This window comes from Pteropus medius, unplaced genomic scaffold (assembly GCF_902729225.1).
Source record: "Pteropus medius unplaced genomic scaffold, Ma_sr-lr_union100, whole genome shotgun sequence".
Taxonomy (NCBI): Eukaryota; Metazoa; Chordata; class Mammalia; order Chiroptera; family Pteropodidae; genus Pteropus; species Pteropus medius.
The window spans coordinates 6,567,979-6,640,067 of NW_024342473.1; the positions used below are offsets into that span (position 1 = coordinate 6,567,979).

Genomic DNA, 72,089 nt, shown 5'->3' on the forward strand with positions numbered 1-72,089 from the left:
TTTTAATAACTTTCAATTTTTGTTTAAGAATAGAAGCAGACTCCTATGGGGAAAGTAGCTATAGCTAGCTATCTTACTTCTGCTTAGACATGATTTTGATCTACTCATACATATGTTATTTATGGTTCCAATTTACTCTGGAATTCTGTTTACTCCTGGATTCTGTTGACTGCTCTCTCTCTAGTGTCTCCCCATCTGTCCTTCCATTGCCAAGGGTCTTCGTATATATCACATTCAAACTCTCAGAGAGACAAAGAATCTTTGTGGTCAGCAGGGGGATGTTGTCCTCCTTAGGTGGAGCTTTGCCCAGTTGCCCCCTCTTCAGTACCTAGTGCAGTGGGATACATTTATAAGAAGGGGGCTGAATCTCATGGTTCAATTTGGACAATTACCCAAAAACTGTTTCCCCTGAGACTAGGAGACTGCATCTGCCCCTCATTAGATTATGAGTTCTCCTTGACAAATATTGCCAGTGCTGTATTTTGCTATGCTTCTGTGGCCTGTAGTACTGAATAAGTCTTCTTGGACGCCTTCCTTTCTCTCACCATGGTGTTCGATCAATCAATCAAGTCCTCCTGAGCTTATCTCCCAAATACTTTCAAATATGTTCACTCTTTTCTCTCCTGGCTTCCATGGCTTTAGTCAGAGCCATAGCCACTTTTGCCTGGACCATTGCTGTGGGCCACTAGCCACATGTGGCTATTTGAATTTTAATCAAATAAAATAAGTAAAATTTAAAATTCAATTCTTCAGTCATACTAGCTACATTACAGGTGCTCAATAGCCCTATGTGCTGGTGGCTACTGTCTTAGAACAGTGCAGATAAAATTTCCACCACTGAAGATAGTCTGTTGGACAATACTGATAGACTACTTCTAAACCATTCGCTATACAATTTGCTAGTTTGAGCGATCTTTAATGCAAATCTAAATATGTCCCTCTCTTAAAAGCCTTCAGTGAGTTCCACTTCCATCTACAGCGATCAGTTAGCAAGTGGTGAAATCAGTTTTGTGGGTTACAACCAGCATTAAAAACAAAACAGCAAAACAACTCAAAACAGAAGGGAAAGCACCCACGGATCTTTAGAATTGTGAGCAAAACAGTTTGAAAAACGGGCTTATGGAATATGAAATCTGAGCTCCTTAACCATGCATACAAGAACATCTATGATGTGAACCCTGGCTAACCTCTTTCTAACTCTCAACACTGGCTTGCCCTATGTTCCACTAATTTAGAACTGCTGGTGATTTCACTTTAAACGCAGCTCTTTTTTTCTTTCTTTCATCTCTCTGCCTTCGCTCATGCTGAAACTTTTCCTTGGGCTGCTAATTCCACCTTTTTGCATGGACAACTTCTACTCATCATGCAAGCCTCAGTTTAAGAAACATCTACTCCAGGTATCCTGCCTTGAACGCTCCGGGGCGGGCTGCGTGCCCTTCTCTGACCTTTCATAACATTCCGCAGACTTCCGTTAACAGGGATACAATACGGTAATGATTTTTTTAGGTTTGTTTCCGGCACTATACTGACTTCTTTCAATGCAAGTATTAAATTACTCATCTTTGTATCTCGAAGGAGAAGCACAGCACCTGGAACATACTAGGCACTCATTCAATAAATATTCGTTCAAAGAATTAACAAGGGAAGGAAGGAAAAAAATCTGCTGTGCGGACAATGTAGTGCTATGCATACTCCTGCCATCAGAGGGCGCCGACGCACCTGGGCCACAGCGCAGGCGCGCTGTGAGGGAGGGCGGGCGGCGCGGCGGCGGCGGCGGCGGCGGCGGCAGCTGCGGCGTCGGTCTAGGCTGTGGCCGGGGGAAGTGAATGGTTTTACCCAGAGGGCCCTGCGCCGCGTTTCTCCGCTGGCACCGGCGCTGCTCCCTTCTCCTCCCCGGCCATGGCGTTCACATTCGCGGCCTTCTGCTACATGCTGGCGCTGCTGCTCACCGCCGCCCTCATCTTCTTCGCCATCTGGCACGTGAGTAGCCGGCACCGGGGGAGGGTGGGCGAGGCAGTGGCGTAGCCTCCTCTCGCTCCTGGCCCGCGATCGGGGTGGCGACGGCCACGGAGGTCCGCGCCGGGGGATGGGGCGGGGCAGGGGCGGTGCTGGCCGCGCGGCGAGAGGTCGGTGCCCTCCGTCCGCCTGCCGGGGGCTGCGGATCGCCGAGGAGCCGAGGCGTGCGGTGTCGGGATGGATGCGCCCTCTGTGCCCCGGCGGAGGCCGCGCCCGCCAGTGCTGCTTCCCCGCCGGGTGGGGCGGCCGAGGTCCTGACCGGCCCTGTGGGACAGCGCTTCGCTGGCGCGGACCGTGGCCCGGCCCGCAGCCCGGCCCGCAGCCCGGCCCGCAGTCCCGCATCCCCACACCCGCGGGAGGATGTCAAGGCGCAGAGAGGCAATGAAGTTTTCCAGATTGTTATTTAATATGAATTGCCATTCTTTTCAGGATTCCTCAGGGGTATAACCCAAATGAGATAGTTATAACTTTAGACGAATTTCCAAATACTTTCCCAGCACTTGTTGGGTGTTCAAGTGGAATCACTTTTTTTTCGGATTCTCGTATACTTGTGAACTGTGATGCAGATTGGATTGATTACTTTGTTGACCGCAAATTCGAACTTTCCCCCTAAATCATACTTTGGCCTCTAGCGTTTCTCAAAAAAGTCTTTCTAGCCACCTGTGTGTTTTTAAAATCCTCAAAAACCTGAGCTTCTCTGGGGCATTTTTTTTTTCTTTTCTTTTTTCTTTTACTAACACCATGCTGCATGTTAGAAGCACATCCTTACTGGTCCCAGGAAGGAACAAGTTCGTTTCCTGTGATATAGTTCTACAGGAGATTTTTAAGGAGTCCTGTTAATCTAACACAAAATTAGAAGCAGCCTTCTGGAAATGAGCATTCATTAAAAATTTATCTTATATTTGCTTCTGCCTGCTCTCCCTCCCCTTGTAGTCTAGTAATTTGAATGATTGGGTATGTTCACTCTCATGTAAATTTTAAGTCAGGTTTTATGCCGCTAACAAGGATTTGTGCACATAGAGGGACAGAGTCATTTAAAAGGCATCAGTGTCTTATGCAAAAAAAAAAAAAAAAAATCTTAACAGAAATCTCTAGAGTGGTATCATAAATCTATTCCCTTTTGCTAATAATTTGTTTATAATTATTTTAGAACATAACTGGTTTTGTAGTGGGGAATAGGCTGTTAAACAATTGATCCCTCAAAATTTTCATCAGTAGAAATTGATAACTTGAAGAGCATGGTAGGCTCTTCTCTGGTGGAAGAACAATGAAAGATAATTTGGGGTGCATACTAGCTCCATCTTAGCCCCCGCTGAAACTGAAATGTGTGGTTCCCTTCCATCTGTAGATGTGGATTTAAGTGGCTTCCCGCTTGATGGGTGTTGTTTGTTTTCTGAGGTGGTAAGACTTCTTAGAGCTGTGGATGGCCTTTTTACATTTTGAACCAGGTTATGTTTAGTTTAAGGAAAATCTGAACTGCACTTTTAAAAAATGGGCAATTTAGTTTTAGTTTTGAAATGAATCTATCTGGGTGAGGTAGATAATTTTAAGTCCTATTAGAGAATTAAAAAAAAAAAATAGTGTACTCCATAGATTAGTGAAGAGCTTTGATCCTTAGGGATTTCTTATTAGTTCAGAGGATTATGCATCCTTTGGGAACAAATTAAAAATTCTAAATAAATAGTTTTAATTTTTCTATCAACTAAATAACCGTTAGTTTATTTTCATAGTTAGTTTTAGTATCTGTCAGAACACTCATTTGGAAATTTCAAGCATAAATTAAAATCCTGTTAACATTAATTGTTGTTTGGAGGATGTTTTTTATGTTCATGGTTACATCTGTTAGTTTAGTCTTAATTCATGTGATCGATGCTCTGTGGAGAATAGAGTTGGAGCACAGATTTATTTGAAAGCTAAAAATGCAGAAGTCATTCCCTAAAAATGTGCATCAAATTTGAAGGTTTCTGAATTGTGCAGTGTGGTATCTTTAGGGATATATCTGTTTTATTTTTTTGCACTTCTGTGGAAAATTTTGTGAACATCTTTGTCCAGATGCATTGTTGCAAAAGATTTAAGTACTGCTAGTTTAAGAATCTTTTCAGAAGAGTTTTGAAAACTACCTTACAGCACTCAAACAGAAACCCATTCAGCTACATACTCAATTAAAGTTCCTTTGAAATCATTTGAAGAAAATGTTCGATCAAAAAAAGATTAGTTTTAAAACCTAAGTTCTGCGCTCTGTTATTAAATTGGATCTTGTTATAGGCAGGTAATTTGCAGTCATGGTACTTGTCTTGAACTTTATTACCCAAATGAGTTGGGGATATATTACAACTGATATCAGGTAATTGACTCATAATGTTCATAAGTAATCAGAAATTAGTCTCTTCTAATTGTACATTTATATTTTTAACATTTCTTTGTGTCAGGGTTCATTAGCAAAGGAAAAATGCCTTTTGGTGAGTTGCGTGCTTTTTTAAAGCATAGAGCTATTGTTTTCTCTTTTCTCTTTTTATATTGAGTAAATATTGTTTGAATACTTAAGTATGTGCCAGGCACTATTGTAGGCCTGGCAGTGAACATAGCAAAAATCTTTGCTCTCATGGAGCTTACATTTTAATGTTTAATTATTTTCTTTCTGTTCCTATTTTAGTTAGAATTTTTATTAGGTCAGGTGAGTAAATTTTATAAAATTCTAGAAATTAAAAAAATTATCTTTTTATGAAGCTAAGTACTTCAACAGGGAAATAAACCAACATGGTAAAAGCTAGAAATATATGACTCCATGGAGTAACACTCACTCGTATAAAAATACTATTTGTAACCCACCAGAGGGAGGGCAGGTTGAGTACCAGTGGCAGCAATTAAAATAGCTCCCCCATAAACTTGGTGCCTTTGGCTCTTACTTTGACACCTGACTTAATGCCACAAAGTGGTGCATTGCCCCTATTTTGATTTTTTAGTACATTTCAACTTTGAAGTTCTGTGTTTAGTGACCCTAAATGTTAAAGTAACATTTCTCCAGAGTCTAAACAAAAAGCATTTTTGCCAGGTATTTTAAGTGGATGCGATCTTTTCCCCCTTATCACATTTATAACTTTCACTCATCAGGCTGTGAGAATCTGGCCTTACCCGGGCTTACCCTTGTTCAGTCTTCAGCTTGGTGACCAAATGAAATTGACCCGCATGCAGTAGGAATATACATAGGACACAAAAGGAGGAAAGACTGATAACTTTTATAGTGGCCTTGAACAGAGCTCTGCTCTTGTCTATTTGGTGCCTTTGGTGAATTGGAACAAGATGCCGCCTGGGGCACAAGAATCCTGACTCCTGAACTGCCAGCCCTTGGGTACAGAGCCTGGTGCAGAGCCCATGCCAGGGTGCTTGGCAGCAAGAACATGGGCTGGCTAGGACCCCCAGTTGGGGCTTTTTGTCCTGTGTAGAAACCGCCCTACTATAGCGGTCCTGGCCATGAAGTTGAATAATCCCTAGTGTTTCTCTATTCTGAGATAATTTCTTGCATTTCCAGATTGAAGCAGGATTTTGGAATGTATGTGTTTGGGCACAAATGGGAACAAATTGAAGCATGTGAGTCCATCTGTAATGTCCCACTGAACACTGTGACAAGGGAGGGGCATGCATAGATGCTTAAAAACACTTCACCCTGCGGGCACAGTCTGGTGGGGGGACACAAACCTATATATAAATACTCTGCTCCCTTGTGAGAAATGCCATACTGGCAGCATTATAAAGCCCTGTGTGTGGAGATTGGGTAGATAGGCACTTATTTCTGTTCAAGGGAGTGAGGGAAACCTACAGAGAGGAGTTGACGTAGGAAGAGGGTTTTTTTAAGATAAAGAGGAATTTTGAGAAATAGTCGTGGGTGGGGAAAGATTTTAAGTTGAAAAAGTAACTTGATAGCAGCATTGAAAAAGTTGAAAATTGAAGATATTGATCACAGTGGTATCAGATCATTTAAGTGATAATATAAAAGTGTTTTCAGTTCTTATATCTGTTTCTAGTTACATATTAGCACATATTGAATTTAAATTGGTACTTGTAATGTTGGTACACTTTTGCTTTTGTTTTATTAACTTCATTCAATTATTCAATGAGGGGGTCAGTTTGTTGCTGCTTTTTATTAAAGTGAGAGGTCCTAACTATTTTAATTTTACTTTAGATTATAGCATTTGATGAGCTGAAGACTGATTACAAGAATCCTATAGACCAGTGTAATACCCTGAATCCTGTAAGTTATATTGGATTTTTCTTTAGATTTTTTAAACCGTTTTTGCTTTTAACTTGATGTTTTGAAAACGGCCAATATTCTCAGTAGCATGATATATTTGTACTTTTCGAAGTAGGCAGAATTAAAAAATATATTCTTTTTCCTGTCCTGCTTGACTGTTCTGACTATTATTAATCTACTGGTGATCTTGTCAGCTGTCATACTAACAATCTTCCAATCTGCTTTTTACATTGTCGGCCAAAGACAGTTGAAAAAGTCAAAAAGATTAAAAGAGTCAAAATTGCATTAAAGGTGTGTACTGCTTTTTAGTTTAATGTTTTAATGCTACATTCATATCATGGGGAGGGTTAGGGCATTTGTATCTGTAAAATGTTCTGTTCACTGTGCTTGTTCATATGCCTGTTGAGGTTTATGATTTCTTGAAATTTCATATTTTATGCAAATGTTTGCTTGCTGGCCCAGTCAAGTAGGGAAAGCTGTTAAATGCTTATGCATTAAAAAAATGTTATATTCATAGGCACTTCTATATTAAATTATTTAGTGCATTGTTTGGCAGTTGGTTAACATAAAATGACTTTAATAGACAAGATTTATTCTCCTGTTGTGACTTACTTTGAGATAGTCTGCAAGTGGAGTCTTTAGTACCCTATCTAATTTAAACTTTGGTTATGTCCATTATGGAATTAATTCACTTTTTCAGCTGATGTTTTTTCAGAACCTTTTAAGTTGGATAATTGTTCTTAGGATCTGGAATCCTGTGTAATGCTGACCTCTGGACTTCCATGCTCTCTGAATTTTGTAGATAACAATTTGTATACGAATGTCTAAATAGTTATTTCTAATATATATCCTCTCTAAATTTCTAAAACAGACTTGTCTTACATTGAGCTCTGATGGATTTAATTATAATGTGGCTCCATTGTGTGTAGGGGTTCTATATATATTTTTGACTTCATTTAGTTTTCTCATTTAGAAAGATTCTCCTTTAGTCTGTAGGTTTGATTTTATGTAATTGGTCAGAAACCGAAAGGTTGTTTGTAAGAAAGCAGTGGATAGGTTTTCAGGAAGTAAAGTACAATAATTCATTTTAAAAATAATGATGAGAACTTGTGTAGACTTTAATTGTCTAAAACCATAATGCACTAGCATGCTAGAGAGATTTTATTTGGAAAAGCGTCTATAAAGTTAGTTTGCTACTTTATTATTGTTTCTTAGATAAATATGAATGGTAGAATAGATTTCTAGTTTGTCTTTAAAGAGCTGTTACAGTAAGACTTGATGTAGGTCCATTTAAAAGTATTAACTTCCTAGCTGTTTCTCTGCTGTTATGAAACAAAATAAGATGAATCTGCCTTCTCCTTGGAAAGTTCATTGGAAAACATGTTAACTTACTTTTGAAACTAATTGTTACCAAGAAATTTACAAGCTGAAATTTCTTCTTTTGACATCTGTTTAATAATCGTATTCTATCTTCTTTGGCTTTTCATTACTACAAAAGCCGGATGATGAGGATAGTATTAGCTAAAATCAGATGAGGGTTTTCCTGGGTTCCAGGCTCTGTGCCAAGCATCTTTATCTAGTTTTTTGTTTTTTTCATTCAGTTCTCATGACAATCCTGAAGTAGGTATAGTGTTATTTTCATGAATAGGAGGGTAAACTGAGGTTTAGCGATACTAAAGTACTTAGCCCAAAGTCACACAGCTAGAGTAGAGCTAGAATTTGAACCCAGGTAGCCTGATTTTTAAGCTCAAACTCTTGTAGTTTTCCAAATTTACTATGAATTTAAGAGGGACTAATTTCATTTTAACATTTAATGTGTGATTTCTGCCTTTTCTTAATGGAAAGAAATTCTCACTAAGAAGAGACATGCTTGGGACATCCTAATGCTACAGAAGGTTGGAAGGAAGTTTTTATACAATCATAAGTTGTGTTTTGGATAGGGTGCTGATAATTGGCCTAATAGCAGTGCATCTGACAGTTTTCCCTATTAAAAATTTGTTTTGACAGTTCTGCCAAAGTATGGGGGAAGACAAATATTATTTTAAAAAATGTGAACCTTAATTAGAGAATATTATGATTTGCATGTTTAACTACTCATTTCAGCTGTATTTTTTCTGGATACTAGTTTTGTGTAAATGTTGATTCCTAAATGGGATAATTTTTGTACCACTTAATGGGGAAAATTTCATTATTAATAGATTGGAATGATTAGAGAGGACTGGTTTTTATAAGAGGTATGTAATAAAAAGTTCTGGACCTATTTTTGAGAAGCGAGAGCATGGTATTTGTTTCATATTAGAACTGGTAGAGTTGTGGATTATCTTTATTTTCACTCTTAGTAAAGTATATTGTTTAAGGCAATGGAGATCATGCTTTCAAATCATTCTCTCCCCATACCTCAGCTTGTAAGTATAGGATGAAAATTTGGGTAATAATTTATATTATGAGATATCAGTTGGCTTTCAGAGGGCTGAAATAAGCTTATTATTTTTTAAAGAAAAAGTTCATAATTTAAAATAGGATTGTGAACAGCAGCCCTAATGGAAATCCTAATGTCTATTTTTCTTGATTTGTCCTGGTTGTAGTCACTGAGTTTCAGAGGTTTCCTATGGACATTTTCTTATTTAGTGTAGGTGTTTAACTGTGATGTTAAATAAATGTTGGCTTAAAGGTTCATGTTAGTTACAACTTTATAAATATATGCAGAGTTTATCGTTTGTTAGTATAGTGCTTAAGTTTGTAGAAAATATCTGGTTAGTAGTATAGATTAGTTGGTTTTACTGGGATTTCATTTAAAATAGTATTCATTAAGGACTTCTTTCTATACCTTTAAATTGGAAAAAGTAATTTGAGAGTATTAGAAAATGGGCTTGAATATGGAGTGTAACTATAATGTTTCTACAGCTATGGTTTCCCCTCAGGAAAGATCTGATTATGTTGAGGATTCATGTAATTTTAATTGGGTATGATGCAGACTTTTGGGAAACTGACTTTGCAGCTGTGACTTGTAGGAAGTCCTTTAGCTGAAACTTGTAATGAAAGATGTTGGTATTTCTATTGAACAAAGTCATTAGGCTGAAACCTTAAGAATAAGAAAGATAATTTAAAATAAAGCATTAACTCCTGTTCATTTTATAAAAAGCATTTTGCTTGAATTAATTTTCCTCACTTAATACTACCTACTATCAAATGATTTATTTTGTTCTTGAGTTCTGAGCTTCTACAGATCTGCCCTGTCTGTAGCATTTCATTGGAAAGCCGGCTTAAAGAAACAGGAAGGCCATGTAAGAATGGAAGCTCAGGAACTGGGGAAAATTCCAATTTCATGGGTCAGAACTCAGTCTGTTCCCTCCTACATTGCAGAAAGCACATCGTTTGCATTAGTGCATATTAGCATTCTTTCCTCCCTGACTGTGCTGAGATTATTGGCTGTTGGCTTTCCATTGAAAAATTACTTTTGTGCTAAATGTGATGTGGGTTGCTAAATAGTGTATATGTAGCTTTCCTGGTTTATGTTAAAGACTTAAAAACACTAATGTATAAACTTCTATAGGAGAGTGTTTTTGTGTGTGTGTGGATTTTTGTTATATCATGTTGCATGTGATCAGATATCTCATTTTTGTATTTTTATCATTGTTGAATGGTGGAAAGAAAAAAGCACTCCAATTGATTAGCAAAGAACTGTGTTTGAACAATCTGGGTGGTAACTTTGTATAATATAATCTGTTGCTATAAGAATTTGAGTTTTAAATTTTAAGTTTTATCTTAATTCTTTTAGTGCAAGCTATATCTTCTGGTCAGTTTGCTTGTAATCTTGCTTTTGGTAAAAAGGTAAATATAGGAATAAAACTCAGTAGCGCCTTTATCTTTGATTCTTTGAAAACAGTGATTTTTCACTATGGAAACTTGGTTGCCACCTGCTTTCCAAATTAGCATTTGACTTAATGCCCAGGCATTTTGATGACCGACTTGTATTTTTCTTCCAGCTCGTACTTCCAGAGTACCTCATCCATGCTTTCTTCTGTGTCATGTTTCTTTGTGCAGCAGAGTGGCTTACACTGGGTCTCAATATGCCCCTCTTGGCATATCATATTTGGAGGTAATATTTAGATATACTTCTAATATTTTTCTTAATTAAATTTTAATTGTACTATGGTCGATATGGTTTTCTTACATGTTAGTCACTGAAATGAAAACTGAAAATTAGTTGGCATTTATTTTAAAAATCAAGTAGATGAACAAATAACTGTTTTAATAACCTCTTACGGAGCTTACTCTTTAAAGAAGTTTTTTAAAAATGAGGTATAACTTACATACAATAATGTGTATAAGTCTATAAAGTATACAGCTCAATGAATTTGTCCATACATATACACCCGTCAAATCACCACCCAGATTGAGACATACGATCTCCTGCCCTGCAGAAGATTCTCTTGTGCCCCATCCCAAGGAGAACCATTGACCTCTAGAAACTTAGTTTAATTTTGCCTGTCTTTGAACTTGATGTAAATCTATATGTATAATGTGTACCTAACTTCTTTCTCCATGTTTACTTTATGACTTTAAATTTGGCTACTTTAAAAGATATTCATATTTCATAACTTCTAAAAGTTCTGTCTTATCTGTATAGTTTTTTGTTTTAAATAGGCATGTAAAAATCTCATTGCCCTTGATTTTAGGATCTATATACCGAGGAAGTGTTTAGGTGTATAACTGGTATCACAACCATAACTGACTCTGGAATGGTTAAAGAAATGTATGTATAATTAGAGATAGAATGAGAAAAAAGAAGGATAAAGCAAGTGTGTTAAAGGTGAACATTTGGAACATCTGGGTGAAGTATTCTTGTACCTTTTCTGTAAGTCTAAAATTATGTTAAAGTCTTATTTTCTTTTTATAGTTATTCCTGTTAGATTTCCGATAAAGTATAGAGGAGATCAGATATGACTTGTTTAGCTGTCCTGTTCTGCTCATTTAGGGGCTCTAGTTTTAAAATTAAGATGATAAAAGGAAAGAATCCAGTCTGTAATTAAAAGTATGATTCTCTATGTGGACCACCTCTCATCATATCAAATATTAGGAAAAGCCCTCCTTCCCCTCTCAAAAGTTTGCTCCCTTTCTGAGTGACTAATAGACTGTTTTTATTACAGGTATATGAGTAGACCAGTGATGAGTGGACCAGGACTCTATGACCCTACAACCATCATGAATGCAGATATTTTAGCATATTGTCAGAAAGAAGGGTGGTGCAAATTAGCTTTTTATCTTCTAGCATTTTTTTACTACCTATATGGGTAAGTTTAAAAAATAAAATTAAAATATGATTTTACTTTGCCACCTAAAAAATTTGCAGGCATTATGGTTTTAACACCTTGGAATCCACTTGAAGAATAACTCAGTGTCTTGAATGGTGGTAACTGGTAATGACATAGTGTACACCAGTGAATTCATGCACATTGACTAGGAATACACTGGTACTTAGCAAAACATCCAACTAGCATGCTGTCAGGGACAGATAGTTTGGGCAAGGATTCTGCTTCCTAAGTTTTCAGACTCATTCAGTGAGTGAAGGGCAGTCCTCATTCTTATGGCAGAGTGATGATATTGGGAAGATGTGGCTTGGTGAGTTTGCAAAGTTTGCTTACTTCAGTCTCCAGATTGTGTTTAGTTTTTCTTTTATCATTCTTCATAAACTATGTGCTCTGCCCTTTATCTCCTGGTTTGCTTGATCCGAATGGGATGAATGAAAGAAACAGGATAGTACAATTATTGATTTTTCTCCTTTTCTACCGTGATGGACTCGTCATTCTTCTAGGCCAGGGTTTCTCAACCTCAGCAATGTTGACATTTTGGGCTGGATAAATCTTGTTGTAGGTAACTGTCCTGTGCATTGTAAGATATTTAGAACAGCATCCATGGCCTCTACCCACTAGATGCCAGTAGCACCCCTTCTCCCTGTCGTAATAACCAAAAATGTCTCCTGTGGGGCAAAATTGGCCCTACTTGAGAACCTACTCCTCTAAGTGTACTGTAGGTGAGATAAAATGGCTACTTATTAAAACTAAAAAAGAACTCTGTAAGGTGTGGAATTATAATTTTTCTTGAAGCTAAATAAATACACTTTTTTCATCTTTTATTGATATATATTCAACCAGAGAGGGCTTTCCACCTGATTTTCAAAATATGAAGGAAATTAACTGTATGAGATGAAATCATTATAATAATTAGCTTCCATTCCCTCTAGTCGTTACTTGAAAACTTGCTAATTATTAGATGGTAGGTTTATATTCATAGTTCTCTTTACATCATATAAATTTCCATGATAGAAAAGTATGTGTGAGGTGCTAGACTGGAATTTAGGAAAACATTATTTTTTATGCTTTTTGAGGTTATAACTGAATATGAGTATCCTTTAGTGTATCTACAGATGTTATTGATATATGAAACAAAGATAGTGAATATGTTCTGAAAAGTGAAATTCCACGTGTCATTCTAATTCCTGTTTTCATTTTTAAGTTTCTGTAACCCATGTCTGGAACAGTGCTGGCATATAGTAGGCACTTAAAACATACTTGTTGACAGAAAAAAAAGACGAATGATTGGATAAATGATAAATTTGGAGATGTGCAGTTGTGGGAAAATGTTCATCAGGAGATGGTGGCACTTAGGCATTCGTTTGTTTTAAATTGTCTATTGGGTTTTCTTACTTTCTTGCTTTGTATTTCCATGTAGAGATACATTTTTGAACTACACTTTCCCACATCTTTCTATAGAATTTTCTGGCATTCCTTAAACCTAAATCAAATGGTTATTTTGCTTGTTTGTCCCCTTTTTTAAACCCTATTGCTGTTGCCTGGAGCTTTTCTCTAATGGGAAGGTTCCTTAATTGACCATTCCTATCTGTAAAATGGGGATGATAATAATCCTCACCTCCTTGGACTGCTTAGAGGATTCAGCGAGGTCATATATAAAAGACCTAACTGGGCCTGGCATGAAGTGAGCCCTCCGGACATGCTTGCGCCTATTATTAGACCCAACTTCAGAGCAATGCACTGTTTTGGCTTTTTCCTCTAAACTCTGATCCCCCATTAAGCTTTCAGCTGTGCTGTTCTACTTGCTAAAATTGGAAAGGAAATAGGGGACAAGTGTAGCATTTGCACTGAGCCAAGTCCTACCGTAGGCAAAAGTCCATAAATGCAAATTAAAACCATATTGTGAACTTGTCACTGGTCTTTTTATTTTGTGTGATGATGTGATACTAGAAACTCATTTGCTATATAAAGCAGACTCACCTTTTTGGTGCTCTTAGCTTTTATAATTAGGAATGTTTGAATTAACAGCCTTTTTCTTCTTTTCAGCATGATCTATGTTTTGGTGAGTTCTTAGAACAACACACAGAAGAATTGGTCCAGTTAAGTGCATGCGAAAAGCCACCAAATGAAGAGATTCTATCCAGCAAGATCCTGTTTCCAAGAGTAGCCTATGGAATCTGATCAGTTACTTTAAAAATTGACTCCTTATTTTTTAAATGTTTCCACATTTTTTGCTTGTGGAAAGACTTTTCATATGTTATCCTCGGATAAAGAATTTAAATGGAATTATGTTTAAATTAATATAAAATGATTACCTCTGGTATTGACAGGTTTGAACTTGCACTCCTTAAGGAACAGCCATAGTCCCTTGAATGATTGCATTAATTATAGACTGTCCTTAGTCCATTGGAAGCTTTTGTTTATAGGAACATGTAGGGCTCATTTTGGTTTTATTGAAATGCCATCTAATTATAAATTAGCTGTAGATATCAGGTGCTTCTGATGAACTGAAAATATATATCTGATATGTGGGAAACTTCATGGGTTTCCTCATCTATCATGTAGGTGATTAAATATGGATACATTAAAAAAGTAAGGGTGGGATTTTTCCTTTGACTTGAGTATTATCCCTGCATATTGCATGAATGAAAGATTTCCCATATTTCCATCAGAGTAATATACTTGCTTTAATTCTTAAGCATAAGTGAACATGATATAAAAACATGCTGAATTATGAAGAATGCATTTAAAGCTATTTTAAATGTGTTTTAATTTGTAAGACGTTATTAAGAAATTGGTTATTCTACTTACTGTTCTAATCTGGTGGTAAAGGTATTCTTAAGAATTTGCAAGTACTTTAGATTTACAAAACGGAATGAGAGAAAATTGTATAACCATCCTGCTGTTCCTTTAGTGCAATACAATAAAACTCTGAAATTAAGACTAATTTTCAGTGCATTATTTTAAAGATTACAAATAGCTATTTCATAAACTTGCTTAATCCATAATAAAGACATATAACTCAATTTGAAAAAAATACTAGATGAGTTTTTTTTTTTTTTTTTAAATACCATGTCTGGATTTAAAAAGGAAGATTTTTAAATGGTTAAGCACATTACATTTTATTGTCACTTGACAAAATTTATAACCATTGATGGTGCTGCATCATCATTTTTCTTACCAATTTAAAAAATTATTGTGGCACTTAAAATGTTTTAATTTTTTTTCCTTTTTGAAACAGCAGATTTTAAGATAAAATGACTTATAAATTTGAGTTTTTGCTACTTCTTGTAAGGCAGGTAAATTATGGCTTGCATGTTTTTATAAGCGTTTTTGTGCTTTATTTGGGTTGGGGAAGTTAAGGCAGTTGAAAATAGTGCACATGGTTCAGAATTTCTTAAAGGATGAAAGAAAACCAATATATAGAAATTCCACATAATGATCAAGGGAGTTTATGGGTGTCTTTGTGGCAGTCTAAGAAGCCCTCGAATTAGATGCTGTTTTACTTTCTATTAGTGAAAAAATGCTTCCCCACCTTTGGGAGAGTAGCTGTTACCGTTTTGCGATTGGGTAATGGAGTTGAGTACGTTGAAGAGAATAGATCTACCATAAGATTGAAGAGTGTCTTATTTCATAATGAGAGAAGCTTTGAAGACCTTGTTTTTGCTAGTCTGGAGAATGCCTTGAGGGATCTGACCTTTGGTCTGTTGTTGCAGTAAATTATTTATTGAGCACTTGCTAGGCAGTGAATATTCATGCTTTGAGTATGAGCAGTGATTCAGTTTCTGATCCACCTAATTATGTCAGCACCCACTTATTATTATTCTTTCTTGTTCACAAGTATTTTTGATCATGAAAGACCTGGCCAAGTCTTCTGTCCTCCAGATAAGTTCCCTGGGGCTGTTACTTTCGTATTCCTGTCAGTATTTTCACAAGCCCTTGCTGTCTTAGCAAACATTCCTTTCTAAGTTTTAAAAAACATCCTTTTAATAATCTATTCCAGGATATTCTCCAGAATTAATGCAAGATTTATTGGTTGCAATTTGTGGAAGCTGCCTTCTCATGCTTCAGAATTTAGATTTATAGTCCTTAGCTGATTCCTCAAAGATGATCGACAGTGAGGTTCACCCATCTTGGTGGTAGGTTGTTAATTCTTAGGCATGTAAGTTTTTAGAAGATTGAGTACCTTGATGGCTTCATTATATCTACCCATCTTTACCTTTTCTAATGTTTTATGAAATTAAATCCCTTACCAAGAGAAAGAAACAAAGTACATTTGACAATATCCCATTAACTCTTCCTTGCTCCGAATTTAATTTGTTCCCCTCATTAATATTTTTGGGTAGCTGTAGACTTATGTTATTTCTGCAGGTCCAGCTGAGGCATAGTTAGCCTAGATTTGTAATCCTTCCCAGCTTATATTAAACTGCTTCTCCCTGTGCAGCAACAGCTGTTTATTTAGGTACTCCTTTTCCTTGTTACAATTTGTATTGTTGTCATATGCTTTGATTTATCTTTAAAAGCTTTCCAACTCTCAGAAACCATTAGTGTAACACACTGTGGTTTATATTTATACTAACAATTCTTTGTTGCTATGACTACTGTAGATTCTTCTGAGTTAAAAATCTTATATAACAAGTGTAGTCTATTTAGAAGTTATTCTCTTGAGTCATAATACTATATAATGGCAATATGTCCCCTTAGTACTAAGGAGGTATAGGGGTAGAAATTTATTTGAATGCTGATATCTGAATTTTATTAATAATGTTTGATGATTTTCATAGTGCTTAGCTGATTTCCCTACCCTCTACCCCAGGGTGGAGGAGAGTTGGGTCCCAGGCTATAGACAGATTTTTAATTTGTTTGAAATTTGAATTATTTTCCATGAGAAGGTGGGGAGGAGTTGATAGGAAATGATCAGAAATCCACTTTTGACATGTATTAGGTACTACTAAAGCATTTTAGAAAACCTCATGCATTATACCGTGAACTGCCAGACCTACCAGTCAAGTTCAGATACCCAGATAATAATGGCCTTTCACAAAACAACAAAGTACATGGCAGTTTGCAATGTGTCTCTTTTCAAGCCTTTCAGTATTTTTCAGCTTGAGGACCAAACTAATAGTTCTCTTAAGAGCTCTTCTCTGCTCCTCAAATCAACATATTTTGAAAATGTCAGATATTTGCCTAGGAAGCAAATAGAGATGTAGATATACTTTGAAAGTAGCAGATATTTTCCCTGGTACAACATTTCTCTTTTCCTCTAGTTATGTTTATGATCAGTGTTAATGTGTGGTGCAAATAATGACTTGTGTATCTTTCATACTCTGCAGGGGGATGGGCTTTCATTTTTGGCGTGGCTACATCATAGCATTGTGATAACTGAGCCCATTCACATAATGATCTGTATTTAAAAGTATATAGTTTACTTTTTAATACAATTTAATGCTCATGAATGTGCATTTCTCAATAATCAATTGTACAATATAATTGTAAATCAAATTCTGACAGCAAAAATATTTTAAAACATTCTTTTCAAAGAGGAAAGATAAAAATTGATACTGTGTCTAGCGTTGTTCACTAAAGTACTCATATTCTTCCTTTTGGGGAACCTAATAATGTTAGTCTCAAATAACTACTAACTTAAGCTCTTTTGCTTAAACCAGTCATTGATCTGCAGTCAGACCAGGAGCTAATAAATCTCTGGTACCAGTATAGCTTAGAAGATGGTTTTTAACTAATGGATCTCTGGTATTAATAATATAGCTCAGAAGATGGTTTTGAACTAATATTCCAGGGTGATGCCAAGAGGAAAAAAATGTATTTCTGGATATGTTGAATAACTTTCTTAGCACAATTTTATTTTGGTTAAAATTGAGCATTCTGAAGCTAAATGTCTAAAAGGAGTGAACAGTTTTGCTGCTGCTTCTGCTTGGTGTGGAAAATAGCATTAACTATATAAGGTGAATAATTGGTGAAGGGATCAGAGTGAAGATTTTATTCTACATTAATATACATTGTGGAAGTGAAGATGTATTGAATGTCTTGAAATGGAAAAGAGTAAGTTTTTGTTGCACAATGCTTTTTCTAAACATTTACATTTCTTCGATTACTGTGTTCATGTATTCTGAAGAAGAAAATTTTAATAGACTGGTGACAGGATAGACCCTGAAACTACTAAGGAAAACGCAGAGTGTAGTTAGCCATCTGTGTTCATGGTTTATTAAAATCTAAGTTAATGGTGCTGTACCACTGTCCAAAGAAAATGCCCTAAGTAGTCCTGCCGTCTTAGAGTTTGCTTGATTTATTTTGCTTTTGTATATTTAATAAAAACCGTCTCAAATGTTTCTTTGTGTAGTTTATGGATAATGGTTGAATCTGTGTTAATTGAATTTCAGCAGCTAACTTGTTAAGTCTGGCTTGAGTATGACCAGGACTCTAGATTGTCTCTGTCTCCCCTCACCTATTGTTTTGAGGGAGTATCCCACAGGTTAGGCACAGAAGATACTTTCCAAGAATGTTGGAAATTAAATATTATTAAACTTAATTGGACAATTATATTTGAGTAGTACCATGTTTCTCTGTTATGGAATAATTGATGTTTGCCTTACACTTGGTATTAAAGTAGTTTAGTCAAGCATTATTTAAATGTGGAAGGCTTAACTAGCACTTGCAATGGAAATTGAGAAATGCATACACTTTGAAAATCAATTCATTATTAAAGGATTTGATAATTCCATGCCAGTATTTTCCCTCCATTTTCATAAGTATTCATGAATAAGCTGAATATTTATGTATATTGGGAGAAAGCTAATATAAGATTTGGTCATGTCAATTTCAGTGACTTCCTAAATTTTAATAGAATACTGTGCTTTTTAAATTGTATTTGGTTGTAATAACAAAATCATGAGAAAGGTCAATCTATGATTACAGCCTGTACTTAAAAAAAATAACTTTCTTGCTACAACTTTTGGTATTTATTTTGTTAGATAAGAAATCCCTTGTTTAAACATTCGGATACTAGTGGGATATGTGACTTTCCAATCTTTCTTAATATTATAAAATCTTAAATTCTAGAAGCAGTGCATATATAAAAGGATTAAAATATTGATTATATTATGGTACATAGTGGTTCTCTGGTCTGAAGTTTTCAACAGCACTAGTCATTGTTTTAAAGTATTCCCTGGTGAAATTAAAGTAGTTCAGCAGCAGCAAGAAGAGTGTGAGACAAAATAAGATTTTTGGTAATTATATAATGATTTAAAAATTGTTCTGATGTGACAGTTACTTGGCCTTGTGTGTAAGTGCCAGTGACCACTGGTTCACATCTGTGATTACCAATAGCAAAGAGAGCCATGCACCTACCTTATGCGACTCTGAAACCATTGATATCTGTTAAAACAGGTGGCTTTGACTCATTGTATAATTCTATCTATAGTCTAAATGACTGCTTTGGGTAGCTCAATGTTGAATTTAAAGACAAAAAGGCATGTTTAGTGATATAAGTAAGATGAAGGAGAAAATTGAAGATTGTTAATATGTAGATAAGTACTTTATAAATAAATGTGAAAGAAGGATTAAATTCATTATGTGTTGTTTCTAAGGTGAACAAGTGAATGCTCTAAAAACAGAGCAGTCGTCTGAACCAGCGAATTTGTTGTCTCTGAAAATGTCCCAGCAAATGCAGGATAAACACCTATTGGGCATGATCCAGCACTGGGAGGGAGATGACTAGATGATTTGTAGGATTCCTTACAATTTTGTATGTCTATGAAGTAGAAAAAACAATGGTAAAGATTTTGGGAGGAAAAAAGGGTGAAAGTCATTTAAATAACTTCAGCTCGGGCACTTATACAAATTTTCATACTTATTACTATGTCATATGTCACTCGATAGTTACAAATACTAAAACGAGGTAAAAGTGATAAATAAATGCAGTCAAATATTTTTCCATATACTTTTTCAGCATTATCTCCACGTAAAATATACCAGGGCAACCAGTGCATTTCTAAAAAGGAAAATTGTACAGTAGTTTTTCTATCTCCTATAAAAGATGAAAGAGACACAATGAAATTTGTCAATAAAAGCTTTAGGAATATCTGCACATACACATTTACAATCAAATTGATAACTAGTAGTTTCACTTCAATACAAATTGTGTTAGAGAGCTCTTAAATTTCAGACACGGTCATATATATACATATGCTGTTTAAAATTTTTTTTTTTTTATCTAGATACAGATCTTGATAGTGAATCTCCTGATGATAGATGTGCAGCTAGTTTGTCCCGGAACTCATGAAGATAATTATATTGCTGAAAAAAGTAAAGATATATTGAAACACATTGTAGAAAACCAGTTACTGGAGTAGTTACAATACTAGCAGGAATCAGGAATCAAAAGTATTTTCTAAGAACAATTCTATATCCTTTCAGGTAAGGAAGTTCCATGGGGAAGTTTTATCTTTCAATAAAGCTACATGTAATGTGAAAACTATTGCTTTAAAAATCTCTGAAAATCAGAAGGTAGCATGAAATACAGTTGAATGTTTTTAAATCTGATTTCTCCCTTTACTGGCAGAAACAAATAAGATTAAAACTAGTACATGAAGGCATTCTTTTTGCTAATGGGGGTAAATAGGGAGGAGAAGGCACCTTCTGTAGCAATTAACAATGGTATGGGGGTAAGTAGGGAGGAGAAGACACCCGTAGCAATTAACAATGGTATGTTCAAGAAAATCTATTAATTTATAAAAGCCCTAGTTTTCTGCTTTTTTGTGATGACAATCCATTTGGAATAATTTTCATAGCAAATGATATTAAAATTAATTTTAACAGATAAGCAAAAAAAAAAAAAAACCAAAAAACAAAACTTTATTCAGAATTTTCATAGCTTCCTAGAGGATATTTTTACTTTGCCAGTAATCTCATTTCATCTCACTAGGGAGTTGAAATTGCATAGTGCTAACTTAAATCGGCAGGGATGGGAAAAGCCTGTTTGCCACAGAATGCTGAGGTGATAGGTCGACAGCCCATATTAATATGGGCTTAATTCTCTCCAAGATTAAAGGTGTAAAACATGCATAAACATACATATGCACATGTGTTTGACCATGTATTTCGTTTAAAAAAGAGACTTGAGAACATCTTGAATTTGAAGCATCATTTGATTGGAACAGATAATATGGGCAGCTCTGTTTTCAGAACTGTGCACTGAAGTGAGGTCCTGTATGGATCGGTTTTTGAAAGACCTTATTTGAGCACTGAGAATCAGGCTGCTCGGTGAAATTATCAGTTATTATAATAATTCATATTCATGACACTTGGTTAGACCTGAACCCTGGGTAGATGGACTCTGCAGCTCAAGGAGCTGTGTAAAGGCCAGGATCCTTTAGTGCTTGCTCCTGATTTAGTTCTAAAGCTGAGGCTGGGTGCTTGGGAAAGGAGGGCAAGTTAGCTTTACAGAGCTATAGATAAAGTGAAATCTGCAGAATCTTTTCAGCAACATGATTAGTATATAACAATATCCTTGGGCATTGCTACGGCAGTATTTCTGAATGTTAAGGGAAAAGTAAATGTGGAAGATGTCACCTTCGGTTATCCATAGCAAAGAGTAATTAGCGTCACTTTACATTTTTTGTATTATAGTCATTCATCTTTATTAAGTGTTTTGATGATGCAATTAGATCTTCATTAGATCTTTTTGGCCGAAAATCTACCCAGGAAACTAACACGCTTATAGTAACCATCTCATTTTTCTAAAATGAGCTGAATGGGCAAAAACTGAACACTGGTAGATCCTGGGAAGTTCCAACTACCTAGAGGAATTTGAATTAGGGGCCTTGCCCATATAAGAGATTATCAGAGTTGACCAGGGCAAACTATTGATTACTGAAAACATGCTTTTCCTGCAATTAACCTTCCGAAGCCCTAAGGTGCCTTACTTCCTCCCTAGCTCAGAATGTCATATGTACGTCATTTTCCATTTCTGTCTCTGAACCTCTTGTGCAGATGAGGTCTTCTTTCCTGTGTGTGGAGTTCCCATGCGCACTAAATTAATTTGATTTTCTCTTGTCAATCTGTCTTATGTTGATTTGATTATTCAACCAGCTGAAAAGAACCAGCAGAGGGAAGGGGAAATTTTCCTCTTTCCCCACAATGCTGAATTACGGTGTATTTGTAAGGGTCTGCTCCCCTAACCACACCCACACAAGAAAAGTCAACCTCCTTACCTTTATGGTCTGTATTGCTCCAGATCCTCTTAGGTCTCTCAGGCTGTCTATGGCTTGCTGTGGTGATACTGTGTCAGACAGATACAGCAGGAGACAAGCGGCTACTAACAGAACATGATAAAAAAAAAAAAATAGCATATTATTAAATAATGATAGAGTAGAGCATTTTATATTTAATTAGACTTATGTTGGTACAGAAGACTGAGTTTGGTGTAATTGAAATGAATTAAAAGACTGAGGCCTTATGTGTTTTCGACAGTTAAATTATGATTTTAAATTACTGGTTGAATTAAAGTTTAGCAGTGCCTTCATTCTTTCTTTCTTTTTTTTAATATAGCTTTATTGAGTTATAATTCACATAGCACACAATTCATTCATTTAAAGTATACAATTCAGTGGATTTTAGTGTATTCACAGATACGTGCAGCCATCACCAACCAATCGTAGAACATTTTCATCATCTCAAAAAACCCCTGCATCCTTTTGTTAAAATCCCCCTATGACCCCATTACCCCTGCCCTAAGCAACCAATTATCTACTGTCTCTATAGATTTGCCTATTCTAGGCATTTCCTATAAATGAAATCATATGTGGTCTTTTGTGACATGCTTCTTTCGCTTTGCATAATGTGTTTTCATACATATTGTGGCATGTACTAGTACTTCATTCCTTTTTGTGGATGAATAATATACCATTGTACGGATAGACATTTTCATTTAGGTTGTTTCTATTTTTTGGCTTTTATGAATAATGCTACTATAAACATTCATGTACAAGTTTTTGTGTGGAAATGTTTTCATTTCTTTTGGGTATATACTTAGGAGTGGAACTGCTGAGTCATATGGTAACTTTATGTTAACTGTTTGAGGCAATACTGCCAGACTGTTTTCCAAAGCAACTGCACCATTTTACATACCCGCTAGCAGTATATGAGGGATCCAATTTCTCCACATCCTCGCATATTTTTTCCGTTTTTTTGATAATAGCCATCCTAATGGGTGTTAAATAGTATCTCACTGTGGCATTTTCTTGATGACTAATGATGTTGAGCATCTTCTTCATGTGTTTATTGATCATTTGTGTATTTTGTTTGGAGAAATATATATTCAGATCATTTGTCCATTTTGAAAAATTGGGTCATTTGTCTTTATTATTGAGTTATGAAAGCTCTTTATATATATCCTAGATGAGCCCCTTATCAGATATATGGTTTATAAGTATTTCCTATTCTGTGAGTTGTCTTTTGATTCTGATAGTGTTCTTTGAAACAAAAAGTTTTCAATTTCTGTACTGTCCAAAACTAAAAGGAGTAACTGTTACTCTAATGTGCCATTTCATTAACTGTTCTTTTGTCCTTAACACATTTTTAAAAAGTTTAAGGTAAACATATGGTAATTAACATTGGTTTTCATACTAACGTTACCTGCGAATATTATTTAGAAGCTACTGTCAGTATCATAACACCTGCATAGGGAGAATATTAGAAAACAAAACAAAACACAAGAATGCAGATGCTAACATGTAAATTATTTTGTAGAATCCACCATAGCGATGCTGAAAACAACCCCCAGTCTCACCCATTCTTCCTAGGGAATGCCAAATTTAGGGCCTTAAGTAATCCTTTGGGGTTTAGCAGACTTTATTGTGTTTGGTTTCACTTTCATACAGTGAGCATATGGCCCAGAAACAGGAGTTTGCCTACTTTGAAATGAAAAAAAAAAATACTGAATAATGAAAATATATTTCTTACCAAGACAAGATCTCCCAACTCCTCCATAACAGCTGAAAGGAAAGTACAGTTTTGAAATTTGCACATTTTCATTTCATCCCCACAATTACAACTACAGGCTTGTTCTTTCTGCCTCCTAGTTTTAACTCTAATGCCTAGCATAGTGCCTTGCACACTGAGATGAAATATCTGAATACCTCTAAGGGTCAAGGGAGGCAGGGCCTTTTTAGTGACTTCTTTAAATTCCGGGATCCACATCTGAGCAGTGGAACATATTACTGAATAGGTAGGAGTCAGATCGTTTTACCAATGGCCACTTGGATTATTTTTCTCTGTCTGGACAAAATCTTAGTGGTTATGGAAAAAGAGCTGTTGGTATAATAACTTCATTTATCCAAAGAGTACAGAGGTTGTGTATCAAAGAGGTTTAAGAGTATAAGCTCTAGAGTCCCACGGCCTAGGTTGAATCCTGGATCTGTCATTTATTAGATGTATGAACCTAAGGAAGTGATTTAGCTTCTCTGGGCCTCAGCCTTTTCACCTATAAAATGGTTTCAGCAATAGTACCTAGATCATAGTGAGGAGTGAATGAGGTAGCATTGTAAAGGGCTTAGAACGGAGCTTGGCACAGAGTAAGAAGTAAATGAATGTTAGTATTGCGAAGATATTAGCAGTTCTGCATAACTGCATTTCTCAGAAAAACGAAGATTAACCCTGAAAGCAACAAAACCATTTTAATCATTTTTGAAGATCCTAAAAAATGCGTTGCACATGTCCTAACTTTCTTAGAGGGTGTGCTGAATCTAACTGGGTGCTGAGACTTAATTTGAACATCAATCACTGTAGTATATTGTAGATGAAGCTCTAGGTACATATCTTGTGATAGGATGTGAGACAGAGGACCAAACAGGTGCTGACCTCGAAAGGGGTTCGTGAACTTGCTTTCTACAGTGTCCCAGATGTAGGCCTGTTTCAGAGATGAGGATCTACCATGGAAAGGTAGAGAGAGGTAGAACACTGCAGTGGCTTTCTGAAAGATTAATACTACTTTAACACTCCTTTATATCTTTTGCTACTCTTATCTTTCCTCCTCTCTCTGATTTCCACTCATCCTTCAAAACCCACCTCAAATTTCATTCCCTGAAATGCCTTTATGTCTCCACAGAAACCATTGCTGTCCTGTGTGCTACCTCTTACATATCTTGTGTGAATCTCTTTGCACTTATGTGGTAGTGTTGTTAGCTGTGGGTTCCTTGAGGGTGGGGATTATGCCTCACAGGGTGTGTTTTATAATTCAGTTTGGAACACAGTAGGTGTTATGGGCTGAATTGTGTCCCCAGAAAGATATATTGAAGTCATAATCCCTGGTACTGTGAATGTGACCTCATTTCAAAGTAAGATCTTTGTGGATATGATCAAATTAAGATGAGGTCACTAGGGTGGCCCTAACCCAATATGACTGGTGTCTTTATAGGAGAAATATCATATGAACATACAAACACACAAGGAGGATCATGTAGTGACAGTCAGAGATTAGAGTGATGCAGTTGCAAGCCAAGGATCTACTGCCACCACCAGAAGCTGAAGAGAGGCAAGGAAGTTTTCTGTCTAGAGTCTCAGAGGGAGTTTGGCCATGGTTTTGACTTTGGGCTTCTAGCTTCCAGAATGGGAGAGAATAAATTTCTGTTGTTTTATGCTACCCAGTTTATGGTACTTTGTTACAACAGTCCTAGAAAATGATATAATATAGTAGGCAAGCAGTGTTCACCGATTTTATGAAGGAATGAAAATGCCAAGGGAGAACTGTGAGACAGCACTGGTAGACAACAAGAGAGTGAAAAACATTTACCAGGATAAATTCTAGAGCTGTCTAGCAATGTGGGCACTCAAAGATGGTAGAATGGATGGAAAATTGTCTTTGTCCAAACAGTAGTCACTGTAGGACACTTTTGAAAGGTATAGGACAATGAAAATTTCGTCATCAGATGCGATATTTTATGTGAGCCTGAAGCATTTAACATATGCAAGGCCACTCACCCATCTTTCCAACCTGTTTGTATTCTGTTCAAACAGAGCATTCAGTACGCTAGAACCTGCTAGAGTGGAATTTGTTGTTTCACTAATCTGAGCTAGTTTGATGCCTGGAATCTTTTTAGTAGAGGCTGCTTTCAAATATTTATTTGAAAAAAAATCTCAGAATTGGTTGGAAAAATGGGTTAAAAAACTGGAAAATATTTTTCGCTAGCTACATCTAATTATCTAATGCTATTTTACTTAGATTTAGAAAATTTAGCATAGACAACTATTTAGTCTAAAATTTTGCTTTTACAATTAGTAATTGCGTACAGTGAGAGATTATGCTTTTCTCTAGAGAAAGCTTGGAAACCATAGACTATAGAATGGCTTCTATATATTTATTCTCTACTTGGTAGGCTACACTTCTCTGTATATCAGAGTTGAGTTTGGCCACAAACAGTTTTGTGTCCTCAAAGACCCTGTGCTAGTCGGTTTGCCTTCAGAATGGTAACTATTGGCATGAGGGCCCTGAGCTCTAGGTGGAAGGAGAGAAGTTGGCTGGGCCAGCCCTGAGACTACCCGGTTACTTGGTGGAGTCTGCGTACTGTTTAGCTTAATGCAATGACTTCAGGGAACTTAGGGCTTTTGTAGTATCAAACTATTTAGTACTCTATCTTGTTCCAATTGGCACAGAGGACCAGTTTGCTACCTGCGGCTGGCTTACCTTCCTCTACTCTGTGTCTCACTTCCGGCAGAGCACCTCTGCTTCTTACCCATAGCACTACTTCTCATCTTTGCTACTGTCTACTACTGGTTGTCACTCTCTTCGTCCTTTCTCCAAGCCATTTTTTAAAATTCTTTCATCATTTTTTTCTTAGCCTCTTTTTATTTTGTTTTAAACTTTCATACCAGCAGCTTGTGTAGAACCATAGACAAACAATAAGAGTCCTTCTTTCATTCTGGTAGCAAATTCATGTCATCAATTATAATTTTCAAGACATATTTTTAATATTTCTTATTGCTTAGGGATGATTTCTTTGCTGCTAATTTTTTAAAAAATTGACTCTCTTGCTCTTAGAAGCGATCGAAAGGCTGACCAACAAGTAAGGTTAACGAGATGAATGCCTCACCTTTTTTGAGAAAGGGTATCTCAAAATAATAACTAAAGGTCTAAGGCAAAATGAAAGAAAAAAAAAGCCTGTAACCCTATTCTAAAAATTTTCAAATCTACTTATTTATTGTCCTTACTCTTCAAAAGTTATGACAGCAAATATCTGCGTACACGCTCTGTACCAGGCATTATGCTAGTACTTTTCATCCTTTATCTCTTTTTGATCCTCGCAACAAATTACAAAGTAGGTAGTAACTGAATGAGGATGCAGTAATTCAAAAAATCATTCTGACTGGGACATTTCTCATGTAATGAATGGAGAAAAGGAGAACTTACTGTATTAAGGTTTTTCGATTATTTTTAAGGCAGATTGCAAGCTCCTCCATTATTTCGCAGCAGCTGGCTATGTCAGGAGTCCCTCCATCTGGGATGGGATGATGATGCGTGACAATTCCATATTGCTGGTAGAGGTCCAGGAGGTTTGGGACTCTATATTTTGACAGTTCCCCTCTGGTGCAGAAAACAAATATGTCTTGTATACCATAGCTCTTTAGTTCTTCTGCCAATAGACCAAGATACACAGACATACATGTTCAAAACATTACAAATTTAAATATGGTCAAGAGGGAAAATATGGAGTTAAATTTCTTAAACTGAGTAAATAACAAACAATAATCTATAAATTCGAAGTGCTTATTGATAATCTAAAACGTATCGATCTGTCTTCAAACTAGGGTAAAAATCAAGTCACTAAGCACAAAATAGGATTTAGAAACATCTGAACTGAAAGATGATTAAAATTAAATCTGACTTTATAATTCAAAATACTTTTTACCGAATTTTAAGATGAGTCAATTATATTACTATTCTTGAGAAATAATTTTACAATACATGCTGCTTTAAAACAAATTTAAAAACATATAGTATTTTAAAACAAACTCTGAAGAAGGGATGATACTATATTTTTTTCCTGTTTTTCTTCTCATAAAACCAACCATGTTTGCTACTTTCATCACTCTGTTTTTTTGTTTACCCTAAGCATTGTACAGAAAATCTCCAGCATGGTCATGGTGCCAGTGTTCTTGTATTCTCCCCTATATTTGTTACTGTACCACACCATCATGTATTTAATTTTGGGACTAGGTCTCCAGGAAATAAAACATTAACTGTATTAGAATTATGTAACTTAGACACTTGCACTATAATAAATATGATCCAAGCAACAGTTCTGTGGACCATTCTATACACTGGAACTTTCTTATGGCAATATTTACTATAGAGCATTTGGTTCATAATGAATAACTAATTCTGGGTGACCTGAGCCTCCTTGCCCCTCCTGCCTCCTAAATACAACAAGATTTAGTTATTTAAGTATAAAATGCCTTTGATCATGAACCTCTAGATTTACACTGAAATGTGGCTAGTCCAGATTGAGATTTTTTCTAAGTGTAAAATACATATCTGATTTAAAAGATTGAGTACAGAAAATCTATCTCATTCATAATTTGTTTTATAATCAAAGCCCATTGAAATGATACTATTTAAGCTATATTAGGTTAAATAAAAATGTTGTTAAATTAATTTCACCTGTTTTTTACTTTTTTAAATGTGGCAACTAGAAAATATAAAGTTACATATATGGCTTCTGTTTGTGGCTCCCATTATATTTCTATTGGATGGTGCTGCTCTAGATAATACTATCACATTTTTGTACTTCTAAAAGGATTTAACATGTTGTTAACGTACTTAACCATTTTTAATGGTAGGTAATTTTCTATTTGCCTCTTATTCACACTAAATAATTTCCATTATACAGTGGTTTTCAAACTTCCTAGAAAGGACTCTTAGGAGGAACTACAGGAACAGCTGCAGGGAGATTGTAGGCCTCCTCCATAAAACATTGTCATCCATTTTATATATTGGATTCCATTTAAGATTTCATTGGAAAAGAAAGGGTTTGCTAAAACACTGGAAACCCCTCTTTCAGAAGATACTAAATGAATAGGTCTTTCCAAAATGTGCAAGATTGGTACTTGAACCAATGATTTACATTATATTTTGTGTATGACTTAAATATTTTCCAAATGAAAATTTCCTACCATGGTGGGTGTCTCTAAATCAGAAAATCTTTACAAAATCTGCAAGGGTCAACTAATCTATTAGCCTCTTTAAGTCTTTTTTGGTAGGTAAGGAATAAATTAGAGATAGTATATCAGCAAATTGATATCCTAAAAAAACCAGAAAAAAAATTTTAAGATTTAAAAAATCTGTACTGGTCAGAATCAAGCAATATATACATTTTTATTTTGATGTTTTATAAAGACATTGGCAGGACTATTAGCTTTGAGATATTCCAGGCCAACCAGAAAAAAATATTTTAAAAATACAAGATTTTAGTATCATGCAATATGTAAACTCCAGTTGGGATCATTAGACTCGAGGCTACAGTTGTGTGAACATCCGTGGGCATGCAAAGATCGGACACCACTCCATCTTCCCCACCTACATGCTGGCTCTCTACATTTTCTATCCAGACAATTTCTACTATCACAGTCAAGTCTGTAAAGAACAGCATGTTCCAAGATTTGTGCAGTGCAATGTCAGTTTTCTATTTACATACTTTTCTCTCTCCAACTTATACATTCTAAACTCAAATGCAATTTCTATATATAACTACGACAATCAGTGAAAAGCAATGCCATGCCTAGTAAATGAAGAGTTTTCTGTGCTCTTCATAAATACCTATTCACTTATTAGATAAGTCAGTAGTTTGAAATTTTAAGAAATATCAAATATTTGGTATACTGAGAAAAGACTACAGTTTATTCTTTTTGACAGATATTTTCAGTGTTATGAAAAAAAACTGTTAATACAGTTGTTTTCTATTATACCTACCTGTATCCTTTTGGATATTTCTTCTAATATCTTTGAATTTACAACCTATAAGTAGTAATAAGACAAGTGAAAAAGTCAGATCTGGGTCATACATAACAAGTATATTTAAACATACATATAGCTACTTTGGAAAGTCATCCCACATGATCATTTATATGTTCAAATTCCATTTTGAATATGAATTTCAATTTCTTATATCCTTAAGAATATAATCCAGGGATTCTGTGTCTTTTCTGTAATAAGTACCTAGCTATCGTCCTCAGCTTCACATTGTACCACAGTGTTTAAATTTTCATAAGACAGGTAAAATAGAAAGGTAGAACTGTGAATATGGATCAGAAGGGTTGAAGAGTAGATCTATGTTCCTTTACCTATGGCCCCCATGAAGGCTTCCCAAAAGTGAATTCCCCATACAGATAAATGGTCTGTGAAATTCTCCTATTGCTCAGTACAGAGAATGATATGTTAGCTGACAACAAAACAAATCAACACAAAAGAAACACAAAATGGTGTAATGTATCAATAAGAAGCCAGCTGTAGTGGTACCTACCTGGAAGAGCACATAAACCAAGAAACTGAGAACAATTCACGCATGACAAGGGGAGCCTGAAAAGAATAAAACTTTATCAAGCTTAGTTCAATTTTTTAAAAGTTACAAAAGTTATAAATGGAAATGCAGTTTAACCAAAGTGCATGCTTGCCACCAAACAAAGGTATTTTAAAGTTTTACAGTAGTCACAAAACAAAAATTTATAATTAAATATCAATGATCACAAAAAGGCCTAGCAGACTGGAAATTTTTGAAACAGAGACTTATCATTTGTTTTGTTACAGTTTAAGTTTTAAAAGTGGCAGGTTAATTTAAACTTACCATAATGATAATAATGCCTAGATTGCCTATAACTAGTATAAAATATACTTAAGTTTCCTATGGTATGTTACCTGAGATATTTTGTCTTAATAACCTTAGGTAATAAGCTAGAAAATGACCATCTGACAATTTCATCCTGAGCATTCATTCTATTTTAAGATTTGTTTGTAGGACTTTCTTAAACGGATATAATTTTATATGATAAAAACCATAGGCTAATGGATTTTGGTAAAAATGAAATAATTTCAAGAAATCATAGTCCCAGTTTGTAGTACTCAGGGACAATGAAGGCAGAGGCTCACCTTGTTTGCAAGACAGAAGATGAGTTTAGAGGAAAACAGGAGGCAGCATATAAATAGCACTTGAATTAGAAAATTAGATGAGTTTTTAATTTAAAAAGGGGGTTAGAAAGAGCACCGAAAGATAATTGCTATTTGATGGCAGAACAAAAACTTTAGGGACAACACTTACATTTTTTTTCTCTTCCTATAGTAGAGAACAGCATTCGATTGCTGGTTATAGAGAATCTGGTATAACCATAAATCACTGCCAAGATTTAGAAGTTGATTTTATATAGAAACGTGCTTTTGTTATTGTATCTATGATAATGTGGCTTTTACCTTAAACAGTGTCTGCTGACAGATGCATTACAGAGGCACATAGTTCTAGGATTTGACTAAATGATAAATGATTAAATGTTTCATACTATGTTTGGTACACTAGTCTTTTGTCATAAAAGAATAGGTAAGTTTTGGTACTAAATGGGAGATCATTCTAGTCTGATCTCAACTTCCTTGTTTCTGTTATGGTTTTCTCAATGTATAAAGAAGGACCCATAATCCTCTAAAGGCCTAATTTTATCATGGACAGTAATCATGGAGTTAGACGACCCTTAAAGATTATAATTATATAAATAGTAGAAGAGAATTATTAAATATATTCAATATGTGGACTACATTCTACAAAGATTATGATGGACACATCAAATATTTTAGCTCATCATTGATCAGAAATGTTAACATACCATGATATCTGAATTGGAGTCTGTTCATCTTCAATAGGCTCTTCATCTGATGAGTCAAACTCACTTGTTTGCAATGAACTAGGCTTCAAAAGAAGTCAGTTATGTTAAATCACTGTAATGAATATTTATATATAGTCTTAGTATAGCTGATCTTTGCTTAACACACACTGCATATTTGTAATTTATTCAATATGGAATATCAGAGAGATTGGCAATATCAATAATAAATTATTGCTATTTACCATCCTATACATAATTATGACACTATGTAGTGGAAAGAGAGTTGGTTCGGGAATCAAGAAACCTGGCTTCTGGTATTGGCTCTGTCACTTACTGTATAATCTTGGACAAGCAACAAGAGTTTATTCTGGATCTCAGTTTTCCACAGCTATAAAGTGAGGAGATTAACTCATTTATTTGCAAACATTTCTTGGACATCTTCTTTCATCAAGTTCTGGAGAGTAAAGATCCATAAAATAAACAGCCTACCTCTGGTATAGCTGGAGACACAGATGTGTGCACAGATTACTGGAGGAAGATCTAAGTGCTAAAACGAAAGCATAATCAATGCACTTTAGGGCAGAAAAGGGAGCGACTATTTAGGGAGCTGGAGAAAGCTTCACAGAGGAGCTGCATAACTGGGTTTTGAAGGATAAGCAGGAAGTTTTAGGCAGATCAAGAACAAGTTAAGGCAAAAGGAGAAAAGGCTTTGGGAATTGTGATACAGCAGAGGAGATAAAGCTAGAGATGTAGTTTTACCTACTCCATTTCTCAAAAAATGACCCCCATACAGCCTAGTAGTTCAGTTGCTGGGGGAGGGGAAGTATAAATGGAATAACCTGTGAATCACTGGGTTAGAGAGATTGAGATGGACTTTGTGTGCTGACCTAAATAAGGAGTTGTAACTCAATGCTGTAGGCATCGTGTATACATGGAAGACTTCTAGAGTTAGACTTATAGGACCAATAAAAAAACACACCTTTTACTTTCTACTTGGAACCAACTGAGAGATAAGAAACTTGAGAGGTGAATGGAGATCAACACATTAGTTTTATTATTGAGTATCAAATAGTGGATATGGCTTTAAAGCTGTGATCAGGTGAGCTTGTCATTTCTTCACTCCAGAATTGGATTCATCCATCCAGTCACTGCAGCCAATGACAACCTAGGGCTCCAGGGTGGCAGAGAGCACTTCAGAAAGTACTCTCTGCAGAGAGAAGGAAGAAAGGGTAGGGCTACTTGTGTTCAGCTTCTCTCAGACTTGAGGATCAGATTACTCACGTATCCTCTTCTGAGGACAAGTGGAGAAAGAGGCCAGGAGAGAAGGACAGCTGATGTCCCTCCACATGATAACATCGGGATAAGTAAGTGTAACCAGTCCTTTTAAGTAAGTGTAATGTCCTTTTAGCTCTGAAGCTATATTCTATAATGGTCTCGTTTGTTATTACAAGATTCCATTACAGAGCCAAATTAGAATATGGTTTTGAGTTGCTTTGGCTCTATCTGTATTATTATTATCAGCTCAGCTCAAATGAAGGCCCTTCAATAACGTTGTCGACGTTGTGAATCAGTTGGGACTTCAGCGCCTTGCATCTATTTTTTTCTTTCTTTCTCTTCAAAGCTGTTTTAATGATTCAAGATTTTCAATTCGTGTGGCCAACTTACTCAGGCTCTCCTAGCCAAGTTTACAGATCCTAACATAGTTTGACATTTCCGCTCTCTCAGGCGCAGGGATTCTGAACCCCTGGGAAAAGCACACAGTGCCAGGTGGCCTTGGGAGATGGTGATAGTGGTGACAACACCCACAAGCGGGGGTTGGCAATCATCTTTCATGAAATTTTCCTAATCTCCGGTGAGGACTACTCCCCAGGGGGCACAGGATAGCCGTGGACATTCTTTGGGGCTGCAATATCAGGCAGACTGGTACACCGAGACACGTAAGCTCTAGAAGCCCCAGTTTCTTCGGTAAAATGGGGCTCAGCCCTCTCCGGCAGGGCTGCCGTGAGGCTTAGGCCAACCTGCAGGCGACAGCCCACAACAGGCGCACAGTGAACGTCCGTCTTTCCTTGGCTCGCCACTGACCCTGTTCTTTCTCAGTCATCGCTCTCGCCTGAAGTGCCACCTCCCTTACCCAAGACGGTTGCTGCGTTGAGTCATTCCGCGACCAAGCCTAGGCTGTCCCTGGGCCCAAGAACTGGCCTCGGGACCGCTCCCATCCCTGCAGCTTCGCTCCTCCAAGTTTCAACCCAACTCACCGGCTTCATCGCAGGCTGCCCCACGTCTTGACCACCACCGCCTCTCTGGGGCAGCACCGGCGTCTCGCAGCCCCAAGTGGACACCGTCTCTCTGCTCAGGTCATTGGTACATCCTTCTGTGAGGTGGGGCGTGCTGTCTTCTAGGAGCCAATCACACCCTCTCTCAGTTTCTTACTCCGCCTCCGGATGCCTAGGCTCGGCCTCTCACCGCTCATTGGTTCTTAGATGGTCTTTGAAAGACGCGCGGGAGGAGGGCTCTGTTGAACTTTGATTGGCTGGGAGAGCGCGCTCCTTGTACCAGTTGGGACCGTGAACGGGGCCGAGCGGAAGCGTCTAAAGGCAGCTCCAGCGCTTTGCAGGTGCCGGGGAACCCCTGCTTCCCTCATGATAGGATTTCATAGTAGTATCAGGGTAGGGAGTTTTGTTTTGTTTTCTTTCTTTCTTTTTTTTTTTGTTTCGTTTCCTTAAGAAAAAGTTTAAGGGCATGAGCGGTGGGGAAGCATCTTATGAAAACACAACATATCCCATAGACAAGCGGTCCCCAACCTTTTTGGCACCAGTGCCCCTATGAGTAGGTGGAGCTGAGGCGGTGGTACTAGCGCTGGGGAGCTGCTGTAAATACAGATGAAGCTTCCCTCCTACCCTGGCGCTCACCTCCTGCTGTGCAGCCTAGTGCTTAATAGGCTATGAACGGGAACCGTCAGCAGCCCGGTGGTTGGGAACTCCTGCCATAGACTTTATAATTATGGGTACATCTAGTCATGCAAATACTATGGAAATGGCTAAACAATTTAGAATATAAAGTTACCTTGTATGATATTTTATGTTCTTTATCATCGTAGGATCTAGACTGGTTAGGGTGTAGATCAACCTTCCAGTTTACTAAATATGAATGAAATAATATTGTATGAAGGGAAGATAAAAATCTCCAGATGGTTCCAAGATGGTTCTTACATAACGGGCTATAATCTTTATAAAATATGTTTGATTATTCTCTTCTCCATTCTCCAGGCTCTATTTTGCTGGCCATGGGGAAAGAAGTCACCTGGAGCAATATCACCTGCTGATCTGACAAAAACATGCAGAAGTTTCAGCTCCCTGACTTGTGTTGTGGAAACCAGTGGATATAGAGCTATTAGGAAGAATTCTTTACTAAAGAAGTTTGACTTAGAGACTGTATCAGTCAGGGTTCTCCAGAGGAGCAGAATCAGTAGGATATATTCATAAAGAAATTTATTTTAAGGAATTGGCTCCTACAATTGTAGGAGGATTGGTGAGTCCAAAATCCTATGAGGGAGGCTGGGGGCTTAAGACTGCGGAAAGAGTTTCAGTGGGAGTTCAAAGGCAGTCTGCTGTAAAATCGAGACTAGGTGATGCTGCATATGAAGTCTAAAAGTTGTCTGATGCCAAGCGCCCTCTTGACTTTTTCTTCTATCCAGGCTTTCGACTAATAGGATGAGACTCAGCCACATTATAGAGAGAAGTCAGCTTTACTCAAAGAGTATCAATTTAAATATTAATTCCTTCCAAATACCCTCACAGAAATATCCAGAATAATGTTTGACAAAATGTCTGGGCACTATAGTCCAGACAAATTGCTACATAAAATTAACCATAACAGACACATTGGACTTGATTCATCTATTCTTTGACGTTAATAAATATTGAACACCATCTGTGTCCTACGTACTATTCAAAGTGCTTTGAATACCAGGGTGAACTAAACAAAGTCCCTGTCTTCATGGGGCTTGCATGCTATTGGGGGAGATAGTCAAGTAGTGATAAGTGGTGTGAAGAAAAATTAAAACAAGCAGAACCTGATGAGGATGCTATTCTAGACAGAAAAGTCAAGGAAGGCATCTTTGAAGAGATGTCATTTGAGAAATACCCAGAGGAAGAGAGTGAATCATTTGAATAGTTAGGGAAGAGCTTTCAATCTGTCTGAAGAGTAAGGAGGTACAAAGGCCCTGAGATGGTAATGTCCTAGGTTATTGAAAGAACAGCAAGGAGGCCAGACCAGGAGAGGCTGATTGAGTGAGGTAGAATGGTAGGAAATAGGGCAGAGCCTTGTGGGAGGCTTCAGAGCATCTTTGCTGAAGGATTCAAGAGAAGTTCCAGAGAAAGATTAAGACCTGGGCTCTAGGTAAGGTAATTCATATCTCTATGGCACAGGGGAGCAAGTCCTCTCTGGGCAGGTTTCAGGATGTTGATACTCCCTCACTTCCTAACTCTTGCTTTCTTGCCATTTCTCCCCATGTTGTCTCCACAGATGTTGTCTTTAATCTTCAGCATCAAGTGTCCCTTCCATTTCCTCAGATCATACCTTCCCCCTTGGAATTAATGAAGCCCAGCCTCTTCAAGTATTTTGCAAATTATGTCACCTCTGGCCTCAGCGGGATATGAACACAATCTCAGTCTGTTCTGGCTCCTGCTGTTTCTGCAGAGAGGAGAGGATGAGCTCCCATGCTAGGAAGCGGGGTGGAGGGGTGGGATAAGTTGGACTATATCAATTTCTGTTTGTTCTCTCTACCAGCGGGACTGTGTCCAGGCTTTGTCTTTACCTGAAAACAAACACATCTTACCTTTGTGATGTAGTTTTTTTCGGGGGGTGGTCTAGTCCAGGGGTTGGCACATTTTGGCCATGGACCAAATCTCACAGGCCTGTTTTCATGACATTTTATTGAAATACAATCACACTCATGTGTTTAAATATTGTTTATGGCCATTTCTGTGTTTTAACTGTAGAGTTGAATAGTTGCAGCAGGGACTGTATGGCCTAAAAAGCCTAAAATATTTACTGTCTGGCTCTTTACAGAAAAAGTTTGCCCACCTCTGGTGCATAGTCTATGACAGAAATGTATATTTTTTCTAATAATATGACTTTAAGTCTATTTCTTACAAAATAAAAGTCTCGGCCTTATTATGCTAAAATATTTTCTTCTACTTGGCTTGGTCCCTTTAATTATGGAGGTTCCCACATAAACTGACAAGGCTTGTGGCTGAGCCATCTGGTTAAATGGCCTAACAGTAACTTGGTTTCTTCCTAATTTCCAGGCATCTCCCCTGAGAGGAGGAGTGGAGCTTAAGTTCAGCCTGTCACACCTGTAGTTTTCAGTTAATGTTTGGTGTGTGACTCATGGCTGTTAACAGAAATGTGTGTGGTCAAAATAGTGTAGAAGACTTATCCAAACTAGCAAACATAAAAGTGTTTACATATGTTCATAGACAGATGAGTGTTTTAAGAGACGCTCAAAGAGAAATGAAACGTGATTGCCATCAGTAGTTGCACTAGGATGTATATTTTACAACTAGATCTATATTTTAAAAATATTTTAATATTAATACTAATAGATTTGACATGTGTGTTAGGGAGAGAACACTGGAATCTTAGAGTTAAATGCAACTCGAAGAGAACATACTCCTTCATTCTTGACACAAGTTTAAGAATTTCTTTTGCAATGACAGTCAGATACAGTATATGACATTTGCAGTAGAAGTGTTATTTTCCCATTGTTTCTTTCTTTGATGAATTACTCCTTTCCCATTTCATGTTTTCTTGTGGGCATGTGACTGGGACTGACCCAGACATGTACCCTATTCCTTTGGTCACAGTTATTAGTCCAGGGAATGCATATGATGTAAACTGGAACATCCTTCCTGGTCTTGTTTGCTTTGATTGCTGGAGCTCTTATTTTCTTCTTTACCTTCCTAAGCTTTCTGCTTTACCTCAGAATGATGCAGAGTTCTAATTTGCCCTGGGTAATTGGAGTAGACTGTAAAATTTATTTAAAATATTACTTACAATTTGAATTGTCATTGCATTTTTAAATTGGAATAGATTGTCTTTTCTATAACAATTTCACCCATCCCACATTACTCTTCTGCAATGTGACTCTGCCATGCTCCATCATGAGGTGGTGTATAACGCTCCTCTTGAATATGGGCTGGCCTTAGTGACTAGTTTGATGAGTAGACTGTAGCAGAAGTGACAAATAATAAGCTCGATAAAATTTCATACCCATAACCAGTACCCAGATCAAAAAATGGAACATTACCAACCCCCAGAAGCCTCCTTTTATGTGCCTGTCTGCTATCTCCTACAAGGTTACCTCTGTTTTGACTTTTGAAACTATTGCTTAATTTTGATTGTTTGCGAATTGTATATAAATGGTATCTTTTGTGTCTGGCTTCTTTAGCTCAACTTTATGTTCGTGAGTTCATTTATGTTGTCATATGTGGTTATACTTGTTCATTCTCGTGGAAGTATTTCATTGTTTGAATATACTAAAATGTATTAATCCAATCTGCTGTTGATAAACATTGAGTAGTTCCAATATTATGAATAGCGCTGCTAAAAACATTCTTGTCCATGTCATTTGGTAAACATACATATACATTGCTGTTGGGTGTATACTAGGAATAGAAGTGCATATGTTTACCTTAGTCAATATTGCCAAACAGTTTTCCGAAGAGGTTGTACCAATTTACCCTTCCACTTCCAGCCGCTGTGCCAACTGTGCCTTCTCTGTTGCTACTAAAATTACCATCACAGGATTTTGCTAATCCTTGAAATTTTAATGAAACAGCTTTTTTTAAAGTTTCACTGGCTTTTTAAAGCCATGGAACCTGGGTCATAGGACATTGGGTGCAGCCAATGTCCTATGACCCAGGTAAAATCATCCCTCCCCTCTGGCCCTGTCTTGATGTCATTGAACCCAGTGTGTGTACTTTGACTTTTCCCTTAGGGTGAGCTACTTCCCAGGAGTCCCCTGGCCTCTCCTGTGTACAACCCCTAGCAAGATTATCTCGCCCTCTGCCAGCTGTGTCCAGGAATGCCTGAGTCCTGAATGCTTGGTCTCAAGCTAGGATGACCGCATATCCGTGTTGGCCTGGGTTAGTCCTGGTTTATGACTGTTGTATAGCTATACTTAATAACAACTCTTTTGCTTTCAAGTGTCCAGGTTTAGGTGGTAAATTATATGGTCACTTTCTCTCAAGCCATCTCTAGGAAAGTTTTCCAGTGGTAAAACAGAATCAACAGCACATTTTATTTTATCTTATTTTATTATTTATTTATTTATTTACTTTTAGGCGAGGCAACCCTTGGTTGACCTCACAGATTACAAAGACCTTGTCAGTTTACAATCTCTTATTTTTTATTTTTTACGCCTATAGCACCTGGTCTTCCTTAGGTGGTCTCCCATCCAAGTACTAACCAGGCCCGATCCTGCTTAGCTTCCGAGATCAGATGGAATCGGGCTTGTTCAGGGTGGCACGGCCATAGACTCAACAGCACATTTTAGAACAGTCAAGAACGAATATGTAGAAAAGAATTTTGAACTCCGAAGGATGGTGCTGGTATTGCAATGATCTGCCTCGCTCGCTGCCCCTGCTTTTCTTCTCAGCCCCAACGTTGGCAGCCACTTGACTCCACCTACAGGTTCTTATCTGCTCTGGTCCTAGATGGAAAGAGTTGGAATAGATGGTTCTGAAACTCAGTTGGAGGTGTTGGCCCCATCTGGTGTGCCTTGTGTCTAGTTTTCCTAATCTGGCTTCTGCCGTTTTCTTGAGATAGTTTCTGTTTCATTCATACGTTAGTTCTGAGTGGGGATCGATTATTTCTTGCCATTCCCCCATCCCCAGCCTGCCTTGGGACTGGACTCTGGCTCCTGACCCTCAGGCAAATTAGTCCTGCTGTCCACTGTCAGCTTTCTCCACATGGCCTGTCCTACCCTGGTGCCTGCCCTATTCCTCCCATCATTTTGTCACCTCTTGTCACACTTGCATGTGGATTCCCACTAGGAAGGCAGGGTGCCCCATCAGAAAGGGCAAGGGCATTGAAGTCAAAAGGCCTGGATTCAAAAGAGTCTGACTTCTGAGCTCAGAGAATTTCCTAGTGACTTTGACTGATATGAATCAGTGATCAGGGGCTAGATCTGTCTCTGGGAAAATCAGATTTCTGAACTTGAGGAATGAAGGCTGTACTTCAAAGAAGCTGTGAAAGAAAGCTCGGAACAGCTGGTTTGATTTTTCACCTTCCTGTGAGGAGGCAGTTTGGCCAGCTCCTGAAGGTGAGCTACACATCTTCCCCAGTTGCTACAGCCCAGACAGCTTCTTACAGAGGAGTGTAACCAGTACCTTTTCCCCATCCCGTCTCATTGGTTTTGGGGAAACCAATTTGAGAAATATGCCATGAGTAGTGAAGAGTCTGATACCCTTAAATCTTCTGTTTTTCAGTAATACTTAGTTCATTTTCAACCTAATTTAAAATAAGAAGGAGCATATTTTCATCACTTTGTACTAGAATGAATTCAGAATGAGATGGAAACATGTATAAATATTCACATTAATGACCTAAAATATAGAACAGAAATTGGCAAGGCCAACTAGATAATAGTTCTGTTCTTCCTGGAATGGGAGATGGCAATAGAGAAAAGTAGCTTTTCAGTACACATCTCCCTCCCATACAGAAATCCCCAGTGTGAGACTCAGATCTGATTAAATGAGTCAGGCTTACATTTATTACAGTATATTACAAACATTTTTCAGCAGTCAGAAGTGACTGGTGTCTCCGTGGATTTGGCTAGTTCCTGGCAATTATGCACTTGGCTGCTAGTATAAATCAGTGTGCCAAATGCCTGGAATGACGATCCAGCTCTGAGCGGCTTTCAGTCTGGAGAGGATGTTGTTCAAACACCGTGTTCCTTCCCAGGGTGGCCAAGTCCTGGTTACAGTTCTGTCCTTTAAATCCATTTATCCTGAAACTTGACCAGAGAGGATAGGGCCACATCCCTTGCCCCTTTCAGCTTCCTTAGCAAACATCTAGGGGACCGTGCATGGATTTTACAGCATCTGTCTGCCGCTGAGTCCAGAAGTAGTTTCATGCCTAGTTACTTAATCAGAAAATCACATTCTGAACATAACATGTCAGACGGATTATTAGAAGACACTGATCCTTTCAGAGACTGTTAAGTCTTGAGGCCTGGCCAAATCTCAAACTGAATTATGGCATTCTTTTTCTGAAATGTCCTTCCAGTTTTATTTGAATGAGTACTAACCAATTTGTCCTCAAATGTAGCTGATTCACACTTGTTCTTTGTGCTTCAGCCCCTTACTAGGAAGAGAGGCTGTTGCCTGGCATGTCCTGTATGGCAGTGGAAGCTGTGAGAAAAAACCAAACACTTTGTGGGAACATGAGTAGGGATTATCTTGGCATATATGGAAAGGACTAGATAGAATATGTACTCTATGAGGCAAGACTTTTTCTGTCTTGTTAATGACTGTAAACAGTATCTAGGCAAGCATCTGGCTCATAATAGCCACTAAGTATTTGTTGAATGAATAAATAAGTAAATGAATAAGTTTAAGCCCGCTCTCTTCTTTATTGCACAGTAAATATCATTTTGCCCATTCTTTATTCTCTTTTATTTTCCCCATTTTCTTTTTATTCAGTTTGAAGCAATTAAAAGCATTTTCTTTACTAAATGGGGCAAATTGAAAGTAAATATAGCTGCCTTGACTGGGGCCTTATGTGTACTTGTCAGTCTTTTCACTTATTCCTGCTCCCTTCCTCCCCTAACCTTCACTGCTCTCCTCAAGAAGTGGCCCCCTTCCCCTGGCTCAGCCTGTGACCTCGCCTTCCTTACAGAGAAAAATTTGTCTGCACCTGTAACATCATGTGGCCATGACAATGCTCACCTCTTTTCCTATAGTTCAAACGAGGCATCCCTTCTATACAAGACAGATTCCTTCCCTTCCATGGAATCTTGCAACAGTGGTTTTCTGCCTTCTCCTCACTTTTGGCTTCTTGATAGCCCACAGAAGAGCTCAAGTCTCTCCAATATTAACACACACACACACACACACACACACACACACACACACACACACACAGAGAACGACCTCCAAATCTTCTAAACTAGCTCAATATTTTTTACCCTTACAGCCTAGTTTTTTAATAGAAAGCTCTGCATTCAGAGATTCTACTTTCTCACTTCTTGTTTATCCTATGATCCTTCACAGAATTAAACAAGAAAAGAAAGTTTTTTTCAGAAGGAAAATATGAAATCAAAAAATATATCTCTCCTTTAAGTATAGAAATATATATTTTTTTCTTCGCTAGCTAGCTAGATTTATTAGGATAAGTGCATACATCTCAAATCGTGTTTTATCAAGAAACTTTCTGTTGGTGAAATATCTTGACAACAAAAGAGAAAAATAAAAGAAAATTTTTTTATTGTAAAACTTGTTTATAATCCAAGAGGAAATCCACATTTGGACCCCTTATACTGAAGTTTGTTTTAAGGTTGGTGGACTGGCTAGGTGAAAATAAATAATGATTCTTAAATTGAACCAGTTTATCTAAATGAGCCAGCAGGACATTTGCTTATCTTCTTTCCTGAGGTGCACAATTAGAAAAGGTATAAAAGAAAGGCCATGTAAACTCCTCTTGGTTAAAGGGGACAATTTTAAGTGACCTCTTTTTCTCGTGGTAAAGTCCTTTATAAAGTCATTTCTGATATTTTTTTCCTGAATCTTAAATACAACATAGTGTCTTTTGTTTGACTATTATCTTTCACACCAACCATGCTTAGAATTCTGGGCCATACCTCTGTATTCTTCAGGTATGCTCTGTGAAGGTCACCTCCTGATGGCATTCTCCTGTCACATTCAATGAACATCTAAGGCGACCTTTCTGTGATCCTTGATTCTGATGTCCGATCCCTTCTTGAAATTCCCTCTTCCTTTAATTCTGAAGGAGTGAGCTCTCCTAGCTCTCTCCGATTCCTCCTCTTCTGACTGTCCTGGAAACTCGGAGTCCTTTCCTTGGCTTTCTTTTAACAACCCATAACCCCTTTCCCCCTGCTCCCCTCCTTGGCTGTCTTATGGATCCTAATCTCCACCTCTAGTCCTTACCTCTCTTCTGAGTTCCAGACCCATGTACACAATTGCCTCCTGCTTTGATGGCCCTCAGGCAGTAAAGCTCAAGGCTGGAATTATGGTCCCTTCCTCTAACTTGCTTTTCCTCTGTATCACTGTAGACCCACATCTGAACATCATCCTGTTCTTCCCTGCCCTATCTTCTCCATATTTAACTGATGACTAAGTATTGCCTTTTCCACGTTTTTGGCCCCCTTCTCTTCATCGCCACTGCCACTGCCCCAGACCAGGCCTTATCAATTCTCACCTGGAATAGTGAGTTTTCCACCTGCTTCCTTGTTTCTGCTCATTCACTTCTCCAGTGCATTCTCTGTGTGAATCATTTGATGATGCCAGAACGATCATTCAGAAATGCAAATCTGATCATGTCATCTCTCTACTGAATACCCTTTACTAGCTCCCCACTGTTGAGGAAGTTCAAATGTTGAGCATAGCATAAAAGATTGTTAATTGAGCTATGTATCTTAGCTTTCTTGGGGATCTGAGACTCAGAGGCCTACAGTGGAAAGAACAGTAGGAGTGGTGGGTGGGGGGTATAAATTGGAGACTTTATAATCCCATCTAAAGGGGATATTCTTTGGTTCCAGTCAGTGGTTGCCAGGTGGGAATTTGGGCCCAGTACAGCCAAATTAAGCTTTTTTTTTTTTTTTTTTTTCATGACAAACTGGATTTTTGTGTTAAATGTTCTGTTTTTTTAAATGTTGGAAACTAATTTAAAAATTAAAAACACTGTGTGGTAGTTCATTATAAAAATGAAAAAGAAAAACACGTGCTCTGTGGACCAAATTAAACACATCTGTGTAAGCTTATGCAAGATTGCAAGTTTATATCTATAAACTCCCCCTGAATTCTGCATTATAGCCACATGGAACTGCCTCCAGTTCCCTAAGCATGTGGGACACCTCCTCACCTTTGTCTTTGCTGGCTTTCTCTGTCTGGAATGCCCTCTTTCCTTCTTACTCCTCTTACTCCATTCCCATTCTTTCTTCAAATAAATGATAAAGCATTTACCCTTACTTGTCAAGTCTTCCCTCAGAAGTCTCTTCTATCTGAAGCATTTCCTGACATTGCTTCACCCCACTTTAGGAAGAACCAGCCCTTCTATCTTTGCCTTCCAACAGGTTCTATGGAACTTTTTGTTTGTTCATTTGTTTCCATGCTGCAGTCTCTAGACTTTAAGCCCCAAGGGGACCCAGGTCTCTTTTCTAATTTATCCGTGTATCCTTAGTGCCTAGCATAGTGATTGGCACATAGTAGGTCGTTAATAAATATTTGTCGAATGAATAAATTGCACAATATTTAGTTGGCAAGATGTATACTTTCTAAAATGGACACTCGCTTTAATTTTTATGAGAAAAAGACAAAATGTTATTTTATAGTTGAAAACTTAATATTATTCAAAACCCGCATAATTATTGCCTTCTTTTGGAAGCTAGCCTCCAAAGATGGCCACCAATGAAACATCCCTCCCCTAGAATCTGAGCTGGCCCTGTGACTTGCGTTTTGGCCAATAAATGGGATGGAAGGGACACTGTATGACTTCCACGGCTTGGTCATAAGAGGTTTTAGCACTTCTGCCTGAGTTCCTTGGAATACTTGCTCTTGGTTCACTCTGTAAATCCAGCTCCTGGGTTGTGTGGAGCTCAAGTCACATGAAGAGGCCACATGAAGGCCACTTACAGACTCCTGCTGGGCTCCCAGCCAATAGCTAGTATCAACTGTCAGCATGGGAGTGGGGCATATTGGACATCCAGTCCAACTGAGCCTTCAGATGGAAACCACAGCCAGCTTTGCACTGCAACTGTGTGACCGTCCCCCACCCCCTCAAGTCAGAATCATCCAGCTGAGCCCATTCAAACCACAAAACTGGGAGATGATAACAAAATTACTCTTTAATTAGTTTTAATTTAATTACTTTTGTTATGTAGCAATGCATAGCCAGAATACCTTGGAAGTGAATAGACTATTATGCTTGAAATTATTATGTCAAGAATAGTTTGACCTGAAACAAATATAAAATAATGTTGAATGTCGGGGAAAAAAAAGAATAGCTTAAACTGTCTTGCTGTAATTGACCTTAGAGTTCTGTGCTACATTATTTCACAAATAACCTACTTGATCTCATGCTGCAATGGGAGTTTTTAAATATCAAATTCCTTCATTTAGAGTTATGTACTACTGATACATTTTCATTTTTATAAAACAATCTTAGGTAAGTTCTCTAACAGGTTCATACACATCAAATCCTTATACAGCAAGTAATGTGATGACGAAAAATTGTCAGTATGAATTCCATTTTATAGTAGCCAGTACATTTTTCATTTCATTAGAATGAAATTGTAGAAAATATTTTCTATGGTTCTTTCTGTGGAGCAGTTATTCTCTAGTACAATTATCTATTGCATGCTTTAGTCAATAACATTTATTTAGCTCTTATTGTTGGATAGTTCTCTCTCAGCCATTTAAAAATTATGCTATAATTTACATACAGTGCAACCTACTCTTTTTAGTGTACAGTTCTGCAAGTTTTGACAAAGGTAGAAAGCTGTGTAACCACCACCACACTCAAGATACAGAACAGTTCCAGCACCCCCACAACATCCCTGGGCCCCTTTGTAGTCAAGCCTCCCCCTTGACCAATATCTTTAAAAAATAATTTATTGAGGTGAAATTCATATAACATAAAATTAGTAATTTTAAAATGAACAATTCAGTGGCATTTAGTACATTCACAATGTTGTGCAACCAGCACTTCTGTTTATTTCCAAAACATTTATTTTATTTCAAAGCAAAACTCCTTATAGTTTTCTCTCCCATTCTTTCCTCCCTCAAGCCCGTGACACCCACCAATCTACATTCTGTTTCTATGGATATATCTATTGTGGATATTTTATACAAAAAGAATCATAAAATATGTGACCTTTTGTGCCTGGCTTCTTTCACTTAGCAAAATGTTTTGGGGTTCATCCTCTTTGTAGCATGTATCAATACTTCATTCCTTTTTTACAGAGGAACACTGCCATTGTATATATACGATCTTTTTTTGCCCCTATAGTTTTGCTTTTGCAAGAATGTCATACAACAAAATAATAGTCTGTAGCCTTTTGAGTCCAATGAGATGTTTTGGTCTTTGCTTTTAGAGTGTGTGGTGCTTCGAAGGTCCCTATCCCTATTAAACTTTTTTCCTAATGGCTCTATGGGGGCATGATATCTTGGGGTAATGACTTGTGTGTATATTCCTCCCCTATGCTTTGTTGAACTTCCTCCTTTTTACTTTGAGGCCCTATCCAGAGCCTAGGCACATGATATTAGCCATCAAGGTTGTTGATATGAAATCAGAGAACACAAAGTGTCTGAATCTTCACTTAAAATTCCAAAGCCATTTTATGGGTATAAGTATGATTTGTGAAAAATTCTTAAGGAGTCAAGTTTTTACTCCTCTGAATCACAGAAGAGGTGAGGTAGAGGCAGAAAGGTATGAGATACTGCTGTGTTTTTAGAGAAAGCAGCAGCTGCCCCTCCCACCCTCCTCCCAGAGAGCATGTGTTGGGAAAGGAGCAGCATTCAAGGACATTTAGATCTGTAAGAGGATACAAGGACAGAAGGAGCTTGTGATTTTTCCCAAGGTGGAGCCTGGGAAAGCAAGCAGATGCTGGAGCTTCCCTACGGCACAGGTGAGATGTCCCTGAAGAAGTGTAGATAAGGCAGTGGAATGTGTGAACACTGAGAGGGCCTCAGCAGCCCTCCCAGTTTCCTGGCCTAGTGAGCCTTGGGAGAGCCTAAACGGTTTCACATCACTCAAGGAGGGCTTGAGAGTTAGCCAAGAGGCAGAGCAAGAGCAGTGGGGCCTGAAAGGTCTTTTGGTAGGAAGACCAGTCTTGGTGAGAGTATGTACTGAGTAGCTGGGGACCAGATGGGAATCTAATCCCCCTCACCAAATGCCGGGCTGGAGGGTCATCCATCAGAGCCGAGGGCCAAATGGAGCTGAACGTCTCAGCAGAAGCTAGTGTAGGGCAGTTGATGGCAACAAGGGATGAGATGACTTCTCCAGGTGTCATGATGCTGCACGAGCCCCAGCAGCTGGAAAAACACCCGGGGGAAATGAGGGGGAGGAGAAACTCCAGAATTGATTTTAAACTTGAAATGGCTAAATGTAGCTCAGAGTATAATTTCTGCCAGCAGGTGGAATTGGAGCTTGAGATAGAGAATATGAGTAGTAGACTTACTAGCCTCTCTGCACCGGGGGTAATCAGAGTACCTCCTCAAAGGGCTATTTTAAGGGTTAAATGAATTAATACATGCACAGCATTTTGGACGATGCTTGGCACAAAGCCAACACTTACTAAATGTTAACTCTCATTATCTGCAAAATATATGCATACATACCACAAGCAAACAAACTGAAAAACAGAAAGAGATAGGAAAATCAAGACATTGCTTGAAAACCTTATGTACTGGGCTTCTGTGCTATTGCACAAATAAACCAGGAAATTAGAGTTCCTGTGTGTTGGAGCTTTCAATTTAAGACGTAATGAAACTTCTGACGGTCTCTACTGCTGTTGCTAGAGCTGAATTATCAATAAATATTGACTGTATACTAAGTGAATTAAGATGACAACAACAAGGCTGGCTGCTTATTTCAGGCATGGCTTTTAGGATCCCCGTACCTGGGAGTCATTTGGCTAATGCCTTCAACTTTGTACCTTTATGGGCTTAGCTTTATCAATTTACCCAGAGCGCTCTCTGTTTTTCTCTTTCTATATATATATTACAGATAATTTTTAAAAAATTCTTTAGTAGTTTAAAAGATTTATTGGTTAATTTGATAATAACATATCATTATAAATGTTATTGCTAGGAATTAGTAGCTAAAATAAAATATGTGTTGTCGTTTTCCTTGTGTCTTCCTTGTTCATTCTTACTTTGCCCATCTTAACATTTTTAGTATTGTTAACCATATATTTTTTTCATCCTTCACCATTCTGTACTTATGGTTAGTGTCTATTGATGTCTATTATAATCCCGTACTGCTGGCTTTCAGCCAGTTGGTTATTGTTGGATGTTTTTCAGAGGATTGGCTGCCTTCCCGATTGCTTGCTGAAGCCCTTCTCCTGAATCATCCTAGTCTTCTGTTCTTCACCATTTCAAGCGGTCCTGGTCCTCTTATTTTGCTCTTATTATGCAAAAGTTCAAAACTTAGTCCTGTGAAAAGAGCTGAGTGCCTGGTCTGATTTTCCAGTGCCAAAGCCAAATAAACAATAAATATATAAAGTCCATTTAAAAAATCCACATTACCTTAGGGGAAAATCTTTTTCTCTGTTATCAAGTCTTCTCCAGGAAATCACTAGTTCTATGGCTGCCACTGAACTTCTTTCAGGCCCTTATTCATTAAGATGGTGTTTTATTGATGGATAGTATCTCCTAGAGCTTCTTTCTATTTTAATGGGGGGGGGAGTTTTTTTTTAAATTTTTTACTACATTAAAATTCATTGGCGACTAAATCAATATAGTGAAGCACTTGGAAACCTTTTTTATTGTGGAGAGCTCTGGGTACAAACACATCCCACAGTGTTCATTAATGCCAGGCTCCTACCTCCTCTGTCTTCTGAGGGGCAAAGATGAGCTGGGTAATAAACTGAACAGTGGGACTCTAGCAGGCTTTTTTAGCTCAAACAGAAGAAAAGCAAAGACACAAAAGAAGCTTTCCAAAAGCCACAGCAGGTTGCTCTCAGGCAACGGAGGCTCAGTAATTTATTTTTAAGCAATTTATTAACTAGCCTCTACATGATAGTCACTTTCTCTCCCCCATCCCCCAGCTTTATTGAGATATAATTGCACTTTTTTTTTTTTCCAGCAGCATCCGAACCCCTCACCACTATGCAATTGAAGGGATGGCTGCAAACAGTCCATCTTCATAAGAAAATGTGAGAACCGATGAGGAGAAATTACTGTGCTTTTCTAGTGCTTTTCTCACTTTGCTTCCCAAATTGCTTTCATTTAGGCAGGAGAGCCAACGTGAGCAGGGTCTCTCCCCATGGCTGGCTGGGCCGTGGAGTTCACCGCCACTGGAATTCCTGAGCCGTGAAAACAGGGCGCTGTGCAGTCAGGCTGATGGGAAGCCCTGAACAGCTTGCTGAATTATTACTTCATTCTCTGCCGAAGCAGCGGGAGGCGAGATGATGAGTGAATGAAAGAGCCCATGGACTCCAATGTGGGCCAAGGGAACCAAAGCAAACACAGAGAAGACAGGCCAATATTTAAATCCATTTAAAGGATGGAGCGCGCAGGAATGTTTGACCATATTTTGTCTAGAGAACAGATTTCATTTTTTAATGGCTGTGTTAGTCAGTGGAAAGCAGAACCGCAGGATGGAATCTGTTTTCCTACCACCTCCCCCATGCCTCTTGTGACTCGGACATTTCCCCATTCTTGGTACTTAAGGTGGAGCGGAAGTTTTACAGCGAGACTGGTCTGAATTCAAATGCCACATTTAGGTGCCCAGTACATCTCTTTGTCTCTCCTCAAATAAACTTTGCCTAAAAATATTGGGAGTGAGGAGTAGACCATGGAGGGAGCAATCAAAACATTTCACAAATTATAATTTCCCATTTTCCAGGCTGCTCAGCTCCGGTTGATCAGCATTAATCTCATGGACAAATAGCCTTTCCTTATCCCCTCTCCAGCGGTTGCACAAGTTCCTTTCGCTGGATATTCTTTTTTTATCTCTCCTTTGGATACTCCTCTTCTTCTTCTTCTTCTTCTTCTTCTTCTTCTTCTTCTTCTTCTTCTTCTTCTACTTCTTTATTCTTCTTTTCTTCTTCTTCTTCTTCTTCTTCCTCCTCCTCCTCACTCCTCCTCCTCCTCCTCCTCCTCCTCCTCCTCCTCCTCCTTCTTCTTTTTTAAATCACCTCACATCAGATTTCCATGTTTCCATTTATCTCCTCACATTTTCACTCAAGGCCACCCATCCATATATCCACTGCATTTTCAAACATATTTATACCATTCACTGTTCATTTGGTGGTCTCCAGTATTTTCTCCGGCACCCTGCCACTGTCACTTGCCAGGAAAAGCCAGTCCCTTACCTTGTTTCTCTATCACTTTACAGCAAGTACATTTCATTGACTTGATACCAAATATTTTGATGAAGATGAGATGATCAAACACGTGTTCTGTACTTTCAATTACATAATGAAGCAGAATATTGGTTAGTAGTGAGAATGTATGTGTATACACGCACACACACACACTCTTTCTTTTCGGTCTATGGAGGGAACATATTACTCAAAAGGGCAAACAGATGAATCTCAGTGTTTATATTACAATTATCCAAGAAAGCTGCCAATTTCACTTTATTCTTATATTTTTCTCTGGTTTTTAGAAAAGTATTGGAGGAGCTAACTTATCACGGGTGGCATGGGCATAGGGATGGTAATATTTTATTCACACTATTAATAAAAGTAGACATTTTCCCAGGCTTAACTTAGTTCAATAGTAAGGCGCAATCTAGGCTCATAACTGTAGAGGGCGCTCATGTCTTAATAATAGCATTGCCATTGTCACTAGAAAAAAGCTGGGTAGTGGAGAGTAAGTACCCTTTATTACCAGATATTTAATGGGAAAAGAGATAAAGTGCATTTTGGAATAGACCCTAAATCTGTATGATTTTCGTATTACCCTTTATAAAGTTTTTCTTATGAATAAATTCATCTTCAAATTTGTATCCTTTGGTTCAGTTTAGAATTAACCTTTTTAATTTTTTATTTTTTAATGCCAACAGCACCTGGTATTCTTAGGTGGTCTCCCATCTAAGTATTAACCAAGCCCGACCCTGCTTAGCTTTAGGAAATCAGACGAGATCAGGCACCATCAGGATGTCATGGCTGTAGACCAGAAGAGTTAACCTCTTTAATGTTTTATACCTTGTGTAGGTCCTGCTGCTGGGTAACTGATGCTTTATTTGCAGGGAGCTGTAAGTGATTTTTCAAAAATGGCAATTGGAGCAGGGCACCCCTTTGCATAAAAGCCATCAGTGGTTTTTAAAAAAATCTCATTTAGCATGAACGCCCTTTTCTTACTGTGCCTACCAAAGCCTTGTCAGATATAGCCTCTTTTGACCTGTCAATCTTGTCTCTCTTTCTCTCTCTCCCTTCCTTCCCAGCCACCCAGCTGAATTTGGGACCATTTATGTACTGTGCGGAGCTGGTCCACATTCAACACTTTCTGCATTTGCTCCTCCATCCACTCAGTGAGCCTGTTCATACGTCTTCCCATGGTAGCTCCTTCTTATTCCTGTCCCTTGCTTCATACGAATTCCTCAGAGAGGCTTTCTCTTAGTCTACTATAGCTAAAATTGACCCCTCCACCTCAGTTTTTCTTCTGTTAGAAAAATTTAAATTGTGTTATGATTCACATAGCATTTTGCATAGCATAGACTTTATCGTTTTAAAGTGTACTATTTAGTAAGTTTTAGTATATTCACAAGATTGTACAATTATCACCACTAACTAACTTTGGAACGATTCCATTACCTCCAAAAGGAACCCCATACCATTAAGAAGTCACTTCCCACCTCTCATTTCTCTCAGCCCCTGGCATTCTCTAATCTACCTTCTGTCCCTGTGGATTTGCTTATCCTGGACATTTCAGACCCACCTCTCTTGAATTGCTAAAGCACCCTGTTTATTTCCTTCCTGGCACATATACACTTACTTGTTTGTTTACTTGTTTATTGCTATTCTTCATGAATAACTCGTAGAGTTTCTTCCCAGTTCAGTCTGCCTAGCAATGCAGTGAGCTCAGCCTCTCACTGTCACTGTGGAGTGAATTGATGTCGTGGCTACTCCTGGGGATATTGCAGAAGAGACTCCTCTAGGGGCAGGATGACCTCTGAGAGTGCTTCCTGTTCCAAGCTTCTATATTCCTGTGCAACAGCTTTCTAGTTATTACATTTCCAGCAACAGCTCTTCGGGGCTTCAGGTCTTCTCCACATATTTTCTGTTCTTTACTTGTAACCCAGAGTCATAAATGATTTAATCCCATTCAACGAAGTGCCACATTGGGCTTCTAAAAGACTCCTTAGGGCTAAGATCATGCTATAACAATAATAACAGTAACATTCACAGCACATGGGCCATGTGCCAGGAATGGGGATGTCTGTGCTACTTGCATTTTTTTTTTTCACTTATTACAACCCTTTGAGATAGGTACTACAATTATCATCCCATTTTGAAGATGGAAGCACTGAGACTTAGGGAATGGACACATTTTATTTAGCTAGTTTGTGGCAGAGCAGGGACTGTAATTCTTGGGCCCACTTTCTTAATCGTTCTATTCTCTACTTGGCTTCTTAGGCTTCAGCTACACGTTTGCTCCAAGTGCTGCTGTTAATGTTTGCATGCAATATATGAATAAATATTATTGCACATGTTAAGATTGTTCAGAAGAATGACATAAATCAAAAAAATTCCTTGCAGCTTTTAGCACAGCAGCAGAACATCAGTCTTTGTAATATGGGATACTTTGTTGCCCTTTGGGCTAGGAAGAGGCCAGTTAGTGTCCTTTGGAATGCCTAGGGGCTGTGTAAGCATTTGTGCATGGATGGAGGGAAGAATTCTTGTCAGTGACAGAAGCTCAAGCTTCCAGAGCAGTTGGCACTTTGGAAGAGGGTCATTTCCTGCAGGAGAGTTGATCCTTAGGAGAACTGCCTCTGAACAGCTTAGGTGGTACGTGGATTAGTCAGGGTTCTCCAGAGAAACAGGACCAATAGAAAATATCTACCTATATCTTTATATCTATATCTATCTCTGCCTATGCCTCTGTATCTCTATATAAAGAGATTTATTTCAAAGAATGTACTTATGTGATTATGGAGGACTGGCTAGTCCAAAGTCTGCAGAATGACCTCATAGGCTAGAGACCCAGGCAAGAGCCAATGGTGCAGTTGAAGTTCAAAGGCTATCTGCTGCAAAATTCTGTCTTGCTCAGGGTAGGTCAGTCTTTTGTTCTAGTCAGGTCTTCAACTAATTAGATGAGGCCCATCCACATTAGGGAGAGCAATCTGCTTTACTCCAAGTCCGCCAATTTAATGTAATCTCGCCCTCACAGAAATATCCAGAATAATATTTGACCACATATCTGAGCCCAGTGGCCCAGCCAACTTGTCACCCAAAATTAACCATCAAAGCCAAGCATTTGGTGCTGTGGTTCAACCTACGCAGGGCCTGGGCTGGAATGCAAGGGGGACAATATTGTTGGAGAATATTCTACCTCCCACACGGTGAGGGGAGTTCAGCTCACATCTACCATAAGGGCATTTCTGGTGGGTAAGAATGTGTCTCAACTACTCTGAGGTTTTCCCAGAGAATGAATACTTGCCTGAGCCCCATCTTTGGGTTGGAGGTCCACAAACACTTTCTGGCTGGGTGGGTCACAGGGACCTAGTGATCACTCACTCAAAGAGGTCCCATTTGGTTCTGGCTTGAGCCATCTCTGGATTGCATTCATTTATTCATTCAACAAACATTTGTTGAATGTTAATTATGCATCACACTCTTTCTAAGTACTGGGGACACAGCAGCGAACAAACACAAATAAAATCACTGTTCTCGAGAAATTTACATTCTGGAAAGTGAAGAGAGACAGACATTTAAAAAAAATAATAAAGAAAACATTATATCATAGACCAGATGGTGATAAGTGCCATGGAGAAAAGTGAGGAGGGAAATAGAGAAAGTCCTGGTTAACAGTGTGGGTGGGGTGCTGGTGGTTTGCATTATAAAGTAGAGTAGTCAGGGAAAGCCTCACTGGAAGAAAAGGTGCCTTTCGAGTAAGAGCAAGTCATGCAGACAACAGGGGAAAGAGAACTCCAGGTAGAGGAAAAGCAAGTGCAAAGGCTCTGAGGAAGGACTGTGCCGGGAAGAGAGAGAGAGAGAGAGAGAGAGAGAGAGAGAGAGAGAGAGAGAGAGAAGAGGGAGGTGCAGTTAGAGAAGTGACAGGAGGCTAGAGAGAGTGGGCCTTGGGGGCCACTGTGAGGGCTCCAGCTTCTCCTCTGAGAGAATTGGAAGCCACCAGCAAGCTTTGCATAGAGGAGTGCTGACATGATCTGACTGCTCTGTTGAGAACAGACTATGGGACGTGGGTGTGAGGTGACGGGGATGGGTTGGAGGAAGAGTGTCTCAGTCCCTTTGGGTATAACAAAATGCTATAGGCTGGGTGGCAGATAAAGAACAGAAATTTACTTCTCACAATTCTGGATGCTGGGAAATCCCGGATCAAGGTGCTAGCAGATTTAGTGTCTGGTGAGGGCCTGCTTCCTGGTTCATAGATGGCCATCTTCTTACTGTGTCCTCGCATGGTAGAAGGAGTGAGGGAGCTCTCTGGGGTCTCTTTTATAAGGGTACCAACCTCATTCATGGGCTCCACACTCATGACCTAATCATCCTCCAAAGGCCCCACCTCCTAACACCATCACATTGGAGGGTAGCATTTCAACATGTGAATTTGGGGCAGACACAAACATTCAAACCATAGCAGGAAGTGTGAGGCAGAAGCAGGGAGACTCTTGTCAGAATTCAGGGGAGAGATGGTGGTGCCATGGACCAGAGGGTGCTGAGAAGTGACTGGATTCTAGGTCTGTTCTGAGGCTAGGCTGATATGATTTGCTACACGTAGTGAGGCCTCTGTGAAGTGTGTGAGCAGGTGAGGGAGAGATGTGAGGGAGGTTTAGCATTTACATTCCTACCCAGCCCTCTCTTGAACATTATAGTCAAGGTAGGAACAAGATGGCCTTTAGATTTTTAGGATTCTTGTCCTCAACAAGTGTGTCTGAGGACAGCCTTTGGGACTGTTTAAGACATGTGACCAGTTGGGTCTAAATGGGAGAGAAGCCCCTCCTGGGGCCAGTCACTGTGGCAAAGAGTGGATTTACCCAACTGCCCGTCTTTGCAGTCCTCGTGCGCCGTAGACATACATGGCCCAGTGGCCGTTCAAAGGAAGTGATCTCATAAGTGTGCCTTTCAAGCCACACAGGATGGGTCCTTGTGCGACATTCAGCCGTCGCTCTGGTTTACACCAAATTCAACAACTTGTGGCCTGCAGATACTCAGTATAAATAGCTGGAAAAGCCTGACCTTGACAACCTCATTTCTCATTCCTTTCTTGTTACAGGTAATAGAGCTGAAAATGTGGTTTTAATTATAGCGCTAATGAAAACTGAAAATCCAGACAGACACTTGACGAACTCTGCTGTGCTTTATATTACATTTGTGCTAACTACAAAGTGCCCAGCTGGGTGTAACATTATCCCCCTTTCCTCGAGCATCCGCCTGACTGAAGCTGTATAATTGATGTGTACTTTGGCAGGAGGTCAGCTTAAAGGGTTTTTTTAAAGATTTTTTTAAAACATCTTTAACGGTATTTAGGGAAAGGAATACGTTTATTACCTGGGCTGGGAGAACATTTCTCTGAGTTGCCTGACACTCCCCCCACCCCCATTCCAAATTCTTCTAAAGCATTCCACACATTACCTTCAGGAGAAACTCTAGGGCCAGAAGTGGGCTTAGGGACTCACTTTAACTTGGAGCCATGTGCCTTTGTCTTTGGCCAGTGATGCTGCCTGGGCAGTCATGCCTTGCCATGCAAACCTGTTCAGCTCTCCAGTCTGTCCCGCCAGAAGGGTATGTTCGGTGTCTGTGAGAGTGGTGGAGGCTGTGAGTAGAGGCACACTCACGTCTGCACGGGCCCGTCTGTCCTCACCTGCTGGCCCACAGCGGCCACGTGACCTCTAAGGGAGTTCTTTGGAGGTAGGGTTGTTAAATAAAATACGGAATGCCTAGTTAAATTTGAATTTCACATAAACCACAAATAATTAAATATTGAAAGGCATTTGCTGTGTTTAAAAAACTTCTTAATTTTTAATTATTCATTGTTTATCTGAAATTCAAATTTCAGCTGGGCATCCCGGAGTTTTATTTGTTGAATCTGGCAACCCTACTTTCAGGGTGTCTGAGAGTAAACAAGATTTTTTCAAGGACTTCTAAAGAATTCTCACCCTTGACTTAAAGCAAGTATAAATTTTCATTTGGAGGCAACGTAAAGTTAGCTCTGTTCGAGCTGACCACACACCTCTATTCACAACTCACCTGACTATGAAATCGTTCTCCCATCTTACTCCTTAGGTCACACAGAATGTCATGAATCTACCCCCACGGTTCTAGAATGATTGGAATTCCTGGCCTTGCCTACCTCAAAAATAATGAAACGTTCTGCAGAGACCCACTGATTTGTAGTGGCATCTTTACTTACTTCGTGGGTGACCCTAGTCGGGCTACATGATCTCTTTCTTGTTTAATTTGTAATCTGTTTTTAATTTAACTTTTTGAATAGGTAATCTATTCATATTACATATACCGATTTCGACAAAACATCAGAGCCATCTCGTAGGGAGTCTCCCTTTCCCTCCTACTGTCCAGCCATCTAGTTCCCTTCCCTATTGCAACAAATACTATTAATTTCTTATTTATTCTTCCAGATATATTTATATGAATAGGTGTAAATAAGTACTGTATGCATTTTCCCTCCTGCTCATTTTTATGTAATTCTTAGCATACTGTACCCACTGTACTTATTATACTAAAAGCATCTTTATTTTTTCATTTTCTTTATTGTGGCGCTCTTGTCATGTCATGACATAAAGAATTTTCTCATTCATTTTTTATGGTTGCATAATATTACATTATGTGGATGTATCATTATTTAATAAGCCTCTTTTTGATGGCCATTTACATGGGTTCCAATTGTTTGCTGTTACAAAGAACAATGTCAAACGTGCATCGTTTTCATGTATATGAATTTATCTTTGGTTAAATTCCTAGATGTAGAGTTTTTGGGCCAAAAAGTATATGCATTTATAGTTTGCCAAATTGCTCTCCCTATTAGCTTCCTATTGCCACTGTAACAAATTACCATAAACTTAGTGACTTAAAACAACACAAAATTATATCTCACAGTTTGGAGGTCAGAAGTCTTCAAATCAAGGTATCAGCAGGATTACATTCCTTCTGGAGGCTTTATAGGAAAATCTATTTTCTTACTTTTTCCAGTTCTAGAGGTTGCCTGCATTCCTTGGCTCGTGGGCCCTTCTTCCATCTTTAAGGTCAGAAGTATAGCATCTTTAAATTTCTCTCTGTCCTCTGCTTCCATCATCACATCTTCTCTGACTCTGACACTCCTGCCTCCCTTTTATAAGGACCTCTGTGACTATATTGAGTCCGCCCAGGTAATAGAGGATAAACTCTCTATTTCAAGATTCATAACTTTAATCACATTTGCACAGTTTCTTTTGCCATGTAAGGTAGCATATTCATGGGTTCCCAGTTAGCATGTGGACCCCTTTGTGAGGTCATTTTTCAGACTACTGCACTCATGGAATTTGTACCAATTTAAACTCTTATCCCAGCCTCACAGAATGTGCGTTCACATTTTTTGAAACTTTACCAATCTGATAGATGAAATGAATGGTATTTCTGTGTTAAATTTTAAGTTGCGTTTCTCTTACATGGGTGAGATCTATCTAAGAGCCATTTCTTTTTTCTTTTCTTTTTGAACTGCCTGTTCAAATCATTACTTATTTATCAGGTTGTCATTTCAGAAATAATTATATGTTAGAGTACATGATGTTTCTGAGAAACAAATTGCCCATACTTTCTCTCCCCCTCCAAGTTAATTTCTATTTCAGTTTTGCTTATGAGATCTTTTTTTTTTTGCTACATAAAAGGTTTAATTTTTATGTTGTTAAATTTATCAAATTTATTTATGGCTTCTAGGTTTTGTGTCACAGTTACAAAGATCTTCTCCACTTCAAGATAATAAAAGAAACATAATTTCTTTTTAAATTTGAATAAGCGAAAGACAACATAGGGAACACATGGTCTTTGTTGAAAAAGTAGAAATATAGATATATAGGTCAACAACATGAAAGAAATAAAAACCACCTAAAACATACATTCTATTGTTTAGTCTATATAAGAATGGCCTACAGATTACAATATGTTTGCAAGTGAAGGCCAGGCAGTTGGTGGCTGAGGCTGGCTGCCATGAGTTTGCAAGAGCTATTGAGCCAATTGTGAGCATGTCTTCCCAACATCATGTTCAGTAACATCAAGTTGGTAGTTTAAAACTGATTATGTTGAGAGGATTTACATTATGAAAATTAGCAAAAGCCACAAATCAGGCCTTCGCCCTTGGAGAACCAGTTGTTAAACATTTGCCAGCATCCTAGAGAGCTTGTCTAAAAGCCTTAAAAAAAAGATACAAGAACTGATTGAACTTACATATTTTTTTGTTTATTGGGAAGTAACTGAGGTGGGAGGAGGGCTCATGGGTATTGTCTATGCATGTTGGATAGCTTCATATTGGTGGTGCCTCTGTACACAGACACACACACACATTTGCTAAAACATCATATTGTATATTAAGTCTGCTGACCTGCTCTTTTGTCTCCTTAGTGGTATATTGTTACCATCTTTCTATATCAATAAACATTTATCCAAATCATTATTTTGATGGTTGCATAGTATGCCACAGAAAGATGTATTATCGCATTTGATCAATCCCTTATTAGGAGACACTTATGAAATTTCTGTATGTCTTGGTCGTCCCCTCCAATTGATATGATGTTAAGCTGGTCGACTCTCTCTCTAAGATGTTGAGATTGTCAGTGAAAAAACTTTCAGTAAGTGCTTTGATATCTTCAGATATAGGAGACTTTACAATGTTGGCATCACTATTCTAATTCCCCTCAACCAGGCAGGACTTTTGAGAGATGCCCTGCTATCTTTTGGTATAACTTGCTCAGACCCTTTTAAACAAATTCTGAAGATATTTCTGTAGTAACAGTAGCTTAGGAAGAATGAATGGTAGCAGTGGAGATGTGGATTCTAAGAGATAGAAGCCATGAAACAGACAAGGAAAGGGACTCTTAAGCCAGAGATCAAATATAATGAGGATAAATCCCATCAACTCACTGAGAGGTTTCGGACAGACCGGCAAAAATGGAGAGTTCAGAGTGGGGAATAACTAGAAAAGGTATTTTGGGGCCAAGAGACTTTAAAGTGAGAATGACATTTCCTAGTTAGCATAGACTTTAAAAAAATGCAACACAATAATTGTTTCTAAGGTATCCAGAATATCCTTAGTACTTATTAGGCATTTTAGAGAACTTAAGAGAAATATAAGAAAGGTATTGTTGGATAGGTTTTGATCAGGGAAAAATGGGAATTTTCCTAAGTTATAATAACAACCTTTGCAAAGAACAATGACTTTGCAAAGCATCAATTTCATTTAGTCATATCTGGAACCATTGGTTACTGAATATGCATTTGATGATGAGATCCAGGATTAACCATACTCAACTCAGTTCAGAGTTATCCTGTGACATTATTTGAATAACATAATTGTTCTGAGTGGGCTTCCTATCTGCCAAAGGGAGGTAGGTACTCTGAATTTTTTTAACAAGTACTAAGAAAGAGTATTACCAATAGTTGAATTTTAATTAATGCCTATACTATCGCTTTGAAAATAATCTTTCCATGTTTTCTGGAGCCTAAGGGCAAGCAGACACTACCTAGTTGAAATACTGTATATACTCTACGGTTTTTGATTCTTAAAAAATACTGTTGCCACTGGAAGGCAGTGTTGCCTAGTCACTGTGTTCAGCCCAGCCCTTTGGGTGGATCTGAAGATTTGGCCCGAATTTGCAAGGAATTCAAACGAGTCCATAGAAGCGCTTTTATGTCTGCCTCCTTTCTGAATCTGGCAAAGATCCTGGGCTGCTCCTAGACATGCTGTACCTGTTGGGTGTTTCCTTGCATCAGGTGTGCTGGCATTAATTACGTGAAATCAGCCTGCATGTATTAAAGTAGTGAGACTTTATTCCTTTTGGTCTCCACTCTTTGGAAACGTAAAATCAGACCTTCAGCCCTGCAATTGCATAGTTTAATTCAACAACAACAAACTTCAACAACAACAACAACAAACGGGGAGATTTCTATACAATCAGATACAACCAAGCTGACGAGAATTGTAAAGGTACCCTTTCAGAAATCTCACTTTGACTATTAATTTTTTTTAGATCGAATTGTTTCATGATTATCCTAGCTTTTTTTCCCTGTCACCTATTGTATCTGGTAGAATTTTAGGTCAATCAGGAATTCTCAAAGAAAATTGGTTCAACAATTAAATAGTCTTTCTGCATTTCTTTTTTCTTAACAGCAAATACTCAGGTAATGTTTTGATTTAGAAGCACACTTCAGAATTTAAGTTAGGGAGTATTCTCTGTTGACTTTTTAATAGTAGACTCCTCTTTGGACTATTAATAACAATCCCTTATCTTTATACAGTGCTTTAAAAATGTAAAGTCTGTGTATATTTTCTCATCGAATTCTCTTAACAGTTTGGTGAATTCGGTAAAGGAGGAATCATGATTTCCATTTTGATGCTTAGGAAACAAGTTCATGTTGAGTCATGCTCCTAAAGCCGCTTAATCACCTTCTGGTTATAAACTGTGCTTTTCCCTTCCTTATACCCACTACATGTAAACAAAGTCCTCTTCATTTTGTAGTTCATGATAGTAAGGCTGGAATTAGAGCCTTTTATTCATGGCATTTTTTTGTCCTATCTGTCCTCCTTCAGTTCATAGACAAACACATCTCTTTTCAGTTATGTCAATAAATGGTCAGCACAGCGTGATTTTTTATGGACTTAGGGTGAATAAGGGGCCCTATACATTAAAAGCCTTTCCGCTTCTTAGGGCCCTTTATTCTAAAAAGTGTTTCTGTAGAAACGTTTTTCACTTGAAAGACTATGGATCACTTTTCAAACACAGAATTGTCTTATCTGAAATACATTCCAACCTGTGCTGAAAGACACAGGTATAATCAATGCCTTGATCATACAGACAATCTTTATCAAAAGTGCCTTAGATCCCGAAGAGCCTGAGGGGATGAGAGAGAAGGCCTTTACTCATGTCAGAATGTGATCAGGCGCTCAGCCCCTTCATGGACCAGGTATGAAGGTTTTAGGAAACTGCCTCGGAATTCCTCTAATCCCTCTTGTGTTTTCAGCATCAGATAATTAACATATTTCTAGATGCAGGTTGCTTTAGTTCAGTTGATGCCTATACATCCTGCAACATCTTAAGTTTAGTGTCATTTTGAAAATTGAAAGCTAGAATGCACCAGGCAGTAAATTAGTTAATGGGGATTTTTTATCTATTATACTGGCTATCAAAATGAATTGAAAGTTAAATTCACCTTCCTTACTGCTCTCTAGCAAGATTCCTGAATGAGGAATAGTCCCTCAGTGGCTGCTTAGAAGAATCAAAGTCAGATTTACCAGTGCTATTCAGACATAGTCTGTAAGGACCATAAGGTAGGGTTCTTGTATCCTTGAATAATCTAGCTCTGTGCAAGGTATGTTTCTGAAGAGATGAGAGAGATCATAGTCAAAGCTCTTCTTTTTATATTGATGTTGTGTATGATGGTGAATTCTCTCACATTGTGCCCTTATCATTTAATAATATATCACAAATGTAACTTTTAATTTAGAATTTAAAAATTAAAAAATGTTTTAGTTAAAGTTTTTATTGAGATAATTACAAATTCACACGAAATGGTAAGAAATAGTGCAGAAAGATCCCATGTACACTTCTCCCAGTTTCCCCCAATGGTAACATTTTGCAAAACCCTAGTATAATATCACAACCAAGATACTGACATTTATACAATCCGCCGATCTTGTTCATATTTCCCCAGTTTAACTTATACTCATTTGTGTGTGTGTGTCTGTGTGTGCACATGTGTGTGCGTGTATTTAGTTCTGCACAATTTTATCACTTGTATAGGCTCATGTATCCGCCAACACAATCAAGACACTGAGGAATAGTTCCATCACCAGGAATGTCCTCCATGTTGCTTTTGTTGTCACGTCTCCCTCTCTCTCACTGCTGGCAACCATTCATTGGTCCTCTATTTCTAAAGTTTTGTCATGTCAAAAGTGTTATATAAATATGTATCTTTTTATGACTGCTTTTTTCTTTTTTCTTTTTTTAACTCAGCGTAATTCTCTGGATATTCACCCAAGTGGTTGTATCTATCCACGGGTTATTCCTTTTAATGACTGAGTCGTATTCCATGGTATGGTTGAACCACACTTTGTTTTGATCATTTACTCATTGAAGGACACCTGTGTTATTGCTAGGTTTTTTGGCTATTTTGAATAAAGAGTCTATGAATATCTATATATAGATTTTGTGTGAACATAAAGTTTCATATTTCTGAAATAAATGCCCAACACATATAAGTTTTTAAAGAGCAACAGGAGTAGTAGAATTTTCATGCTGCCTTTTGGGAGATGTATTTGTCTAAAGATGATCCATTTTCACTTGTGTAGAGATTCCAGACTTGTCAACAAGTCTTGTAGACATGTATATTATTTTATCTTGCCCTAGAGTCTTTTAGCATAAAAATAATATGAATTTTGGTTTATTATATGGCTGTTTCATGGGGCGATGAGCTGTAAGTACCTAAAAATAAAAACAAAAATGATATACAGGCAGAGTTATCACTTCTTGCTTTGCCTTCCCATCTCTAAACTCTCTAGTCATTTGAAGTAGCTCTACTGTTGCTGTGTTACATTGTAATCATCTGTTTACACACCAGACTCCCACTCTGGTGGTCTCTCAATTAATTCCTCTAGAGCTGGGCTCATGTCTTAATCATTTCAGTAATGCAGGGTAGATATTGCTTAAAGAATGCATTTCTTTTTTACATAGGCCAATTCGTAAGTCATCTAATATATTTAATTTTCATATAGCTATTTTGATAAAAATAGCAAAAATGTACCTTAATATATTCCAATGATGTTATTTCAATCTTATGTAGAGAAGAAACTCTTGATTAAAACCATGCTTTGGAGAAATTGGAGAGTGGTTTAATGTTTGTTAGGATGAAGGGAATTTATTAAGGATAAAAGTGGTATAATCCAGTATTTCAAGTGAGAGAAAATAATTAAGAATTCAACTCTTCCCTCGGTAGTGTCGAAAAATGACATAATCCAGCATTAAGCCCAAGCCTGCATTTTATGGTGAGATTAGTGCATATGTGCGTGACTTTTTTATTTTTTATTTTTTTAATACTCTGTGTCTTGGCAGTCGGAAGATATTTAATGTTATTTTAATTCAGGTTCATACAAGGTATGATTTCAGAAACATTCTTGGGAGACAATAGCTATCATGCCAGAAAGAGTATCAGAAGTCTAGGATAATTCTATTTTACCATCAGCGGTTTAAGTTTGATATTTTATTTTAAACTTTATAATGAATACTGCATTTGTGGTATTAATATCATAGCCTTTGTACATTATATTGCTTTGGTTCTCAAGATGGTAAGGCCCAATGGTCCTGAAGCCCAGATTCTGGCTTTATTTGTAGAAATAAATTTAACTTTCAAATATCTATATCAGAATGAAAACCTTAACATAGACCAGTGAAATGTACAAAAAAATTATACAACTATCTTAAAAATATAAACGTAAACTCTCAGAATGCTTTTATGGAAATTTTCTAAAAATAATTATTTAACAATTGTCCTCTGATCTCTGTTTTTGCTATTTCTAGTAGGCACACCGATTTGTAAAGTTGCCAAATGACAGGTAGAAAGTTTAGGAAAATTAAGATTTGAATAATATAAAAATGTAATTATCTAAAGTAGTTCATATACTCCTATGTGATCTGATATGAAATGTTTTTTTCTTTTAAATTTGACAAATTTTACATCAGGGAGATTATAGATATCCTCCTTATGTGAAGATTAGAGAAAAATTATAAACTCTTCCATTCTTGACATCTTTTCAATTATATTTTGAAGAATTTATATTGGCAGACTAATATGTGATATTGTTTTAGAAGCAGCAGCAATTTATAGTTTAGTTGAAGCAAGTTCTTGTAATAATGACAGGCACGGTTCAGCACTAATCCATGGGGATCTATGCAACATGGCAAACAATACACTTTCCAAGACATATTTGAATTATGAATCCATTGGTCTCTTAAGTTCTGCGCAGAATAGCTTTGGTGTGAGTTGATGGAGCATTTTGTACCTGGGATTCAGAACTTTTATGAAGGCCAATACCCTGAAACTCATTCAAGCAATAAATTCACTTGTCTTTGAGTTTACAAGGCAATAAACAGTGAAGGCCTTTGACCTTAACATTTACTGAATACATTTGCAGCAGTTGTGTTTATTGACAACTATTTATAGGGAAGCATTGGGTACTGAGTTTCTTAAGGGGAGGGGAAGACAAATCGGCAGGTCTTTTTTAAAAAATAAAATTTCTAAATTTAGGTTTCGGTTATTAGACAAATTTTCAGTTTTGCCATTGGGGTTTGAGTCTATCTGCCTACAAATCATGCTTTGACAATTTGTTTCCTTATGATAAGACTTAAAGAAGACTTATAAGGGAGAGGACTAACATTGGATGTTCTACACTTTGAAAGTAAGACAAAGTGAATGGTAAAGAGATTTTAAGTTTTTTTCCCCATGGATTCACTGTAAGTCATGGAATAAATTACTTTTCTTCTGGATAAATATCCAGTTATATGGAACAATAATACTGTGTCACCCAAAGATGTTGGGGGAATTTATTGATTTCAGGTACATTATACATTTTGAGTTTTATGAGTTAAAAACATGAAGGTAGGAGGAATCCTTAATATCGAAATGTTTACTCTGTTAAGAAAAGGGCAGCGTGCAGCTATTCTTTATTTCTGAAAGTTGAGAGAAGAATTACCATTACTTCACATTGCAGAAGGGGAACCTAGGCACAGGCAATCGAATGTTTTGTTTCAGTTACAGGGTGAGTCCATGGTGAAAGCTGAATAGAAAAGATGCTGCAGATATCTAGAGTATGGGTCAAAAAGCAACCGTAATGGAAGAGTCAGTTTTACTAAAGGAGAGTCCTCTGAACCAAGTTTTCACCATAGACTCAGACCACAATTACCTCTCACCATGAGGACACATGCACCTACAATGGCCGAGGAAAGCAGGTGATAGCATAATTACCCTTTTCTGATGATGCTATTTGGACATGTTTGAAATAGAGAGAAATCCCTTGCTGGCTTTGGTGGGGCTTATGTCTTGGAGAACAAGATGTGCTGATTATTATCTTAACACCTGGTGATATCAGGTGGGAGTGCTGGAGTGGGTAGTTAACAGAATTCCTCCCTCCTAGATGCCACGATGACATACTCCTAGTAGATGAATTCTGCAATAACAGCTTTGATAGTCTAGCTCAAAAATCTTCAGCTCACAAAATTCTTGAAGTATGTTTCCTTTGGGTCGTGTTTCACTTTTGATCAGTCAGTGTGTATCTGTGGACCCACTCCATTGAGGTCCAGACTATATTTTTGTCCATTGGCCTGAATCTGGGCTTGCTTACGTGCCTGTTTTAACAGACTGTGAAAGGAAAGTAGGTTTTTTTCCTGCCTGTTGAGGGGAGTGGGGTGGAATCTGACTGAGTTGGTTTAGCTAAGTAATCTGATGTTATGGTGTCAGTGTTTAATGGTTCTCATTAGCTCCGCCTAGAGAAAAATATATATTTCAATTGCTCAGGCTACTCTCTTATAAATGTGGTCATTGTTCTGGGGAGTGGAGGAATGATGTGAGTGATTCGGGTCAGTTCATTCATTAAGACTGGAAAGGTGTTCCCAGAGCAGATGCTTCTGTCAGAAATCAGTTGGTGAGGTTAAGGACCAAGAGCTGGAATCACTTGTTATTTCACAAAATAAAGAGTTTTGCATTATCCTTTTTATACTTATCCTGTACTTATTAAGTGTGTGGTAATTGCACCAACTTTATACTATTCTTCACAATATAATATGATATTCTTCACAATATAATATGATATGGTCATGTCCCATTGAAATTAATTTCATCTCGGTGTAGCCATTTTGGTGGCATGCGTCTGGCCTGGAATTGACCACATCAAGTCATGGTGTCGTGCAATAATATTTGTTGGACAAAGCAAGTAGCTGCTTTCTAAGGTTATCATGTGTAATTCCTTTTTCCGGCTTGAGAGCATATCTTGTTTTAAACAACTATTTGAAAGGCAGCCAAAGAAAGGGTTGGCTCAGCTATGCCCTTACCAGCCCTGTTTCTGGGATACAGTGTTCCACTTCTTGGAGGAAAATGATAAAGCAAAGCTGGCTTGGGGAGGTGTGTAGAATACTGTGTTCACGTATTTAAATTCCAAGTGTAAGAGTAAAGCCCAAAAGGAAAGAAAAAAATAGAAAAACTTTACAACAGGAAGATTTATTATTATCCTATATTTAGTTACAGGTACTGTGGTAAGAGTGAAATTCTAAGAGTGAAAAGAGCCCGTTAGTAAGAGCTAGCTAATAGAAGACTAACTGGTATTACTTTTGATGCGTTGAAATTGGGACAGGAGTATGAAAAATGGCATGAAGAAGACTTGGAGAACTCTTTTCTTTCCTCATCGCTCTTATCAAATGTACGGGCAAGCAATAAAATTTTCTTTGAAAGCCAGTGTCTCTAGGGAGGCAGAATTGTTTTTATGATTTAGCTGATCTCACATTAACTTTGGGGCACTCACCTCAAAACAAAACAAAACAAAAAAACCCTCAAAACGGGAAGCTTAACTCCCTGAAACAACTAGGAACTTCCCAGAAAGTGGTGCACTTGTGTTGGAAACAAACAAAAAACAAGCCTAAAGTCTGCAGGAACCTGTTTGTTAAGCAGCGAAGGGAAATGCCCTCAGCCAGACAGCAGCACAGGAATGTTGGGCAGGAGATCAGATCCACCATAGGAAGAGGAGAAGAGGCTGATAAGGCTGCAAAGAAAGCAGGGTCAGTCACCAAAACTGGTTTCAGGGGTAAAGTGAGGAGGGCCAGGATGTTTAAGATACAATCACATTGTGCCGCTAAATCCTGGCACACACCACAGGAGCTGTGACTAAGAGGCCCTATTTAAATAACCCAGCAAATGTGAGGCCTACCAAATTGTGCTCAGGTGAGAAACAAAATACATTTTAGTTAAGGAGAAGCAGCCTTCCTCATGCTCAACAGGGCATCTCACTCGGGTAGTCAGTGCCATTAAACAACAGATTAGTTGTATAGTTAGGGTTGTAGGTAATCATATTTTGCACTCAAGGTTCAAGACATGAAGTTTATTTTCATGTGAATAGGGAAATCATTTTTGCGAAAAGGGGATTGTACACGGCTTTATTTACCCTTTCATCAAATGCAGGTGTACTTCAGTGAGCTTCGAGGCAAAACATTTTCATGCTTCTCTTTCTCCTTTTGGTTTCTTGGAAATGTAACCTTTCTGGGGCAAATGGCAACTTTGAACATTTCCTGTGCATTTATGAGTTTCTAGGATTTCAGTTTATGGCCTCAATTCCTAGTATGGCCTTAATTGATAAGAGGTGAAAATTGGAGAGCCTCTAAATGTGCCTGAGGCAGTTCTGTGAGTGAGCCTGGTCACCCTGCACTGCCCAACATTTGAGACTCTTGCTTGCTTTGTCACTTCAGATGCTGCCTTCAGAAGGCACAGTCACTAGAAACCACATGCTGGGGATTCAAAGAAGCTGAGATGTATTTCGAGGCGTTCTAAAGTTTGTTTTTGGCCAATCTAAGAGTAGTGTTGCTGATAGGGAAGTGTTCAGGTGTCCACATGTGGAAGCTGAATATTGCTGCTGAGTGGGAATTGTCAGTAAGTGGAAATCAGTGGCAGAATACCTTTGCCTTCTTTCTTGTTCAACATTAGTCTCGGGACTACGTTTATAGGCTGGTTCCAGATGTGCTTGACTCTAAGGCTGAGTTTTCAGAGGTGACAGGTGGTGTGCTTACCTCAGCATAAAGAAGGTCAAATTGTATTAAAGTTCCCAGGGCAAATGCCTTGACTATCCCACGGGAGTACCTGGTGGGTCATTTGGCTGCAAGCTGGCCCAGAAGCTGGAGGAGAGAGTGCTCACCTCAGGGACTAGGAAAGAGATGTGGTTCTCAGTGGCTGCGATAGAGGTCGCAGCTTGAAAGGAAAGTGCTACACGAGGGAAGTGAAATCCGAGCTTTTAACTCGGTGTCCCCTGGGGTCATTCCTCTCTGTGCTCCACTCTAAACTGCTTGGCTGGCTTTTGGTGTTGTTATCCTGCAGCCATGGTATTTGGTAAGCTGTTTTTAGGAACACTTAATTGGTTTGTCCTGCCCCACTGCTTCTTACATGAGGGGGAGCATTCCAGGAACAGAGCTTGAAACGTGTGCCTCTCAAACTTGAGAAATGTACGAACCTCTTAAAGGGACAACATGGTCTGTGCGCGCCCCTGGTGTTGACTTATATCCTTTTTATCGTTATCCTTAATATACACATAACATTGGACCCTGATTTCTTATGCTTACAAAACCAACACTATTCAAAATATCAATACTATTGACCAAACAGAGTAGATAGTGTCGTTTTGCTAAAGCCCAAATCCCTGATTCATAGTAGAAACACAAACTTGAGATCCCGTCCTATATTTAATTTGTACTTTTAACTTCAGTGTCGCTAGTTCAGAGTATTTCTGTACATGCAAGTCAGCTGTAGGAATAAGATTAATAACAACTTCAAGGTTTGTTTATGTAGGAAAGTCAGACTTCATATTAAATCTAAGATTTGCTGAAAATCAAATTTTCAAATACCTATTTGAATGAGGCGTCAGTTAATTGTGTGAAGGTGTCTTTTGCACTAGAACGTAAGATTCACATCACAGTGCACTGAAATCTGCATCAGAGGGCTGTTTGATTCAATTATTGTTGGAATTAGGATTACAAATATTCTTTATTGGTTATTTGCTATTATACTTATGGTAACAATCTGGTGAAATAGATATGTACAAATGCAGGGGCCACCGAACATATTAGCTCACAAACTATTATGGTAAAGGTTCTTCTGAGCACTGTATGCCTATATAATTGTGTGCTTTGTGATGACCCACGTCCTCCCCCAGTGTTTTTAAATGTGAAGAACCACGAGACTGTCCCATGTAGATCACATACCGTAGAAAGGCAGAAGCAGGTTTGGTTATCCCAGAGCAGTGTTCAGTTGTAAGGCACCAGCAAGGTGATCCAGGATTCGACTTACATTATATACTTGATATTATTATCACGTGAAAGAAATGACTTAAACATTTTAATAGCACAAAGACCTAAAGATGGAAACAACCCACATGTCCATCAATGGATGAATGGATAAACAAAATGTGGTTTATACATATAATGGACTATTATTCAGCCTTAAAAAGGAAAGAAATTCTGACACATGCTACAACATGGATGATCCTTGAAGACATAATGGTAAGTGAAATAAGCCAGTCACAAAAGAACAAATACTGTATAATTCCACTTTAATGAGACACCTAGAGTAGTCAAATTCAAAGAGATAGAAAGTAGAATGATGGTTGCCAGGCACTGGGAGGAGAGAGGAATGGGAAGTTGGTGTTTTATAGGCATAGAATTTAGTTTTGTAAGATGAAAGAGCTCTGAAGATCGGTGGTGGCGATGGTCGCACAACAAAGTGAATGTAGTTAATGCCACTGAACTATACACTTAAAAATGGATAAAATGGTAAATTTTATGTTATGTATATTTTACACGTAAAAAATTCTGACAGAGCATTTTCCAGACATCCAAGAATATGGCAGTTGGAGAAGCACCACTCTGGACCATGGCTGTCCAACCTTAGTTGGGGCCCTAGGGCCAGTCCGCTGTCCTTGGTGAAATGTGGAAAAGCCAGGCTACTGTGTTAGGTTTTCATAAAACTGTGTTTGTCCATTTAAAAGGTTTTCCTTTTTGTCTAGGTTTATGTTTATGTCTCTTCTTCTTCTCTCTTCCTCCTCTTCCTTCTCCTTCTTCTTCTTTTCAGTGGGGGAGCTTAAAATCTTCTTTTCATGGAATGAACAGAGTAGCAGTCGATTGTTTTTCTTTAATGTACATGCTTGGCAAAGTAAGTAGTTGGGAACACTATGTTGCTAATCCCAATTAAAAGGTGATTTGAAAAACTTATTAGTGAGATTCAAAAGTCTTGGAATTGTTGCTTTTTAAAACTGGCATGTTATTTCTTCTCATGTTGATGGCTATACCTACTCAAGGTACATTGAACAAGAGAAAAATTATAGCTCAGCATTCTAGAGCCAGATTCCACCTTCTCCCTCAGCGGCCTTTGCAAAACATAAGGACCTATACAGATGGAAGTTGTTGTTAACTCTCTTTCAGTATTTATTCAATACCTATGGTAGGCTTGGGGAAACAAAGATGAATAAGGTTTGGTCCCTGCCCTGGAGGAGCCCATGGCCTGGCAGGGAGGCAGTCCATAACCAACTCTAACACAACGTGATAAATTCTGTCACAAAGAGATGGACAAAGCGCTATGGGGGCACAAAGGAGGGGTAGTAAAACGTAACATTATCCAAATGTTTTACAACTTTTATAGTAAGGAAATACATTATCTAAAACTTGAAGTCAAACCCTCTCTGGCTGAGATGTGGGCCCATTTCCCCTCATTTTGACTCCAGGTTAGAAAACAAATCATCCCACCAGGACATGGGTAGCAGTGGATTGTGAATTCGGGATGAGGATCTGTGACAGAAAGTGTGTTTGGGGGACATGGCATTTATCAAGGGTCAGGCATCTCAGAAGGAAGAGGTTGGGTGGATCAAACAAGAGCCAGGGTGGCTCACACCCCAGGGAACAGCGAGGAAGAAGGGCTATACACGAAGCCCACGGAGGGCCTTATGTAGCAAAGTGGCAGGAGGACGGCTGTGGTCCAGTGTTAAGCACTAAGTTGATCACTGAAATGAAGAGCATGGCTCCCTAGGAATAATAACAGTAGACAGTATTTATTGAAGGCTTATTGGGTTCTCGGCTCTGTGCTAACACCTATTCTTTCATTTAATCTTCACCGCAATGCTGGGGGTATTAATATTGTACTATTTATAATATTTGTCCCCATTTTTACAGATAACCGAGACTTAGTTTACTAACTTGCCCCAAATCACATAACTAGAACTTGCTAGAGGTAGAGCCAGGGCTGCGATCCAGCCTCTCACACCAGGGCCAGCACTCCCCCAACTTCCGGCTGACCATCTCTAGCTGGATAGTACACCGGCATCTCAAATTTAATCTTACTTTAAAGGAAGAGTCATGTTTCTTCTGTTTGCACCGGTTGGCATCCCAGTTTCCTTTCTCTCAGACCTAAAATCTCAGCTCGTTCTTTTGTCTTCTCACTTCTTGCTCGCGTATCCAGAAGGTTGCCTGACCTTGTTGGCATCTAACCCAAATTTCCATTCCTATTGCCATGGCTGCAGTCCAGCAGCATGCTGCTTCTCATCTGCTAATTTGTCCTGGGCTACTCGTCTCTACCATCTCCAATTAACTAGAACTCTGCTGCCAGATAAAGCTTCTTTTAATGCCCATTTCTAATTACATCGCTCTCTGCTCAACATTTAACATAACAATGGCTTTCTGCTTATGGACTCAAAAGGATGTTCAGCCTCTATAGTTTGTCATTCAAGGCATTCAACGCTATTTCTCAGCCCGACTTTCCAGTGTTAAATTGCATTAAGCTACCTCCATGTCCTTTTTGCCCCTGCATACCCTTTTATCCCGAGCAAACACTTTCCATTGCCTTACCCTTTACTTCTGTGCCTTTATTTATGTCCTACTGTTTGCTCGAAATGTGCTCTCCCCTCTACCTGCTGACATTCTGTTGTTTTAGGTCTGTTTCAGGTGCCACTTCTTCCCTGAAGACCCCCTTCTCACCCCTGTGAGAAGAAGTGAGCTCTCTTTCCTTAGGATGCTGGTGGCATTTTATACAATGGTATAAGATGTTGCCTTCTATTTTCATGTAAACTTGCCCCAACTTGTCCATTAGACTTTAATTTCCTGAAGACAGAGATCTTGTCTTTTTCATATTTCAGATCTCTGTAGGGCCTAGCCCAGGAGCTCAAATATTCATTGAAGAAATGAATGGGGTAGGAAAAAGGTCACAGATGGAAGAATTTAAGGGAGCTGAAAGAAAACTGGGTTCTAGCCACATAATCGATGCTTCAGGTGCCCCTTGAATTTCTCCTGAAGAAATAGCTCCACTTCATCCATACAATTCTGTCTCAGGCTTTGCTTTGCTGTTATCGTGTCTCCTCTTTCTTCTTCATCAAGTCGTTTTCTCATCACTCTCTTTTACTTTACCAGAAACGGTTCTACATTTTAAGATGAAATGACTGCAGAAACCCCTTTATGCTTATTACAGGGGTTTGTATTTGATACGTTCTAAAACATGCTTACAGCTTTCTGTCATTTATGACATTTATAGGCAATTTAAATTGGTGATGTGTTTG

The 72,089-nt window shown here is 38.2% G+C and overlaps 2 protein-coding genes, 1 long non-coding RNA gene and 1 pseudogene across 5 annotated transcripts; 2 read left to right on the forward strand and 2 right to left on the reverse strand.

Annotated features, from left to right (window-relative positions):
* Window positions 1–1,798: 1,798 nt before the first annotated feature.
* CNIH1 (cornichon family member 1) lies at window positions 1,799–14,524 on the forward strand. Its single transcript, XM_039865095.1, has 5 exons — window positions 1,799–1,980; window positions 6,197–6,265; window positions 10,252–10,364; window positions 11,416–11,559; window positions 13,624–14,524. The coding sequence occupies exons 1-5, from the start codon at window positions 1,900–1,902 to the stop codon at window positions 13,649–13,651; spliced, it is 435 nt and encodes a 144-aa protein (XP_039721029.1). The 5' UTR covers window positions 1,799–1,899; the 3' UTR covers window positions 13,652–14,524.
* A 5,121-nt stretch (window positions 14,525–19,645) lies between these two features.
* On the reverse strand, window positions 19,646–33,852 carry CDKN3 (cyclin dependent kinase inhibitor 3). Of its 2 annotated transcripts, none has more exons than XM_039865094.1 (8): window positions 33,708–33,852; window positions 31,453–31,535; window positions 30,108–30,163; window positions 29,558–29,602; window positions 26,999–27,221; window positions 23,557–23,588; window positions 21,807–21,907; window positions 19,646–19,890 (listed from the first exon to the last, which is right to left on the reverse strand). In XM_039865094.1, the coding sequence occupies exons 1-8, from the start codon at window positions 33,714–33,716 to the stop codon at window positions 19,804–19,806; spliced, it is 636 nt and encodes a 211-aa protein (XP_039721028.1). In that variant the 5' UTR covers window positions 33,717–33,852; the 3' UTR covers window positions 19,646–19,803. The 2 variants fall into 2 exon arrangements, with proteins under 2 accessions (XP_039721028.1, XP_039721026.1); XM_039865092.1 differs by having other exon boundaries at window positions 21,807–21,910; window positions 33,708–33,849.
* A 49-nt stretch (window positions 33,853–33,901) lies between these two features.
* LOC120604411 (uncharacterized) lies at window positions 33,902–38,835 on the forward strand. 2 transcript variants are annotated; one of them, XR_005653328.1, is made up of 4 exons: window positions 33,902–34,118; window positions 34,719–34,980; window positions 35,147–35,850; window positions 35,977–38,835. It is a non-coding gene; the product is annotated as an uncharacterized LOC120604411 (long non-coding RNA). The 2 variants fall into 2 exon arrangements; XR_005653327.1 differs by having other exon boundaries at window positions 34,719–35,850.
* Window positions 38,836–38,873: 38 nt separating this feature from the next.
* Window positions 38,874–38,993, reverse strand: LOC120604802 (uncharacterized; annotated as a pseudogene).
* Between the last annotated feature and the right edge of the window lie 33,096 nt (window positions 38,994–72,089).

Coding starts and splice junctions, on each gene's coding strand:
- CNIH1 (XM_039865095.1), top strand. CDS start 1,900: ATGGCGTTCACATTCGCGGCCTTCTGCTACATGCTGGCGCTGCTGCTC. Junction 1,981..6,196: donor TCTTCTTCGCCATCTGGCAC/GTGAGTAGCCGG, acceptor ATTTTACTTTAG/ATTATAGCATTTGATGAGCT. Junction 10,365..11,415: donor TTGGCATATCATATTTGGAG/GTAATATTTAGA, acceptor TTTTTATTACAG/GTATATGAGTAGACCAGTGA.
- CDKN3 (XM_039865092.1), bottom strand. Junction 29,603..30,107: donor TGGTTTATGTGCTCTTCCAG/GTAGGTACCACT, acceptor TACTACTTATAG/GTTGTAAATTCAAAGATATT. Junction 19,891..21,806: donor GAGCAATACAGACCATAAAG/GTAAGGAGGTTG, acceptor TACTTTTTTCAG/CAATATAATTATCTTCATGA.